At 37.8% G+C, this 60,948-nt stretch overlaps 2 protein-coding genes across 10 annotated transcripts; both read right to left on the bottom strand.

Moving 5' to 3' along the window:
* Nucleotides 1-10,883: 10,883 nt before the first annotated feature.
* Nucleotides 10,884-31,424, bottom strand: ppfibp2a (PPFIA binding protein 2a). Of its 8 annotated transcripts, XM_025906746.1 has the most exons (24): nt 31,328-31,424; nt 30,124-30,371; nt 27,099-27,185; nt 25,972-26,085; nt 24,198-24,329; nt 22,295-22,588; nt 21,941-22,033; nt 20,625-20,736; nt 20,391-20,423; nt 18,968-19,029; nt 18,256-18,334; nt 17,980-18,104; nt 17,787-17,854; nt 17,644-17,704; nt 17,257-17,395; nt 16,210-16,333; nt 14,653-14,781; nt 14,228-14,378; nt 13,921-14,032; nt 13,593-13,681; nt 13,286-13,408; nt 12,725-12,850; nt 12,407-12,595; nt 10,884-12,309 (listed from the first exon to the last, which is right to left on the bottom strand). In XM_025906746.1, the coding sequence occupies exons 1-24, from the start codon at nt 31,389-31,391 to the stop codon at nt 12,088-12,090; spliced, it is 2,976 nt and encodes a 991-aa protein (XP_025762531.1). In that variant the 5' UTR covers nt 31,392-31,424; the 3' UTR covers nt 10,884-12,087. The 8 variants fall into 8 exon arrangements, with proteins under 8 accessions (XP_025762531.1, XP_025762534.1, XP_025762532.1 ...); XM_025906749.1 differs by lacking the exon at nt 22,295-22,588; XM_025906747.1 differs by lacking the exon at nt 20,391-20,423.
* An 8,715-nt stretch (nt 31,425-40,139) lies between these two features.
* On the bottom strand, nt 40,140-60,491 carry syt9a (synaptotagmin IXa). 2 transcript variants are annotated; one of them, XM_005467145.3, is made up of 7 exons: nt 59,567-60,490; nt 51,388-51,883; nt 50,174-50,729; nt 44,809-44,929; nt 44,541-44,712; nt 44,155-44,284; nt 40,140-40,790 (listed from the first exon to the last, which is right to left on the bottom strand). In XM_005467145.3, exons 1-7 carry the CDS (start codon nt 59,712-59,714, stop codon nt 40,722-40,724), a joined length of 1,692 nt encoding a protein of 563 aa, XP_005467202.1. In that variant the 5' UTR covers nt 59,715-60,490; the 3' UTR covers nt 40,140-40,721. The 2 variants fall into 2 exon arrangements, with proteins under 2 accessions (XP_005467202.1, XP_025762541.1); XM_025906756.1 differs by lacking the exon at nt 40,140-40,790 and having other exon boundaries at nt 44,146-44,284; nt 59,567-60,491.
* Between the last annotated feature and the right edge of the window lie 457 nt (nt 60,492-60,948).

The following is a 60,948-nucleotide window of genomic DNA, read 5'->3' on the forward strand; positions in this document are numbered from 1 at the left end:
CATATAGAATCAACAAAAATGTTTTAATATATTTAAGTGCATTATATGTGTTTGTAATTCCAGTGTTATGCAGATTACATATGAGTGTGTTTTCAAATTGCCATATCTTAAAATAAATGTTGTGCATAGCAGGGCTCCATAAATACATTGTACAGACGACTCTAACTCTTTCCCAGAAATTGTTTAGGAATGAAGGAGATAGTGGTATGCCATGTGTAGACTGGCCAGCTGTAAATTAATGCAGCCAAAGATTTAAGATACTCTCCTTATCATGCTTTTATCACATTCTTATCAAAATATGAGCTCCTAAAGCCTCATGGGTGATCAATGAACATCCTTACTGCTACTGAAATAAACACAAGGGCATTCTGTGTTCTTTCTGCTGTTATCTTAACAAGTTATCACATGGTCATTAACCATTTATTTGGTCAGCAATCAAAAAGAAATGCTGTCTTTGAATTGGAAAACTCTGACATTTTTCTGAAATAATAATGACCAGTATTATTAACGCAAGTAACATCACAATTAAATCAAGCTGTTGCTAACAGTGATAAAAAATTATGCTCAAAAACTGTGCTACATATTTGTACTCCATACACTGTACTATTACTGCACTACACTATATTGTACTCTATGACACTGTTCTACGAAGAACCTGTTTGTGTCTTATCTGAAGCTATTTAAAGCTGATGTCAATCATGGGATGCTGGTAAATGATCAACCAGAGGGAGTGGACAGTGTAGTCAAACTGGTAAACAACCACAGAGAAACTTTTATTTTATGATATGCTTCTTACTACAGCCTATGTATATAAATCAGTTCACCCAAGTCTCTGAATGAATGCATATATATTTTAATTAAAGAGCTATTAGTTGTACTCAGGAGCAACTAGTACCTGCACTAATACCAAGAAATTAATTCAGTGATTAGACCTCATTTGTCAGAATATATATAGTATATACTTTTGACAAAACAGTGTAAGCATATTCTCTTTATCTTTTTTAGTACATAATACTATATTAATAACTATAATGTCACAGATATAACTGCAAGAACTCCAGGGTCATGTTTACTTGCAAAGGGCAAGTTTTCTTTGCGCTCTCTCTCTCTCTCTGTGTGTGTATGTGTGTGTGTGTGCCTGCATGCGTGTGTTTGTAGCAAAAAGGGTGGTAGACAGCTTACACAGAGCCAACAGCATATCACCTCATCTGTCAATCAAGCCACAGGGGAGGTGAAGGGTAAGGAGGAGACAGGCACGCTGGCTAATCATTTTGTAATCAAGCGTCAAAACAAAACAAAACAAAAAAAAAAATGTTTATCTGAACAATGCAGGCTGCTACCAGAGTTGACATGAATGTTTTTTTCTCCTGTGTCATTATGTCAGGGCTAATGGACAGCGGTAAGGAGGAGAGTTAATTACTTTTGACGACACTCCCTGCTAATTTACAATTTATATGAAGTCCCTTTTCTCCTCTGCTATCAGTTGACCAGTCAAGCTACAATGCTGCTGCTTGTATCAGAGTAATCAGAATATCTACAACATCTCTGTGCATATTGGAGCATTGTGGACACTTTTGCATTCTTTTTTATGAGTGTTTTTTTAAGCTCTAACAGCGAGGTAGGAAGTGTGGCATTGTTCCTTAGCAGAGGACAAAAATATTTATATATTTATGCAACTTCACTTCTTGTTTTCCTTGCAATAAAACAGTCAGTTGTACCTAGCTGGACTCAAATAAATCTCCCAAGCAGTCACTGTTTATTTTATTTTATTTTATTTTATTTTATTTTATTTTATTTTATTTTATTTTATTTTATTTTATTTTATTTTATTTTAGTCTATTTTTTTTTTTACCAAAATGTTTTTGCCTCCTACCTTAAGCAGTGGCTCTTTCTCCCAGCACATCTTGGGAACACATCTGGTAATAACAGTGAAAGGACTGCTTATCAAAAACCAAAGTGACCAACACACTAAGACTGGTCTTCAGCTGCAGCACTGGGTTTCTTGCACCTAAGAAAAGCCTTTGATTGACAGACAGGCATTGAAAAAGTTCCTTCTGTGAAGAGAGCAATACTTTATTTCACTGTATGTGAGTGACACTTTGTCATCTAAGGATCAGTCACAGCCTCTGCCACTTCTCTTTACTTCTACTGTACTCGTGTTGACACCAGATGTTGAGAAGCCAGGCCACTAATTTCCATTTCACATCCACAACTTTTTCCTCACTCGGGACTTTGAACCCTGGACTCTCAGCGTGACACTCACCCCAACCTTTGTTAAATGTTAATTTATCCTGCTTAAAACTTGTAAGAAATATTAACAAGCTAACTACTAGGTTAGGTCCTCTTGTATGCTCAGTACGTAGTGGGTCACTCATTAATCCAAAGGTTGGTGGTTTAATCACCAGCTCCTACCCTCACTGTGTCCTGCTGCTGCTGGACATTAGAAGCAAATTGCTCGTTGAGTCTGACTAAATGAATGACTGAAAGGCAAATTGCAAAGCTTTTTAGACTAAAGTGCTGCACACTGTGCTGTCTATACTGTGTGTGAATGATCTGTGGGGGAAAAAGGAGAAACGTGCAGGCATGTGTATAGCCAACAAAAAAACTTTCCTCAGCTGACTCTTTAGCCTTCTTACTGCACACCCTCCTCCCCATTACACCCTTTTAAATCCTTCTTACATTATTATATGTTATCATAATGGTAGCAGTCAACATACCTAATAGTAGTACTGGGCCTGATAAACGATGGCTCTCCTGACTGATAGATGTGGAAGGGCCAAAAGTGAAGAGGGACATTTTATTCTTGACCATCAATCTTACCAGGATCTGTGAGCACTAAGGAGATGGTGGTAATTCATTTTAAAAGTGGCTCAACAGGGGTAAGAAAGGCCCTGAGGGGTGGTGATGGGTCCTCGCTCTATGATTGAGATCCTGAAAATGGAGCTGTTTTATGGGACTCTTAATGTAAAGAGGCAGGCAGTGCCACAGACACCTTGTTAGAGAAAAAAGAGGCAGGGAGGTATTTAGTAGCTAACCTCTAAGGGGGCTTTAATTAACCACAGAGTAAATAATTACAGTTTTCTATGTATGTACATCTGCATGTATCTTTGAAAAAAGGTGTGAAAAATAAATTCAACATATGAATGACAAATAAGTCATATATTTAGGTCTTTGATTGAATGGTGACATCCAAAAATTTTATAGGTCATAAATGATGACACAAGAAAGTTCCTAATATCTTCTCATAGACCACATGACAACTAATATTTGATCTTTGGGTCACAGACAGACTAGAAAACCATTTGTTTTTTAAGTTGACATCACCTTATGAGCAGTCAGTCAATCAGGTGTTGGTTCTTTCAGAAAAGGCTCTTAGAAATCAAGAGATTGATGAGCATTTGAGCATGACACCAATCAATCAGAAACACAAGTCCTCTGTGTCACACTGTGCCATGTGCTTTTCTATGGGAGACAGGCAATCTCCCTGCATGCAAACAATGTCCCCAATTTGTCAGGAACACAATAACAGTCCTGGCAGACCCATTTGCATCACTGTGTGAACAACAAATGTCATTGATCACAATATTGATTATTTTGTTTTGAGAAAAGAGATGTCCCCGGAGAGCTTCTTAGGCAGTTGAATAATTGCATCCTTAAATTTATCTTATTTGACCTTTCTGAAGATATATACATTTTTAAAGCAGAATTGAGTAGCAGGAGGAGTGAAAATTGACATGGCTCTGAAGTAATAGCAAGTCATTTTTTATAAGAAGAAGGATTATGTTGAAATTGCAAGTGAATTATTTCATTAGGACAATAGCTAACACCCGTTGCCATCGTGGATGACACATCTTTTATCTTATCGCACAAGTCCTGAACCAACAAGGAAACCGGTTACCAATAAACATTTACTGTATGTAATACATTTGACTTCTTTAACAGTATACTGGCATAATAAAGAACACGATTATACTGTGATCGTATAAAGATTGAAGTTAGATAGAAGAATTCAAAGATAAGTAGGTGCAGACTATGTCCTCTGGGCACTGGCTGGCTGGCTAGATGGATGTAGGACTGTGTTTTGAGGAGGACATTGTTATATCTCTTTCTAGTTGAAGTTGAAGACGTTATATCTTGTGGCCTCATCAGTTCTATAACCAGTCAGCAGAACAAATGATGCAGTCACACCACTTGTTTGAGTCAGCCAGCACTTAGGGTAACTCTCTAATTGAAGATGTACATCACACTGCAACAGTTGCATATCATTAACACACAGAACAAGGGCCAATTGATCATTAGTGCATCAATATGTAGTTTGCATAAAATTATTTCCTTTAAATAGTCTGTGTTTGAGGTGACGCAGGGTTGCCTCATCAATAATGTAAATGAGCCATTAGGGCATTAAGAGGCTGTCTGTGGGATAGACAGACCACCAGGCGTCAGTGAGTTAATATCCGATATAGCACTTCCTGCCACACAGGCCAGTGGCCAGCGGCTGGCCTGATTATACACAACGATTATACCTACCTAAAGCCTGGCTCTTTCTGGGCTAGAAACATGCTTTTTTGGATTGTTACAGTTATATTTGGCAGTCCAGTTGGATTATGAAAGACAAAATATATTTTAACTTTGTAACTTTGTACTTCAGTTTCTTGATGCCACTTTATGAAGCTTTAGCATAAGGGACTCTGTTACTTGTAACACAATCTGACACTGTTGCAAATAGAAAGCAATTAAAGATTACTATAGATGTGATAAACACCTGAAGAGAATTCCAACTGAAATAGACAGAGCTCATCGCAGACCATACTCTTTGTGCTACTGGTACCTTGAGACTCCTGGTTTTTTCCCTATCCCTCTCCTTACATTTCGATGTTTGCCAATAATAGGAAGTCAGATGATGTGACAGTGGGAGGAAATTTTAGAGTGGAAATGGTTGTGTCGACTTTAGAATCTGTAGACACTGATATCAAAGTAATTCATGATATTATTGAGTGTTGCAGAGACATACTGTCAAAGTCATTGTGGATTCAAAGCTGTGGCAACAGACAAACAAAATTAAACACTTAGAAGTTTAAACTGTAAAGGACATGGTTAATGTATGGCATACTCCAAGGACAATAGCAGCAGGAGGAAAGAAAAGCAATTTGTTTTCACTGGCAACTGCCACTGGAAGCCTTAACTTCTTGTGTGATTATTAACCAGTGACTGGTTATGTGCTACCAACGTTTATTAACAATGTGTGTGTTCAACATTAAACCTTGTATAGTTTTGCATACATTATTTTTAATAATTCATATCATTTGGATGATAAACTCATGCACAACCATGCATCCATCTATATCAGTCTGCATCAGACTAATGTAAATGTGGATGGTAATAACTAAAACAGTTTGATCTTATGTCTCAGCTTGACTGAGCCACATCTTTACCTGCCATGCCACTCAGTGCCAATGCTCTGCCATCATCTCTGAATGCTAGCCCACGAGGGGGCTCGTTAGCCTACTATTACAGATGTGACAAGCACACCATAATAGCCCAATTATCCCAAAATGCCAAATTTCGCTCCAAAGGAGAAAGAGTGTGTAGTGATTAATGGTGAACACTTAAGGGGAAGAGTTAGACAACGCTGATGGGTAGGAGAAAATATGTATCAGGCTGCCACCACTACAGATGCTTCCTCCCTCTTGACAACTGCAATTCATTTGAGATGCTATTAACATGCATAATTATGCTAATCAAGCAGTAATTAAGTGCCAATTCATCAGAGACCATTTTTTGTCTGTAATTTCATCAAGCTCGGCTGTTGGGGTTTGTTTTTTCCTGCATATATCTTTATACAATATTGCCCAAATGAGGCTCTCTCATTTTATCTAACAGCCCCTTTGCTGTTTTTGAAGTTTGTAAACAGGATGGATGTAATGTAGCTTATGTCTAATGACAAAACTAGATTACACAGAGATTTTTTTTAATAAATGCAAAGAATTCTAATTTACTCTATTGTTATATTGATGCTTTTTGTTATGTTATTAATGTATGAGATTTAATGTAGTGACTGACATGCACACAGATTTTTTTTTTTTTTACCAGGTTTTCCCGATGATAACTTCCACCCCACCTGAAAACTGATACTGGTAGGCAGCATGTGTGGGACTTTCCTCAAACTGCAGTGCTCCAATTTCAACAGCTTGCACCATAACATAAATCATATCAACCCTACAGCTACAGTTCCTAGATCTAAACGTAAAAACTCAAAGCATAATGAAAACTCATACACAAATAGAAAACAAATGCAGTTGTGGCTATAACCACCACATTCATAGTAAAAGATGATGATGTTGTATGTGAAACCCTCCTACACAAAGGAGATTATCTTGTCATTGACAAGATAAGCAGTTTACATGAAGTGCTAACTGGTATAGAGAGTGCAAGCATCCCAGTGGGATGTCAAAACTTCCACTCGATGTTTTTTTAAGAAGTGGTTCGCTGAAGAAATCTTAAAGCATTGAGTAGTTTGGTTTATTCCACTTACAGCTGAATAATTAATGCATATTAGCATGGTTGTTGTTAATGTGAGCATTAAACCCATACAAAAAAAAAATGTTTCTATAGTGACTACATCCTCATGAATTCATCCAACATGAATTAGGCAGTCAGGCTTGCATATGTCTATGTGGCATGTTTTGTTTTGTTTGGGTTTTTTTTGAAAAAAACATGCCATATACATAAAGTTGTATTAAAATTGTATTTTTACATTTACAAAAAACCCCTAAATATGTCCCCTGTTGAATCTGGGTGACTCACTGTAATTAAAATGTCTTCATGTCAGTTAAATTTGAATTATATGTTGCTTCAACTCACTAAAATGTAAAATTTGACTTCTGCTGAGTTTCATAAATCTGAATTTCACAGTTGAGCATATGCAGCATTGTACAATACGTACCGTACATACTTTGTTACTGACATGACACTTTCAGTTCGCAACACTTCCAAGAGTGTTTACTGTCATTCCTTTCAGCACATTGTCAGCATTAACCTCCGGTGACTGATTTTTTCTTTGTGTCCTTGTTATTGGCCACTATGTACTAGAATAAACCAGTTAACATAACTTCTAAGACAGCTCCCTGAAATGGGGAATCCCAGCTTGTGTACAGCTCATTTGCTCTGAACCAGTTTGCTTTTTTCAAAAGCTTTGAACAACAGATGAAAAGATATAAGTAACCTTAAGAGTTTCAAAATATGATCCAGAGATTGTCTTGTACATCTATACTGACAATTTAGTGTCAAGTAACTGTTTAATTGTTCATTACACTAAACAAGCATCTTCTCCTGAATTATTTTCTGTGTCTCTGTCCCTGCTTTGGAACACATTATCATTATGTCGTCTGAAATACATGTGAAAGGTTATTTGCCATGGCATTCCTCTGTCTAGTTTCACCCTGAGAGTCAGACAGGTGTTCTCATTGGACATGAAAGCCTCTGGTGATGCATGTCAGTCTTGATCACCCATGATGATGGCTGGAGGTTAGGAAACTGTGTCTGTTCCCCTGTCATGGGAACTCTTCTGAGTTTCAGCACTTTTATAACAGTTTTGAACAAAGATTTAGAAACTGAATGGTTTCTAAACGCTCCCTTTTCGGTCTCTTTTAAATCATTTGTTTAACCTCCGATTTACCTGATTCATTTTTGCTCACACTCTCTCTGTCTTTGTATGTGTGTGTGTGCGTGCGTGTGTGTGTGAGAGAGAGTGACAGAAAGAGAGAAAGATAGCGAGAGACAGAAAGAAGGGGGCGACTATTTCTAAAATGTTCTATTCTTTTTCTCTGCAGTCATTTATTTGAACCCACATGTTGACCCCTGTGTCATTCATATCATCGTCCCACAGGTTCTGGAGTTTATTTGTACCAGTGTGCAATGTTTATAGAACATGGAATAAATGAGAGTAGTCAGTATGATATGATTCTAGAGTGTATTGCAAAACAAATGTTATATTGCTGATGTTATGTTTTAAAAAACGATTTTGTCTTTTACTCCCATGTCTTCAGGCCAATAGAAATTGATATAATTGAAACTCAGCATGTCACAATTATCTGCAGTATTTAGGTTAAAAACAATCAATTATTGTAATAAAAAAGGCTTCAACTTTATCTAACAGTGCGACATAATCCATGCTTAATTGGTCTTAGAGATATTAACTGTATATTTGGAAAATCCCCCCCACCCCACCACCCCCACCCACCCCCCTTTTAGGTATCCCCATACCTAAATAAAAGAAGTGTGGATTAAATGGCCCAAGTACTGACAATAAGCTCAAATTTTAGTGGGTTGCATGACTCTTTGAATATCTTTATAATTGCCTTATATCACTGTGACTAATCTTTCTTCTTTCTCTCAATGGGCTAGCCATATTTTTCAGGCAATGAAAATATAGCCCACCAACTAGGCATGACGTTCGGTGGGGCTGGGTATGGGGTGGGGGGGAGGAATGGGCGGTGGGTGTCTTGGCTTCCAATAAAAAGGCTCCTTTGGCGCCAAGGGGGCTGATCATAACCAAGCTCTTCTACTTCAGCTCCCCAAATCACATCCCATCATGCTTGTTTTGGACCGCCACTGTCACAATTTCTTTGTGGTAAGTTCAGATCGTCTGCAGATAATTCAAGAAGATTTATAGCCACTGAAATCTGGGAGTAAATATTATAAAGCAAAATATAAGCCACATAGGACTCTTCCATGGGATGTACTCAGCATGGAAAGCAAACAGAGAGAAACAGCCTGGTTGATGGTGACTGGCTGTACAGGATGAGATGGGCTCTGAGGTTTGATGGGGCAGAAGAAGCCTCATGTAGACGGCTGGCTGCTCCTTTTGACGGCGTGTCATGGTTGGCTCGCAAGCTGCTCTGCCTCGTCTGGATGATGTAGTCATCATTGTGGCAGGCCTGTCAGAACAAACTGGTATGCTGGAGACAGATACAGCTTTAGTGGCTGGATGGAGAGTATACAACATGCACCACCCTACTATTGAATATGTTCCCCAAACTGGCAAGCTGGTGGCAAGTTAATGACAGGAACGACCAGTGACATCACATAAAAACATGATTATGTTCCACTAAAGAGATCTTAGTGAGTCCATAGATCAAACAGACAGGGTGATGACTTAAAGCACTAATACGCTGGCTACTGGCACTACTTTAAGCAGGGGACTTGGCAACAGAATAAAAGTTTGCCTCTTTAATTTCAATGTTAAATTTCACCACAAAAGGGGCACAGAATAAATAAACCTTACTCGGAGCCACTCACACACAGAAATAAGCTGAGATGGATGACTGAAGGCTCAGGCATTGCCAAGGAGGAGTTCCATCACCAGTGCAGTGTTATATTTGTGATGTATTCAGATAACTTAACAGTCACAGTGGGAGAATAATGTGTAATCATTAGCAAAGGGTTTGCAAATTATTTATGTAATGTAAACCATGATAATTTACTAACACTTTTTTCCGCCGCACTGCCATTAACAAGTAACTTGGAAACCAATAAATGTCGCAGACGCTTTCACTTAATTAAAACAATAGATATCATATTGCAAGGTAAGATGTCAGTCATACCACAGTCTCCTGCACATGGCAATTTACTGCTAACACATTATGAGGGAGGGTGACACAAATAATAGCTATTAAACTGTCAGCTAGTGCGGGCTGGATCACATTACTGAAATTAGCCTAAGATGCTCTATTATAAACAATGCCACCCTCTCTTAACACATGAATGCATACTATAGATAAGCTCACACGCATGCACGCACACTATACTGTGGAGAAAGTAGCATAAAATGACTGACGTAAGCATTGGATAAAAACTCAGAAATTCTAACCTTCCACAGGACACCAGGTCCGGTATTTGATTGATGATGTGATATCCTCTCATGTTATTTGGATTGGTATAACAACAGTGTTCCAATTCATACAACTTTACGTGCCATTCCCAGTGTAGGGAAGTACAGACATACTATAACTGTTATAGTAAATCACTCAGTTAATAAGAACAATATCAATCTTGAGAAATCCCCATACCTCAAAATGTGAAAACTGAATAAAATTCTTTTTTTTTTTCTATTTGAATCTCCTGTGCTGCACCTCACTGAGTCAACCATGAAGTTTCAGCGCTGCCAAGTTTGCCACAACGCAGCATGCACAGGCAACACTGACATCTGCTGGTTTAAAAAAAAAGCTCAAATAAAAACAAAAAACTTTATTTCAACATTTTCTAAGCATGAATGCTAAAAAGCTTTATGTCATACACATTAGATACCTAATATGAATCATTATGAACAAAAAGTTTCTTTATCATGTTAACTTTAAATCTGTAATACCCGCTCTCTGAGTCCTCACTCCTGCATCCCTCTAATTTCCATTTAACACGGATCAATTGAGTGGTGTTACACTCTTGTCAGCAGGATTAATTTATTTATGAACCTGTCATTTATAATCATTGATCAGGGTGTTCTCTGTTAGAGAACTAATGATATGCAAAGGTAAAAGATTCACTAATTATTGTGTTTGGTCTAATTGAGGCTGTGTGCTTCTGCAGGAAGGTTAAGAGGGAAACTGACTGCTGCCCTGACTGCCAGCTCCAGAAATGCTGGCAGAATCCTAGTAAATTCCCTAGCTCTGCAACCGTGTGCAAACACACCCACACTGAGCCAGTTATTAAGACTTTATTTGGAATACTCTGACCAGCACTGTCACTTTCTATGTCTCATTTAGAAAAAAGCTAGGCAGAATTAGATGAACAGGCAGTTACTCATCATGTGTGAGCTGCTATATCACCACAGCCTGGTTGAACCTACAGATGAAAACATAAATGTTTTTTAGTCATATAGCCATAGATGCATTCAATTCAATTTTATTGCATCAAAGTAAAACATTGTTAACATCTTGATTTATGCCTAACATGAAAAATCAGAAGTTTGAAGATGAATAGACAATGGATTTCCCTTTTCCTAAGGTATTATTGCATTTGTTTTGGGATGGGTGGTTGGTGAATGGGGTCAGGTCAGAAATAGTTGCCATGGAAACTTTACAGTGTTTCCATTTTATTTTATTCTGACTTTACAATAAAGCCAAAGAACATTATTCTGGGGATAACAGTTACTTCACAATGACTGCATATATTTACCCCTATATATGCTTTAGAGGATGCTTTAGAAAAAATATTTTAACTGTGTGAAAACTATAAAACTACTCCAATATAGAGAACATTAGTTTTTTGATTAATTTATTAAATCATCAACAAAATCAAAACATGCACTATTGCACCATTGTCAGTTCCATTAAAACAGATATTCAGGCTTTCTCCTGATCAAGAGTCTGAATGGAAGAGTCATAACACTCCTTTTCTAAAACTGTGATATCAATTCTTTGTGTCTTATTAAAGTTTGACCGTTACTGGGCAGTCTTTAGTCACTTTAAGTCTTTAAGTATCAGATGGCATCACAAATTATTGGAAACTAGTGTTATGGATTTTTTTTTTAAAAATCTAAATATAATACAAGTTTTTAATACTGCAAATGAGGACAAAATTGGGGTTCTAGGTTCCCATAAACCAACAAGCCTTATTTGAAGCTGCAAAAAAATTGTTTAATCAGATTTATACAGAAGCCTTAAAGGTAACTTTAAACGTTTTGAAGGTAGCTGATCTGTTATTACACTGTACAAAAATCCACATGTGCAACAAGAAAAGGTCATCATTATTCTTACTAAGTCTAAAGAAGTCTACATACAAAATAGTTGATAAAATGCTTAAAAGCAAAATTGTAAGCCTTGGAATTCCACTGTATAAGGAATGCAGAGTAGCTTTATTAAAACAATTCAAACACTGTCATTAATCGTCACCTTCTTAAGATGAATATTATCTGATTAAATAAACATTAACAACAATTAATAATTGCTAAATACTGCATCACAGCCCTTTTAGCAAATTACAACGCAGATGCATCATGGGTAAATATCTGCATTAGAATTTCCTCTGGATTTATGAAGTCACTTAGATATACGTGGGGTGGAGAGCATGGAGTTCCGTGCTTTATTTTAATTATTGTTTGGGGCCATTAGTTTGAGCTTTGATCCCCACTTGTTCCTCCCCCTCAGCCTGTCTGTCCAACCTGGGGCTGAGGCCCCTTTGTGCTGAAGATGCCAGGCGAGAAACTCCATTAACTGTTAGTGCTCCACTGTCTATCGGGCAGATATAGTCCGCAGATTCATCAGGCTTCCTCTTTCTGAGGTGACTGAATTGCGTGAAGCCCAGCTTCTTCGGCTAAAAACACACAAAAAGGCCAGTGTATTAACAAATAATGTTGATGACAGGCTGCAACAGCAACAAAGCATTTCACTGATTTAAATAGTGATCTTACCTTTACTTTTGCGGTCGTAGTGAGGGGCACATGGCCCGTAGCATTGCCATATTCTCGTTTCTCCTGCATGGCCTGAAGCCCAACCAGAGCAGAAAATGCAGTTGCGAGATGACGACGGAGCAAAGTCTTTTGCGGAGGAATATTTAAAAGCAGGGCCAAAGTCTCTGAGCTGAAGCGAGGCTCCAGAATCTATGTTTGCCAAAGATAAAGGCAACATAATTAACTCTCTGCTCACATCTAATATAAACACATACAATTGGTATGATCGCAAAGAAAAGAATCACGCTTCTAGACAAGCTCAAATTTTACATGACTTACAATCAGTCCACCGTGAACACCGCTGCCCCGTAGATTAGGAGCGTACTCAGCTAGGTCAACTGCTCTCAGCCACTCCATCACACAATGGTTAGACCATTGCACTACTTCTGAAGGAGGAGGATGTTTCTAAAAGCAAAATTAAACAAGAAAATTAAAAAACAAACAAACCACCTTTTATTATACATGTACGTGTGTATAACCTATTCTAAGCACATTAAAGAAATACATAAACAAATAGTCTTGAAGGCCTTTGAAAGCAGCTATAAAATTAGACGCTCTATCTTGACAAATATTTGACAACTATTTGTCGCCATCTTGTGGGCAAGGAATGTGATTACATCAGCCAGAGCATCACCTCCTAAATGTCTATAAAAGCTTGTTATATCTAAGCTTCAGCTGTTAAGATTTCTAATTTATTTTGCAAAGAATATTGGATAACATGAAAAAGTAGAGTAATTGTTACATAAATTCGGGTGACAAAGGAAAGTCAAAAAAATCCCCAACATAATAGGTTGATTCTACAGTGCTCTGTTTGAGGGACACAGCTTTCAAAAGTCCTACCTCCTCCACTGGCCTACGTCGAAGACAGTTTGGGTTGAATTTATTGGCATGAAGCACATGAATTGCGCACTTAATACTAAGATGGTGGAGTTGGCTGGTAACCTTTAGAGTCAAGAGATCATTCTGTGCGAACAGGGAAAAAAAAATACAAAAAAGAAATATCAGCATGAGCACAGTAGAAAATCTGTCAATTCATTATAATGCACTTTTTAGCGTTTTAAGTTATATTTTAAAGCCAGATGAATGCATTTGCAGGCCACATCTTTAACAAAAAATCTAATGCAGTATGTGTAAGATTAATCCTTACCACTGTGAGATATTGTATCATCCGACCATCTATTCGAGCTTCATGGAACTGGTCTTTATACTGTGGCAATCCAATATCATCCAGCCAGCCTGAATTGGTGTGTAAAATTAAAAAATGAATCCATCAACTTCATTCATTCACTTTAATGTTTCTTCACATGTTTAAAGCATGTCCACTGGAACTGCTTAGCTAGAAGACATTTCATAGTTTAGAGGGAAGGTTAAAATTGCATTTTTGTTTTCTTTGGTTTAATGTTCTTGTTGGTAGTTGTAGATCTGATTTACATGTGAACACATAAGCCTGAGAATTTGAAATATAATAGGCTTACGGGTGACCCAGATGTGGTCCAGCTCTGAGGACTTCTCTATAACTTTAGTAGTGAATGCCCGCAGAGCGAGCTGCAACTTCTTCCTGTGCAGTGGATTCTTCATAGCCATCTCCTGAGGTTACAAAGAACAGTTTGTCTTATCACACAAATACAGAGGTATTTTCATTTTCTCTACACATGCAATTCTGATGAAGTCTAATATTTAGACATAAAAATGAATTTTAATTTATGATATGGAGTGTAATTGATTTCAAAATTTGAGATATTTTTTTTATGTAAAAAGCTTGTAAGGGGTTTATATTCTGACCTTCTCAAAATCCTGAGGTGTGGCAGACAGAAGTGTTTGTCCATTTTCAACCCACTGTCTGGAGAGACTAACGTACTGGCCCAATCCATAGTCCTCTAGCCAGCCACACACCTGCTCCTTGGTCCACTGACTGAATGGAATATTCATATCACTGATAGGAAAGAAGTTAAAAAAAATTAACGTTAAAAATTGTTATTTTATTAGGAATTTTTTTTTATTGCCATATTTTCAAATATTTATGGTAATTTTATTAAACAACCAATTAGCCAATAGTCATGTTTCATTGTAGCCATTTGGGAAATGGTGATGAAGAGGATGTGGCATGAAAACCACAGCAGAATAGTTTAAAAGAGCAAATTACAAGGGTCAATTCAGAGATACATAACCCTGAAAATACTGTATTACAAGATCAGATAGCGTTTTACCGTGCTGAGTCAAATGATTCAGGGGTTCGGGTCAGTCTGGGACCAGCAGTCGCACGCAGTCCCCCTCTTCTAAATTGCCCAGAATCTGGATCTGTAGCGGGAAGGCCTCCAGACTGTGTTCTTCGAAGTCTGTGTGGAGAAGAGAAAATGATCTGACTAGAAACACTGCCAGTTATTAATTCTCAAAGTAATTTTTAAAAAATATACAGTTATGTTGAAAAGAAAGCTTTCAAGGTACTATGCACCTACACCTCAACTGCTTCCATAGAAACTAAGAGGGCCAGTGACAGCCAGATGCTGTTTATCAAATGGACTTGACTAGCTGATCATCAACAAGTGTGAAAAGGGAAAAGTTTAGGTAGTTTGCTGGTCTGCAGCAGTGAAGTGCATTGAACACAAAATCTTCCCAGGACTAGATGACCCAGCAATGGCAGTCAGACAATGCAATGTTACAGTCCTCCGTTCATAATATTCATATCAAAATTGTTAGAAGCAAGTGTCTTCTTTATAAAAAGAACATGGAAACCAGCTTAGGTTTGCAAAGTTTCATCTCAACAAACCACAAGAGCCATGTTCTTTGGACAGACCCAAAGAAAGTGGAGATGTTTGGTCAATGTGAAAGCCAAATACAGCATTTCAGCACAAACAGCTCATAGCAACTGTCAAGCACGGTAGTGGAGGGATAATTATTTTACCTTTGTAACCACAAGACCTGAGGAACTTGCATTTATTGAACTCCTCTGTACCGTAGGTATTCTACCGACAAATGTAATGTCATCTCTCTGAGAGCTAAAGCTAAACCAAAAGTGAGTCATGCAACAGGACAATGACCCAACCACAGCAGCAAATTTCCAACAAAATGGCTGGAAAAAGAACAATAAATCAAGTTGCTGCAGTGGCCCAGCCAAAGTGCAGACCTTAACCTGACTAAAATACTGTGGTAAGACCTTTAGAGAGCTGTACCCACAAGACTCAATGAACTAAAGCAACATTGTAAAGTAGAGTGTGCCAAAATTCCTCAACAACAATGTGAAGTTATTGTTTCTTGTTTCAAATAATATACTAAATCACAGGGTGTACTTAGTTTCACAGGACTGCGAGAGTTTGATCGATCTTTTTTATGTGACTGGAAACAGTTATCATGTATATCCAAAAAAGAAAAACAGAATAGCAAACAGAATATATTGTAAATTTAATTTACTTAATTTATCAATTCAGTGACATCTTTTTCCAGTAACAGCTAAAAAATTCTAAGTCTAAAAGTAAAGAAATAAGGCAGGGTGCATACAAGTATTTTTTATAAATATATATACATTTAAACCATCAAGTCATACATCATATAAACCATTGGGTACATGCCATGTTCACATAATTTAATGTGTTAATATATCAATCAATCAATCAATCAATCAATCAATCAATCAATCAATCATAAATGTCCAAATCAATCAAACTTTTTTTGCATTTCTTAGTTGTTGTTTTTTTTCCGGCTATCTGGCAGTCATTTAGGTTAATGCACTGTGTATTTGATGTATTTAAGTATGCTCCCAAACTCACTTTCCCCAGAGTCTCTTGAAGCTCCTGTTATTCTTCATGTATTCTGGTGAGCCGACAGCTCGCTGGCCAGAATGAACAGGGGAAGTGTCACTTGAGGTGCTGTCATCACCTTTCTCTGGCTTTCCTTTGGGAGGATACAAAAACCACAGTAAATGTTATGTAAATTACAAAGTAAAAATATGATCCAAAGTGTCTTCTACATGGCCAGTTAAACCATAAAAAAATGAAAGATGCATTTGAAAATTTGAGTTTATTATGATAATATAAGCAGACAAAGCTCCACTGTAGTCCTGCCAAATAAATCACATTTGATTGATTGCCTCTATGGATGATTAAGCTGTTTCCTGTAATTTTGGCACGGTCGACGTTGAACTCCTGATGATGATGATGGTGGTGACTGAGTAAAAACCCATAAAAAGCTTTTTGTTTTTTTCCTACATTTTCATACCAAAGAGGACATTAAGAGCAAAGTGGTGCATGCAGGGTGGCCTGCTGCTACACAGTGCTCTATTCAGTAGAGAGACTCAGGATACAGACCATTGAGTTCAGCAAATAATTCATCAGTTAATGCCCCATGAAAAAGAAAGGGATTAGAGGCTAAATTTTACAAGGTCTGATCTTCATGGTAGAGGTAGAGGCTACAGACAGTCATCTCACTCCAGCAGACTGCAGCAAAGAGAAATCAGGGTGGGGCTCAAGTTAAAATTGGTCAGTCGTGCTGTGGACGGGTGGAGCTGGGATGAATGTGGTCAATCAGAGCAAGAGAGAGGGTGTGCTCAGTATGAAAGTCTATACCATGATCCATCTGCTCTGTCAGGAGGCTCTGCAATTAGCTATGATCAAAAGTAGCCTGGTCGACATAAAGTGGTTTCCTCCAAATATGAATACCGCCTTTACTCATGGGAATTACAAGGCTATTGCCTTTTCCATAGAAATGGAGAACAGATTCTGCAGTACACCAAGGTTCATTACAGAACACCAGCCATTATATAATAAATAACCATAAACAGCAGTCAGGAAAACTTGATTTAATATGCTGGGATTTACTTTGGCTTGAGTCTCCGTCTTCACTCCCAGCTGGAGACCTTTGACTCTGTATTTCACTGCTGCTGTCTCCGATCCCATTTTGTTCTGACAGAGAGGAATTCACAGGCAGCGTGTGACTTCTCATTTCACTCGGGCCAGTCTGGATGAACAGAGTAGATACAAACAGAAAGGAAAGTGACTTTTCTAAATCATAAAAGAGTTACAAATCTGTAAATATAGAGTAAATATAAATATAAATACATCTGTAAATGTATAATTAACTGTGATTCTCTTATGAGTTTATCAGAAACAGTATAGCAGATCTTAAACTACAAAAGAACTAAGCAGAGAAGCATTGTGAGCTAAAACATTGCTCATATGAATTGTATCACATTTTAAGAAATATACCTTTTGCGCAGTTCCATTTGTTATGTCATTCATGCTGCTTGATAAAGTCTGTACTTCTGATCTGTGAAGACAATCACAATCGATAAATTCGATCCTCCTAAGAAATATTGGAATGATCCTTTAATGAAAAGCGGCTGCACTACCTGGAATCGCTGTCTTTCTGGACTGATGAAATCGATGTCTGCTGGGATACAGAACTGTTTGTCGAAGCCTGCGGTTAATAAACATTTTAATATACAATTAAAATAATTAGGCTGTGCTTATATTGAAATATTTAAGGAACTAATCGATCAGCTCTTTTGAGACCAGCAGATTAATTTATTTTTTTGCACCCACTTCAGACTTCACATCCTCCGATTTGGCACTCGAGGTGTCACCATTCTTCATCAGAACCTGCTCTTCTTCCTCACTGCTGCTTGACAGGCTCCTGCCATTCGACAATGTGTGGACAGCAGATGGTGCTACAGTAACAAAGAGAAGGATTTTGTATTCCACTCAATCAGTAGAATCCATTTCTCTTCAAAAAAATAACACATGATGGGCTTCATCACACTGAAACGTCATAATATAAGCACTACAAGGGAATGATAAAGCACTGAGTAAGCTGATTACCTTGTCTTGTGTTACTAGAGACCTCTCTGAACTGTCTGCACTGGTTCAGGAGCAGAGTGAGCTCTTCAATACGTCGGTCCTGCAGAAAACAAGGTAACAAGTGTCCAAGGTCCATAAAACACAATTAAGATGTTTATTTAAGGTTAGGAAACACCCATATGGGCTACCTGCTTCATTCAGTTACTGACCTATATACTGCACAAATGTTTCTCCTCCACCATATGGCCTTTAGATCAAAGTAATGGATAGGGATTGTGGTAACCAGCTGCACAGAGTGTGTGTTTTTTGAAGTGGTGCCCATGCCCGGTTTTGCTATGGTTCTCTTAATGTAGCTCACTCCAAAATTAGGCTTGGCAGAATGAGGCCTGCTTAAGTGTGGCTTTTCCTGAAATGGCCTGCCTTAGGGTGTGTGTACGTGTGTGTCTTCGCTGGTGTGCCACATTTAAGTCAATGTCTGTGGGTCTTTAAAGTCGAAAATACACTCGGAGGGAGAATACAAAAGCCCCTCTGTGCTATAAATGGTTGAAGGGGTGTTGCCTCTTCAAATGGCACAGCCCAAAAACTGTTACAGTAGAAGCTTCGAAGAAGCTGTGATGTTAGCATATCCATATACAGGCCAGTAGGACAGTAAACTGATGACAATGCAGATGGTAGCTTTTACTCTATAATCACAGCTGGGAAACGACAGGTTTACAGGTCACCGGTAACGTACCTTTTCATCATTGGCAGCTGCCAGTGATTTCATTCCACTCCTAAGCCTCTGCAGTTCTTGATCTATAAGGAGAAACCCCAACACTGATTATAAATCTGTATAGGCTTCTGCTCGTGTCATATAAATTTTGATATGAATAGATCTTTTTAGTAGCATATAGTTATTTAGAAAACGAGGAAAGGCGCAAACACATAAATCAATGATTTATTCATCACGAGAGTTCTCCCAACCATTTATTTTTAAATTCATCGAAGCCTTTTTTAGCCATCAATCATAGTTTGAGTCTGTGACCACCTATTGTGAGAATATGATCAATACGGAGTTTTAGTGACATTCAGACTATCATTCATGTTTTTATTTCCCCTTGGATCATTTTACTGTATTGGTCTTTTAGCAGGTTTCAGTCAGAAAGCATTACATAGACTTCAGATTGTGCAAAATGCAGCAGCCACACCTCTTGCAAGCACCCAGAAAACTGAACATATTGCATAAGTCTTAATGACTCCACACTACTGCCCAGTATCGATTTTAAGATTTTACTTATTAGCTTTAAAGCCCTTCATGGCCCGACCCCAGAATCTATACTCAAATTGCTCTTCCCATGCCGACTGATGCGCAGCCTCAGACCCTCAGGCAGAACCTGTTTCCACCACACGCTCAAAGACAAAAAGCTATCAAGCCTGTCTTCTTCTAAATCACTGCTAAAGACTCATTTACAGCGTAAGGCTTTTTCATAAATTTTATCCCTGTCGGGTCCCGTTCAAGAAAGGAATCAAGTGTAAAAACTCTGCCAAATTAAAAACTGCAGAGCCACCCATTGTAGCACCCACTTGTGAATAATGGAGAAATAAAGTAGCTTCTTCTTAGTATAGAGTTTATTTTTTTGATAGTCATTGGTTAGCTGCATCTTATTCTTTCAACTTCTGTTTTTTTATGTTGCATTTGAAGTTATTTTTTACACTGGAATCACACTATTTCCTATTCTTATTTTGTTGCACATTAATAAGTAAATTGTTATTGATATACTTATTGTTGCTGTTGTTGTTATTATTAGTCACAGACACATCTGAGCACGCAAACACAGGCACCTTTGCTGCAGCATTTGCAATCATACGGACAAGACTGCTAGTAAGTGACCATGACTGTACCAAGCAAGTAGCCCAGAGAAGCATTTATCTATGACAGACAAAAATATTATTCCTTCAGGAATCGATAAAGACAACAAAGAAGTGAAAGGGAGGAGAGATGCATCAAGTTATTGAGGAAACAAGCTGATGATTGTCAAAATGCCCTTCAGAGCAGAAGGAAATGAAAGATAATGAAACAGAGAAGCATGTCTGGAGAAGGGAAATAAATGAGAGATCAAAAGTAGACATGGCCAGTGGGTTTAGAACAATTTTCATTATGTACTGCTCAGGCTTACATTTGGTGTTTAGTCTCTTCCTGTACAACTCCTCTGAGAGAGAGAGAGACAGAAACTCATAAGACAGTTTACTTAGGGCTGAGACTGGCTTTTTCCATAGTTGTTACTTTAACTGAAAGTTAATGAATGCAAACAAGAGTCATTAACTGTGTCACCTATCAAGTTGGGTAACTTTGAGCGAGAGGCTGTTGTTGGCAGGTTGGCTGAGGGCTTGAGGCTGGCAGCTTTGCTTACCTCTCTCTGCGCTCTCTGTGGTTAAAGAGGGTCTGGCCAGCAGCTGAGAGTGCAAGCTCTCAATCTCAGCATTCTTACTGTGCAGGAGCTGCTGAAGGCTGCTGATCTCTGCCTGTGGGTAACACACAGTGAGAAATAAATGCCAGTAAGCGGGGGATGATGTGTACTGTATGTGCTATTTAAAGATTAACACCTAAAAACATTTCCACATTCATAAAAATAAGATGTATGTATGCATTTCAAGTTTAAGTGTCAGCACATGTCCTCGAGTGAAGCCCAAAACTTTTTTCCACCATTGCTTATATATGAAAACCCACAAGAAGGCACATAAATATCACTTCTCTGATGTTTAGAGTACCAAATGTTAGGTCATTGCTATCTGGAGTTTATAGGTTGTTTTGAAGCAAGTTACAGAAGGAACACACAGATGGCAATGAAATTAACTCAAGCTGATCTGTTTGCCTGTGTTTTCTATCAGCATGCGTGTGGAAGCAAATGAGCAGTGGAAAATAAACTTCATATCTCAAATACTAATCAGGACATTTGGCCCTGATGCTAGTAACCAAAGATTCCACCTGAGAACTGCAAGGAAAAATGTTTCTAGAAAATGTTGCATTTATTCATTATGGAATTCGGCAGGTTGCAATATGTTTTTGAATAACAGAGTATTCCAACTTATAATAATTATTGTCAGCCTCCCTTGAGAAATAAATACCCTAAAGCCAGTCGAGGTGTAACTATACAGTTTGCCAATTACCATTTACAGCAGCTTGTCTGTTGTGAACAAATAGATCTATGAGGGAATTAGCAGACGTGCCCTTTGAAACCAGATTTGCAAGGAGAGCAAACAAGTTGACACCATAACAAGGCATATTTAGCATTTAGTTGTGTATAGTTATTGTACCACAAACATAGCAAAAAAAAAAAAACACTGGGAGAGATGTAAAAATAATGGGAGTGTTAGAGATTTTATCATAATAGAGGACAAATGGTGAGAGCAAGTAAAAATGGGAAAAGTCTAAAAGTTAATATCATTAAATAACTCCAAATTACAACAGTAATGATTAAATAGCTATTATTAGGTCTATTTCTATCATGCTTTAACTTAGAAAGTAAAATAGCTTGCAGAGTTCCCAAATAAACATAGGTGTCTGAGAATGGGAGAACATGTGCAAAAGCAAATGACTCACTTAACTGGCAGGAACATCAGATTGGACAACTTTTAGGAAAGCTGAGTGGACAGTTAGTGGTGGAATTTGGGCAGTGATGGTGTAGTGCAACGTCCACACAGCACATAAACCTGAACTTTCTTTTACCTTTGTTGCTTTGAGTTTCTTCTCGTACTGTAACTTCTGATCCTCCAGGTGTTCAACTTTGTCCTTGAGAATCCTGAGTTCCTTAAGTAAGCCCTGTAACAGAAAGAAAAAATGTTTTCTTTTACTTTTTAAAAATGATTTATTTGTTTGTTTGTTTTTTCACACAAGACCAAGCACACTAAATGCAGCTCTTAACCATTACAGGCACTTATTAGTTTTGCGACATAAATGCTGTTGAGGCTGTTTGGTGAGCGGTTGTTTCATTTGCATCTAAACCTAAGGATCCCACACACCAGAGTAAGACAACGCATGCTGTACGCAACAACAGAAGTCATGCAAGCAAGCTATGCCTACACTTTGTCCTCCACAGTAGTACTTTTGCTCTGCATCTGAACCCTCTTCCAGGGTAGTTGTGTTTCCGTCGGCCCCATTTGGAGCGCCCTCCAGTTTGTTCATTATCCCTGAGGTTTTGTCACAAGGCACCCCCAGGTTTGAATCCTGGCTTTCAGAAGACTCAGCGGGGCACTCCACAGGAAGTCTGCTGTCAGTTGGGATCTCCAGGGCCTTTTTCTCCTGGATCTTGCTATTGATTTCCTTCTGAAACTGATATATTTGCTCCTGCAGCTCACTAATGAAATTCACTACAGTCTGCCAGATGCAGTGGGAGAGAAAAAGATTGAGAGAAATGTTTAGAAAGAAAAGACGAAACATTGTGGGGCAGGTATCTGTCTGTCTGTTTGTGTGTAAATATATTAGTAGAAATTAACCTTTTCAACATTTTTTGATGTATTTCAGGTAGATATGGAGTTTTCAATAAATAACTGATTAAACCTTTGAAAAACGTACTTCATTGGTTGGTTTCCCAGTGTCAGTCTCTTTTCAAACAGGCATTGCTAAGCAGTTGTGTATGAACATGGGCAGCTATTTATGTTGATCATAACTATATCGCCATTTTCCAATTTATTTATTTTTTGTCATTTGCAATGATACATTTCAGTAGGGGTGAATAGGTTTGTGATTATTTCAGAGGTGATGCCTGTCAGTGTTCCTTCAGAAAGCAGCCAAGCAGCCAAGTTATGCTGGGACTGTGGACAGAGGAAGTCTCATTTGAGGTCCAGTACAGCGGATATGACAGATGATCCAGAGCGCCTTGATGGCTAAATTTAACTGTGAGCTTGCTGGCTCTACAGCAAGGAGGCATGTGTAGAAGCATGAATATGTGTGGGCATGTTTGTGTAGTAGAGGCAGCAAGTGGGAGACCATTAAAGTACATTTTTTTCTACTCTGTTTATTCTAAGCAGCTGGGAAAGTTGGACTTAGAAAAGCAAGTGAGAATTAAAAATGTAACTGTAAATTAGTTAAAAACTGCAATCTGCTAAAACACATAGTGCTTTACTGTGGGGGGGTTTTCCTGCTTAACCTTTACAAAATTCAAAAGTCTTCAAATGATCTTTTTTTCAATATGGGGAGAATGATCTACTCAACCAGCAGACACCACTAAGAATAAAATTCTCTGGGTCGAAGCCTACACACACTCATATTTGGCCTGTCATCCACCATGCCTGAAGTCTTTTAACCTGAGGACACAAAGAGGCTTTGACCAGCAGTGTTTTGACAGTAACTACATACTATACAGTATCCTGTCTAGTAACAGTCCTGCTTTCCCTGCTTTCTCTTTCTAAAGTCCACACTAAATGCTCAGAGGTCTATTGGTAACCCAACACAGTAGCCTTAAGCAAATACAGGATTCAGTTGAGACTGACAAAAAAAATTAAACTCCTTGAAGACTTTTTTTTTTCCTGTAGACTTTTCCCAGGAACAACAGAGCTGGGGTTTGGTTAAATGTTTCCCTTCATCTGTCCAGAATGTGTTTACGGTCTTCCATAAAATCAGCAGCAGGCTTCAAGGCTAGATCCATCAGAACACAAAGCAGATTTTTGTGTTTACCTCATCATACCAGGAAGAGTTCAAATTTCCATGGACTGAAGTGAAGCAGAAGCTGATGAAGATTTTAGATAATCTAATTTCTCCTGTCCCCACCATTTTCAAGGTGAAATGATTGATAGCCTACCAATTAAACTGAACAAGTGAATCAACTTTTGGTAGTGCTTAATATGGCTGCTTTTTGCTTTTGGATATATATTATCCAAGAGAAAATGACAAAGTGTTACATTGCTGACTTAAAAAAGTACATTTAATTGGAGTGTAAATATCTGGTGATAGGAATTGTGCTGTTTAATTTAGTAAGAAGCCATACCTCTGCTTTGTGTTGCCTTTCACCCCCATGGCCCTGTTTTCCTTCCATGTCTGCCAGCTTTAGTTTCAGGTAGGACACCTCCCCCATAAGACTCAGCTTCTGGTTCTCCAGTGACGCCCTATGCAGGAGTTCCTGCCATCAACAACATTCAGCAAGAGCATGAAGCAACACAAACAGACATACACAAATACATTATCCCCTTAATACTTACTGAACAAAGCCAACATTAAGCATGAGACACAGCGAACTACCAGCTCTGTAATGACAGTCCCTTCTGGTTTTAGAAGCTGTTTGAGAGGCTAAATATACACAACCCATGACCACTATTTATAATGCCCATTTCACAGCTCACTCAAAACACACAGCACTGGTGGAGAGAGTGAGAGAGAGAGAGAGGTAGCAAAAGCATGCCAAACATCCTTGAACAACATCAAAATAACTTAATATCTTCAACAGGTGCTTTTGTCCTGTAAACAGCTGCCTATCAAACCCAGTGCTAAGAGAGACTGCCACTAAATGGTTCTGCGACTGTCTGTGCTGAGTGGCTGACAGGCTTGAGAGTCAAGCCAGAATATGCGGGCAGATGTATTACTAATTTGGTTGATGTCAAGCAGGTGCTAAATCACTTAAAGCCTAGAAATGATCATCGGAGGCAGGCAAACTGTATGTATGGATACATCCATTTAAAAGGCTGACTTTGGAAAGTGTCTGAAATTCTTCCAGAGTGCACATGGAAAATATTAGAGCTTTGTCACCAGAAAGAGATTTACGGCTCAGGTCCAAAGCCTCATAATGACCATGTCTCCAAGAAACCATTCCCGGCTGCCCTTTGATACTCTCCACACTTGGGCAGCATGGCACAGACAAGTAGACATTGCAAATCAAATTCACAGCTAATCAGGTAGCTAAGAAACATTTCTGGCACTCTAGAAATTTGTCAGAACTGACTGAAACAGTAGAATGGAGCTTGCACTGCATTAAAAGAATAAGACATACTACCTGGTTCATTTTCCAGTGTCTGCATGAAGTAAAGGAAACCAAAGTGTATTTCTTTCATGGATGCTGTGGTATCAGTAAATTTCCATAAGTCTATTCCATTCAGCGTTCTTTGCACTGTTTAACAAAGTCCTTGAAAGTATACACACTTGTACACTTGTAACTCTTAAAGGAGCACCACCTCATTTTCTTTTTTCTCCAGCCCATCTCTCCACCTTTTTTCAGCTGTTCCTCCTTCCTCATTTGTTCCTTTCTTCGTCCCTTTCACCCTCCCTCTGTTGTTTTCTTTCTCTCTCCCTCTCTCTCTCTCTCTCCCTCTCCTCTCCCTTTGTTTCTTTCTCTTTTAATGCCTGTTTGCAAGCAGTTCTGGTGGTTATAGATTAGGGGTGTGGCTACTCATGCTATGATCACCTGCCCAGCCAGACTAGTCTGGCCCTGCATGAACCAGACAGACATTCTGAGACGCTGTCCTGGAATGAGTCTGAGCGTCCTAAATATTTTGGTTGCTGGGGTAATCTGCAGCCAGATGCACTGGAATCTGAGCAAGGAATTTCTTTCCATGATGCTGAACTCATCCCAAATAACATTCTGAAGTTTATAAGAAAAAATAAATTAAACGATAGAGGGACAGTCTGAGGCCCTGTCCCAGTTAATTATATATGGGTAACAGTATTGAAATAATAGCTCATACCTTATTTTATTCCAGCAATAAAAGTCAAGTATTTAGTACAAAGAAGGTTTTGACAAAAATGAGCATGATTTATAGTAAGTTGAATACCTGCTGTAACATTTCCTCTGTGGAGTTGAGTTTGTGCTGATGCTCCATCAAAGAACTCTGTAAATCGCTGATCTTCACCCCCTGCGCTTCCACCTGGTCTGTCAGCACACTCACCTGTGTGTTTTTGTGAAGGTGGATGAAAAGATATTAGACATGAGGATGTCTTTTCTAAGCAAAGGTTGGAGAATAAAATGGTTTTAACATCGCTTAGATGCAAACTTTATCACATAAATACAGCCTGGGCCTAGCATTCTTCAGGATTCAGATTTTCTCTTTTACTACAAAGTTTCTCACAGTGCACTATTTATTAATATCAGCTTTTCTCAGTTAATGACTGCTGCTCATTTTTGTTGACATTTCCACATCTGTGCCAGATCAAACTGTGTAAACATTTCCTTTCCAAAGAAATGAAGTTTTTTTTGTGTCGGGGTAGGTGCTTGCCACACTTCAGTGACTCCAGCAATTTCAGCAGAAACCAGGTTAAATTTAAATCTGCAGAGAAACTATTAAGGCCACATAATAGCTAATCATATGCCAAAAAGCTGGCCCAACCAGCCAACTAGAACGGATTTTCCAAAGAAATGTTTCATGTCCGGGCTGAAGAAACAAACAGGGCATCTGACTTCTCTCACACACACAGCTACAGCACATGAAGGTGCTAGCCTCAACCTGTCTAAGACACACTTGCCGAGCAGTTTTGAGTGCGAAACACACCTACACATACTCTGACAAACAGATCACACAGAACAAGACATTCAAGTGTTGTAACGGCACCAAACCCACTTTGAAACTGTTACTTCACCCACAAGTTGAACAAAAACACAGTTACGCAACATTTGCAACACAATACTGAGACCTACCTTTGTCCTTTCACCTTCCTTCTCTCACCTCTCTTCTCTAACACTGCTATCTGATATGAGCGCTGATTAGATTTACTTCCTACTGAATGTGCAGTGTCATGTGCCCATTTTCTTTTCTTTTTCATACAGTGATTCAACTTTATTGTTACATATGTTGCCAGTGCAACAACCTTTTCATAGGTCATATACATTTTATAAACAGAACCCAATGGAGATGTGTTCAAGATGCATGAAACAAGTGAAAAGCATCCAGAGAAATGCCTGTACCTGTAGAATTAGTGATTCTTTGTCTCCTTCCAGACGGGACAAGCGCTCCTGGTAAGACTCACTGTTAGCGTTTGAATGGAGGTTTACCTTCAGAATAGAGGGCAGCAGTTAGGCTCACTAGTTACACTGCTAATTGAGAGTAGCAGCACAATGGGTCAAATCTGTCTTGCAGACGCACACACACACATTTGTATTGTGTCTAATGTGTGTAATGTGTGCAAAGACTGTAAGAGGTTTAAAAGTTCTTATCGAGCATTAAAATTTGTGTAGAACATTTTTTTACCAGCTGATTACTGGGGGGAAGTGTTGGCTGACGTCTGAGTTCTGTTTAGTCAGGGATAATTCAGAACCTTTAGTGTACAAGGGCAGTAAAGAGCAAACAAATGACCTCGAATTTCTCAAAGATCAAGCCTTTCAGCAATACTCATAGGGACATTATATACTCCAGTTTAAAAGGTCTGGACAAATGAACTCAAGCAGTTTGTGATAATTTACATTTAAAAAAATGTATAGTCTTTCAAATAGTCCATGGATCATATTTTTTTTAAACTATTTTAGCAGTATAATATTTGAATATGCACAGCATTCTTAAAATGTATTTACAGACTTCTTTTTTCTTTACCCAAAAGGATAATATATCAAAATAATATGTTGCTTACAGTCTTCTTGCTTCCTTGCCTGATTAATTGTGTTAAGTTAAAACAATACAACTCTGACATTCAGGTCTTCCTCATATCATATGTGTTGGGACAGGAACAAATAATGGCATGATAATGATGTGAATGGTCTCCCTGTTGTTTAGATCTATACACAGCATTGAAACGTATCACCAGGTGTTAAAAGTCCATATATGTTCTTTAAAAAACAGCATTACTGAAGCTATCTGAAGCTTCAAATCAGCATTATAGTTGATACATTCAGAAAAAAGACTTTTTGAGGCTATCTTGGGAGTAACTGGAAGAAGGATAATTTCTTTTAACAATGTTCAAAAGTGAGCAGTCATTTCTAGTTTTTGAATCTTTGTGTTTTCATAGTTTTGATACAAATGTTATGTTATGTTGTTTTTTATGCAAAAACAAGCTGAAAGTAACATTGCATTGTCACACAGTATTACGAACGTTAGTATTATCTATATAAACATTTTTAGATCATCAATTTTCCCCTTGCAGATTCTTAAAAAATACCAAACATATGATTAGCTTGTAGGATTGGCATGAAAAGGATTCGTTTAAGAATTCAGTAAGAATTACACCAAATGGGGGCAGTGACAAGTAACAAGTTTAATGGAAGCAAGATGGTATGTGCTATTCAAAGACTCTATAGGTTAAAGAGTCAGGAAATGATCTCACCCTGTTTGTCCATCTATTATTCTCAAACAGTTTAACATATGACGCAGAAGTAGGCTCACTAGTCAACCTTGGTTTGCTTCACTGTTAATGATTCTATAAAAGTGTTTTTTAGCTTCTTAAAAACACTTTTTGCAACCAACTTTTTTTTTAACGGAACATTGAAAAATTGGAAGCTTTTCTAACAGCCACACTTAAACTAAATGGAAAACATTTTTCTAATCACATACCAGATAAAGACATTTGGTATTTTTAATGCTTCATAGTCATTGCCCCCTTTTCTGCTCCACAAGGGACCTGTGTGTTTAAGATGGCATGTGTTCTGCAGCACACCTCCTTAGTTCAAAAACTAAACACATCTTCCCTCAAATTATCTACCATGGCAACGGCAATTATACTGTAAAAGCAACAACACTGCAAGAAAATAAACAAACAAGACCCTGCAATTTTGGTTCAGTATGAAAGTAAGAAGAGTGGACATGCAAGTGGAAAACATCTTACCTTTCTGAGCCAGGCAAAATGTTTGTAGAAATCAATATCATACTCCATTCTGCAGGCCCATTACACTGCAGGTCTGACTTTTAATGTTAAAAACTGAAAGAATTCAGCCCCTGGTAGAAACCAGAACACAAAATCCATAGCGTTTTAAAAGAATGGCTCTTTACTGTGCTGCACTCTCTATCTCCTACTTTTATAGAGCCTCCACATTGCAGTTGCAGAGTGTGCAGAGAGGATCTAGGTCCGTGTGGTTTGGAGTCTGGGCTGCCTGAGACTTTTAGAGCTGAGCTGAATAAGTCAAACTATGCCAGTTGGCTGTACTCCCTTTCTTTCTTCTTTTCCCTTTTTGTACTTCTTTTTAACTGCCCCTCTTTCCTTCTCCTGTTTCTCTAACACATGTACTCAAACTGCTACAGTGTTTACCACAACTCAGCATTTCTTCTGCATCTCATGTATGATCATTCATCTTTTTCTGCCCTGACTTCCTTTCTCTGGACTTCTCTCTGCTTGTCTCCAGTATTCTCTTGCACTGTCTTAAGTACCTTCCAGCCAAGCTAATTTTGTGGGGCTTCCTAAAGGGGAACAGGGGAGAGGAAACTTTTTGCCACACATGCTTGTCAGATGTGGTGCAGAGAAAGAAGTCAGTACAGGCAAAGCAGAAGGGGAGGGGGGCACTATAGGACACTGAAGGGGAACACGAGCATAAAGTTTACAATATCAAACTTGAGCAGAAGCATAGTAAAAGAGGGCAAAAACTGTTGAAGGACAACTCAGACAACTACTGCAGAAAAGGAAATGAAGGAGATAAGGGAGAATTAAAAAAAACAACAACCAAAAAACGGTGAGCAGCTGCTTGTGCTTTAACCAGTAGCTCTGGATCTCATTAACACTGCCATTTGCAAAAGATCCTGCTTCCAGCTCACTGCTTCTTCACAGACAGGAAAAAGCCCTCCAGGTACTGATGGCCAGGATCAAAGACCTCCAAATCATGCAGCTAATAAAATCCATGTTCTTTGTAGCGCTAGTCCATGCCAAAATATTAGTATATTTATCAATTCAGTTCTCTTGTTGAACTAGAATTAGACATTAGCTTGTAAATATTTCATACTGAGGTATGGATTTGCATGCTAGGTGAGGTGTTATATAACTCTGTTATGACAAACCTGGGAATCAGTACTCACCCCACCTCTTCCCAACCATTTTAATATAATATCTGCAGTATCATCAGATACTTGTTTTCTGAGAGCATCCTGTCCTTCCTCATCCCCCTGCCCCTCCAGCACTGCCCTGAGGGCCTCAGTCAGCTGAAGAGCCTTGAGGGCAGGATCCAAGGGTGGGGGAAGGGTCAACTGTTGACTGCATTCTGGAGATTGATAATCTTTGACATCTAACCGCACACGAGCACTGAACAGGCCTTCCCCCATTTTCCCTAGGGACACATGAAATGAATACTGTAACATTCACACAGCTTAATTATTTAACCATCCTACTAGCTTCTTACAACTTCTTGGGTATTTGTCTTAGTACACAACTGATTAAGTCAAAGTTTGGAGGAAGCGCAAGTAAGAATAGTTCCAGAAATGACCTCTTGAGGGCACTAATATGCTCTCATGCAGCTTGCTGAATGTAAATAGCATCATACTTTGACTGTGGCTTCTTAAGTCCACAAATTAGAGGTTCAGCATGTAGTAGCAGTTAGTGTAATCATCATCTCTAAACTGCAGAAAGTTACTTTCCACATATAATATCTGAAGTTAAATTATAGGACAATAATACACTCAGGACATATGGCAGACGTGGCCAGATGTATACTTTGTAAATATTGGTTTCTGCTGACAGAGTGTGATTATTAGTTATTGCACGTGAAATGGTTTTTCGCTGAAGCATGATAATGATCGAGCTGTCACCTCTATTAATAGAGCCTTGTTTTTTGACCCTTTGCAACAGCACCACTGTGGCTGTGACAAAGAGCAGCGACTCAAATGTGTCACCTCTGCTAGAAAACACAGTTGGGAAGAAGCCAAAATGTAAGTCGTGGTATTTGAATTTAGTATGCTGTGAGATTTTCAAACCAATGAGAAATATTAAAATTGCAAAAGTACTCTAAGAATGAGAAAGAATTAGGAAGACAGTTGCAAAAAGAGGCAAATCTGTTATCTCATAAAAACAATAAACTGTTTTCACTTCCTCAAGACTTGTCTCTCATGCTCTACAAATGCTTTAAAACTCTGTTATCTTTATCTTTAACTTGTTTTTCTACTTACTGTGCAGAAATGTGAAGAACTCACACTCAAATCATGTGAATATATCTGGTTTTATGCAAGCCTGCAATTACAAACTGGGCAGTCTTTTGAATTTCAGATAACATGAGTAGGGACCTCTTACCAGCAATAATGTCATCCATTTGCTCCAGGGCAGCCTCCAACATATGGCTGGCATTCGATGCCATGGCAACACGCCGTCTTATAAAGAAGCAGGAGATCCTCACTCACTGGTATGACTGGAATGACTGAGGGTGAGAGATGATCAGCAGTATGGCAGAATGCTGCAGACTACTCCTCTTCCTTGTGGCACTTAGATCTTTTTACAGCAAACAGCTGAGTGACTTCCAAGTAAATAACCTCCTGAATGTGGCTTTTGGGTTTAAACTTTCCTCTCATTTTGTGACCAGAGCCTTACCCATTGTCAGTTCTGTTATCCACAAAAAGGCAGAACTCATATTTAGAATAGTTTGTTGCTTTGTTTTCAGTGTTTGTTTGTGTATATTTTTGCTCTACAAAAGATATCTGTGAATTATTTTGATCGTGCTATAAAAAGTATAAAATCACCCATATTTTTTAAAAGTTCAAATTCAAACAGTTTTTTTGTTTTTTTGTTTTTCTTAGCTGCAGCTGAGCACATCAGCAATTTGGATGATAGTGACTAGTTTTGCTTGACATTAATAACAGACAATATGATTCACAATTATGCGCATGGCCCAATGAAGCCAATGAATCTGGAAAAAGCAGCAGCTGAGTGAGCAATTGCACCATTTGGAGTTTCAGTTTTGGTTATATTTCATTTAACTATTTGATGTCAGAGAGTTTTGACAGTCCCATAGGATATCTGACATGTAATATTATGATTTATTGCCGCTCTCATCTAGCAAAACAGCATCAACAGCACAAGCCTGTTAAAAATATGTGCTCATAACCACACATAAAAATATGATGAAGTGACAGGTTTTACTGGGGTAATGACGGTCTCACACCCAAAGAAAACATGGCTTTGTGCAGGAATGCTATTGCATGCATGTGACCGGATTTTATGTTTTAAAATAATCTACTAAACTCTATAAATAACAACGTTAAAGTTAAGTGGGCTAAGTTATTTATGAACCTCTTACAGTTGAATTCAGAGAAAACAGGGGAAATTACACTGATTATATATATTGCAGCGTTTATTTTATTATATTTTATTTGATATTGCCACAAATCATGTTGTTCTTGCTTAGCTATTTTTCGTCTGTTGTCGGTAACTACATCATTTCCGCCATGATTATATCTGATATAACCTAGCTTCTTATTCAGATACTACGATTTATTTACTACCTGCCTTTCATATTTTATTTCTGTTTTTAAACTGTGCAATGTTATATACAAAATGGCCAACAGGGTGCATCACTAGGCAAGGAAAATATCTTTACATGGAGACATTTAGCACTTAAAAATGGAAAAAAAATGCTGAAATAACAAATCAAATGGTTGAATTGAAGAGTTGTTGCACTGAATGTAACACAAATCCAGATCTAAGTCTCCTGTGGAACCAGCTCCCAGTCTGGGGTCAGGAGACAGACACTCTCTATACTTTTGAGAACATTTTCAAAGCTCACCCCGTGATGAATCTTATTGTGATGGCTGGATTAGTTGACCCTGCTATGCTGCTATAGGCTTCTTGTTGAGTTCCTTTAATGCACTGAGCATTCGTTCGCCACTCTTGTCTTTTCACTCTTGGGGCTTTTATATACCATAATTGCATGTCTTTGACTTTTGTGTCACTCCTGCAGTCTGTAGTCTGTTGTCCATGGTCTGTGTATGCTCACTTCTTTTTCCACTCTCTCTCCAACAAGGCAGACGGCTACCCCTCCCTGAGCCTGGTTCTGCTGGAATTCTTCTTTCCCACCATTGCAAAGTCTTTGGCTCACTGGAGTTCTTTCTTTAATATTGTTGGAGGTTTACTTAAAATATAAAACAGATAGCTATTGTTGTGAACTGGTGCTGTATAAATAAAATTTAACTGATTGCAAGTATTCTGAAATTTGTGTATTTTATCATTTGCAATACAAAAATGCCCTATTTAGCTCACAGACGAACCTCTATTCGTCTTACCACCTAATTAATCTATTCATCTATCTTGAGAAAACACATGCCCACTAAACAGTTGTTTTATCTCTTTTATTCACAGTGTAAGTCTACATAGTTTCTAAGTTCCCAGACCTCAGGTAGATATTAGATGCTTGGAGATTTGAAAAACTTGCCTTAGGTTGCAAAACCTAACATACCATGTTAACGCCCCCGGTCAGTCCACAAAGAGATACAAAAATATGAAAAACTGGAAATTTAAGTTTTTATTTTATTTTTTCACTCAGCTCTTAATGATCTCTACAGTCACACTGATATTTCTTATGAATTTGTTATGAAGGCAAAAACCTAAAAGTAAATTGTTTCATGATTTAAAATGGACATCACGACTTTACCAAATAATAGAAAGCTTTCTTTTGGAGGACAAAGCCATCACTTGCTGAGCTTTGAAGCATTATCATGTAATTTTACAGCAAATTAAGTGAAAACTCTTCATTTCTAAACCTTCCAGTATTCTGCATCTTAAATTTTTTTGTAGGGTATGCAAACAGAATGTAAAGCTATAGCTAAGGTATTACATTTTGTCCATTTTCTACTGCATTTCTACAAATGATAGATGATTTTGTATTTTCTGTGTAGATTTAAAAACAATTAATTTCACATTTCATTGATGATAAACGATTATTGGTTTCTATGTGCCTTAACAGGTAAGTTGTATAAGAAACCCTGGAATATACAGATTGTTTATTCCAGGCTTTGGCAACAAGAACACTGGAATGGGTTTTAAATAACTGTTTCACAGAAATTTGACTTGAGTCCAAAGTTTATGCTTAATTTGCCAGTTATTAGACAGTAACAGAGAGCTCCAGAGTAGCTGCAGCATTGAATTTGTGCTGTGGACTCACTTAACCAAGTGAAAAACACCAGTCAGGTTTCAGTTTCTCTTTCACAGCGCAGAAAATTGATTGCCTTAAAGATCAACTACAAAGCCGTAGTCAGCTTGTGGGGTTTCATTGAGCAGGTCTTAACCCAGGAGATAAGCACAATTATTGCACTGAGGAAGATGGGAAATTCACAGAATAAAAGCTTGCACTAGAGCTTTGTTTATACGTATCTATCCCAATCTTAAAACACAAACAGAACCCAAAGCTGAAAATATTTCCTGAGGGCGAGATCATGACATTTTCTCTCAGCAACCCAAACTTTCTCTCTTCTATCTTTCAGGTTTATCGTTTTTGTTTTTTATCATCTCTCTGTTCAGTTGTTCCATATTTCTCCCTTTATGTTAATTACTTAACAGCAATGCAGTTGTGATTAAAGAGGATTAAGGAAAGGAGCAGAAACTATGATAACTTACTAGATGTAGGTTGCATATATGGATAACCTGGACTGAACCTGCAATGAAAAAATATTTGCAATTTTTTTCCATAAATCTTCTTTTTCTTTGCTATTACTGTGACTGTGCTATTTTATAATGTTTTATCCCACTTTTGTTATCAATCCCAACATTTCTGCAGTATTTTGTCTGTCCTGTCTCTTTCTTATTTTTTCTCAGTGATTTAAAAATACAAATTATGTACATGTGATTTAAAATTAAAATGAAGTTTTAAATCCTACAATCAATCCTGGACTCCAAGCATCCAGAATCAGGACAGACTGAGAAACCTACTGCTCCAAATCAGCTGTGGTGTGACTCTGAGGAAGAGGTTTCCACCCATGGTGACAAATCTGGACAAATCCAGCAGTGTGTAAGAAAGCGGGGAGGAAAGATGAGCCAGGAAGCACCAGATAAGAAATGGAAAGGAGAACAGCCGGAGAACAGATGGACTGTTCTGTCTTCTTAAGGGACTGGTAGGTTTAAAAGTTTCAAAAAACTAGTTATCTATCCATAATCCAAATTTTAGTTATTTTTAAAGTAATGTCATGAAACTGATATTGTATCAGTTTCAGTGGTAGAATAAGCACTCGGGTCCTATTGAAAAGCTTCAAGTACAACTGAAAAGTTGTACATTCAAAACCAGTGGAAAAGTGTGTAAATGTTATAAACAACATGCACATGAAAAAAAAAAAAGTTTTCATTCTGATCTTGTTAGTTAAGTTTTTCCTGTCTTCTTATGTTCCCCATGCTTAGTCTGTGTTTCTGTGATGTCTCCTGCATTTAGTTAGTTTTGTCTTTGTGTTTACTTTGACCTGCCAAGCTCATGTATCGTAGCCTCCGTCTCAGTGCTAGTTTCCTGTCTTATTTTGATAGTCTCTTGTTCTGTGTGTGTTGTGTTCAGTTTTGCTTCCCTCTTGCTTGTTAATCAATTCTGTTCACCTGCGCCTTGTTTTCCCAGCTGTGTCTCTTTCCCTGATTACCTTGTGTGTATTTAAGCCCTCAGTTATCCTTTGCTCTTTGTTGTGTTGTACGGTTTGTCTGCCTAAGTATTTATCTTGTGTATTACCTGCTTAGATTACTTTTGAAACCTGTTTCTTTCAGCCTTCTGAATTTGCTGCCTCATATAATATAGGTTTGTTCAAGTCTATTAAATCCTGTCCTGGAGTCTGAATTTTGGGTCCAACACACTTAAAATTTCCTAAAATGTGACAAAAGGCTGGTAATTTAAAGTTTTGTAAGTTATATAATTTGACTTCGATCCTCTTTTTTTTCCTGTCGTATGTTATTTCCTATGTATAAAAAAATCATAACTTTTCATATATTTTAAAATAAAATTTCTAAAAAAAAACTGCAACAATTAGAAGCTAAAAAAATGTGTAATAACTTTGTTGCCTTTTATAAAACATGGGTTTTTATTCATGCCTTATCCTTGCCTCAAAGCTTTAGACCCCTTACCCATACTGTGAGTGATGTGAAACATCCGCTTGACTCCTCTAAACTATTACCATATGCACAGCATTGTTATTCAACTTTGTTAAAAAAAAACAAGTTCAAATGATCTTTTATTCCACAAGCCATCAAATTTCTGAATGTGAGTGACACGTACGTTGCCAGATAGGTGAAAATCCTCCCTAAGATCCAAGGAGAGTGAAAGTGTCTGCACATTGTGTGCCTATCTTTTATGTTGATGTGCTTGTTTTTATGTGTTGTATGAATGTCAGGTGACTTCCGTTGCAAGCCAAATTCCCTACTGGGGACAAATAAATGTATCTGTCTGTCTGTACTCAAAAATACAGTGTATCCATATTCTGAATGCATTTCTTTCTTCACCTGGAGATCTTATGGTAACACAGGTTTTTATTCAAGGGTTAATGTGTTTGCTTTGACCTCAAACAAAATACACAGTTTAAATCTTCTGATCTGCAGCCTCGTTTCAGTGATTGACAGATGGAATAGGTCAGTGATATTTTAACTGGCAAAGACAGGTTATTGTTTTTTTGCTTATATTCTGCAATGTTTGAATTTACTTTTGTTCTTGGAAATTCGCATAAAATCAGGAGTTTCTCAAGATTTTGATGTCACACAAGAAAAGTGCACATTCAAGGCTTCCATTTAGCTTTTAATAAATTCTGTTCAGAGAGTGTCTGTATGTGTTGACATTTGTGTGTTTATAGTGTTTTAATCACTTGTGAGATCAGCTGTTACTTTTCTGTGGCTGTATTTTTTTAGTGTTAAACAATTTTAGTTGTGATTGCTTCATTCTATATCATCAATTCTCTACCATAACATGAACTGCGGATGAATGAGCTGTACAGTAATACATTCCTTCCCTTTCATGCTCAGAGACTGCATAAAATGTTATCAAAGGCTGCTACTGGACACAAGTGGTACTGAGCTAAGCTGCCTAGCTATAGAATAAAGAGGGGAAAAAAGGCTATGATTGTATGTAACAATGTTTTGAATATTTGTGGATTAGAATATGAAGGCTTTGAAGAGTCAAACAGCAGTAATTTAAATGTAGTTTTTTAAGTGACTTAAGCAAACTGTACAAATGTTTGAATTATATTTTTAAAAAAAATGATGAAGCGAGATAGAAAATGAGTTTAGTGCCCCTAAACATCAAGACAACATCAGATATGGGATTTTTCAACTTAATCGCTTTTTATTCTGCTACAACATACTTTTAAATGCATGAACCAACTGGGAGGATGACACTGTGTAGTTACTCGGTTCCCTCTCACAGTCCAAATGAATGCATTATAGGTTCATTGTTAATGTGTGTAGGTCTCCTGTCCATGGTGTATACTCGGTTATCATCTATTTGTACAAAATGAAGCATCTTACCATATGAAGATAAGTAAAGATCAGGTTTTCTATGAGGCTGAACTCGTTTTCCAGTCAGTAGTTTGTAGTATGTAACATGCACTTGTAAGCCTCTTATTAAGTTTCTTTTTTAAACCTCTTCTATACATTTGGAAGGAGAAGGAGGACTGACCTCAAGTGAAGGTTTCCAGATGAAGCTGAAGTTCATTTTTGAATTATTATTTTTTTTAATTTGCTGTCCTCGCATCTTGAAAAAGAAACAATAACAATACATGTCTAATATGACAGGTTGAGCTGACCAGGTGCAGCCAGAACCTTTGGATTAACATCTATAAAAAATATCTTGTTGAAATATTTTGAATGTGCCCTGTTGATATGGTTATTGACAGTTTACCATGCCACACGCAAGTCTTTAATGGTCTGTCTTGGTCTGTGATGTACGACTGTCTTTTTTTTGTTTTTGAGATACTGTTCTCACGGGCGCTACAAGCCATCCATTTAATCCGGATGGGAAACATTATTATTATTAATACTCGATGCACAATTTTCCATGAATACAGTTTTGCATGTAGTCAAGTGTTTTTGTAGCGTTTTATTCCTGCTTCTCCTAAGGGAATGGTTTGAAAAATCCTTTTCAATAAACCACTCATCATTGTCAGCTAATAGTAAATACACAAAAACACTGTCATCTTCACCTCCTTCAGGTGACACACAATTTCAAAGATGGCCTTAAAGAGGAATTTCATCAAAGGAGAAAAAAGAAAAACATGCTCACTCCCTCACTCTCACATCTACCTACCTACTTGCCAAAATCCCCCCCCCTTTTTTTTTTTTCTTATGTGGCTGTAATATTTTGATAAAATATTAATGTCCTTTCCTTCTGGCTGTTTTGAAATTAAAAATGCTTTGAGGATTATGCCTACCACTTTGATTTCTCTATTAAAACTGTGTTTTGCTCTATGCAGCCTGAAGAATATATTCAGTGCATGTAATAGTAAGGATACATAATAATAAAAAACAATAAAAGATTGTTTATTTGCTCTTAGAAATATTTCTTCTAATTTCTGTTGACTGGCAGAGCTAACCTTTTACCAGTGCGTGAAGTAAAGAAAATAACTGAAGCACTTTGGTTACAGTGCCAGTCATGAGCCATTTAAGCAAATGAAATGAGAAAGGAGCTTAAGGGGACTGTCTGGAAACTGGTAATTAAGTTTCCTTTGATTTTCAAGTTCCAGCTCACCGAGTGAGTCAGGCAACTTCCTGGATGCAGTTTACTGTTGTTTACTTCTCACCGATAAGTTATGGCACTAAATTGTGACAACACATCTGGTGAATATTGTAAAATTAAATCAGCTTTTCACTACAAAGGGAACAACATCAGATGTGCTTTGTGAAAATATATTTTCAGTAGATTTCAGTAGGTTCATAGTAGTTAGTAATCTGGCAAAAATGAACTATGGAACATGTCATTATTTATTTAATAAGAAATAAGACAAAATGCAGAAGCAGTGTGTGAAAAACTAAATACACTCTTTGTGCTTCCATGGGAATTAAGAAAAAAAAGTAGATGCACCTCTATATAGTTTTGACAGCTTTCTAGTCATCATCATGGGTGAAATCAGCAGTGATCTTAAGAGCTACATCACTCCATTAGCATGGTAAAGTTTAAATTGAGGAAAGCTCTCTACAAAGAACATAGCATGGCTTAGGTTTGCAAAGCTGCATCTGAACAAACTACAAGCCTTTTGGAACAATGTTCACAGATAATTGGAGACAGCATATCAGCGCAAACACTGCATACCAGCTGTCAAGAGGTATGTGCTGTGACGGGTGATTTTAGTTTGTTTTGCAGCTACAGGTCTTTGGAGCCTTCTGTCATTAACTTGACCATGAACTCCTATGTATATGATAGTATTATACAGCAAATGTCAGGTCATTACTCTGAAAGCCAAAACATGGCCAAAATTATAACATTAAGTAAGCCAAACATAAAAAATCAGAAAATATAGAAAATGATTACTTACTACAAGTTATTGCTGTTAAAGGTGGTTCCATATGATTCTAATTCATGGGGTAAGCTATGTTTTTTACCTGCTGCACTTTCATTTTGGCTTCATTTTTGTTATAAATGATGAATGATAATAAACAGTCTAATTGATTTTTGGTTGCATTTATCTACTATTAAAACCCGATAAGGACTAGATAATTGTTTATTATGTCCTGATATGTAAAACCTTGGAAATAAAATATTATATAAAACCTTCATGTGCTTGCATGAGCTGTTTGTCTTATATTTAGTGCTCTAAAACACTAGTCTTAAACAGTAATAAATTGCTCTTAATTTCATTATTTTTTGTTTAACATATTAACCAGATGGGTTTTTTTGTTGTTTTTTGTTTTTATTTTAAATTTGTATTCAAATTTTTGTAGTGTTTATATTGTCTGTTTTGGTACTTAACGTTCTGTTTATTTTAACCTTCGTATACAGCACTTTGTGACTGCCTGTCTACGAAAAGCGCTTAATAAATAAATAAACTTTACTTACTTACTTTATCTTGAAGAGCTAGTATTGTGTGCTATGGTTGCTAAAATGATAGAAATCTAGCAAAATATGAAATTCTTATTCACATTCAAATTAACTGAATTGAAACTGATGAACATTTTTCTATGGAATAATTTTTATTCATAACATTTAACATACTTTTACTTACAGGTATTTTGCCTAAAAATGAACTGTCACTGCACATCAACTGACAGAACAATACATCTTATTCAAAAATTAGAAACAAAACCAACAAACAAGTAGAAGATATCCCATCAAAACATGACCTCATGCACCAATTCACAACCCAAAAAAAAAGAACAGTATGGCAGTTCAACTGGTTGTAAGTACATTGTGCAATTACAGACTCATCTCATTAAAACAAGTAACAAGACTATAAAAAAAGGGTAATGAGTTTATAAACTCAGGAACAGCTCAGACCTAAAATATCTGCCTGTGCTGGTTCTTTTTCTTATGGAACATCATAGAAAAAAAACATCCATCTTTGCAGTCATTCAACATGCAACTGATCCAAAAGAGCAGAGCTCGAGACAGTTTGTGTCTTTCTTTTCCATAAGTATTAATGCATGTGTTTATTTTTTTATGCTAGGACCATATATGAGCAAAATTCTCTATCACATCTGCCCAAAGGTACATATAGCACAGCCTTCGGCTTATTTGAATTGTTGCTCATGGCTACGGAGAAGGAGGTGTCTTCAGAGAATTACAGGATCCTCCCTGGCTACTACCTGTGGTCCCCTGGTACTGCAAGAGAATAAAGCAGAAAGATTGCAATGATAGTTAGTGTAAAAGAAACAAACAAACAAAAAAAACCCTCTCTATTAGTCATATAAACAGATGTATGATGAGATCAAAAAAATCTAGAGCCAATCCTACCTTTTTATCTTGGAACAAATGTACTCACCACCTACAGAGCGATGAATTGGGCAGTGAAACAAACACTGTATGTCTGCCATTTCATTTTTTGATTTTTGGGAGGTCAGTTTATTTATGCATTCACTAAATTTTATTAGCATAGACTTTTTTTCTATGGCACCTTTTTCTTGCCAAGTCCAAGTGAAAGGATAAAAGCTTTTTTAGATAAAGTGGTTCATTTGGCATAGAAACACATAAACAGACCTGCATTTGAAACCTCACAGCATAAAAGTACAGTACTTTCCTGTTTTGTGAGTAGCATGAGAATAAGCTGACTCAAAATTGGGCAGGATAACTATGGTTTCTTTAGCATTCAGTGAATTTGGCATAGATACTTATTAGGTTGACCATCATTGTAAGTGAACAAACTGAAGGCCGATCATTGACTAAGAGCAATAAATGTTGCATCGAAACCAAAAAATAGAATTTTTGCCAGATACTATATTTCAGAAATCTGCTCATTGGCACTTAGGGAGTTTCATTCCTTGGGAAAGCCAATCTTACTCCCCTTGCTGTTTCCAACTAAGGGAATGCTGCAAATCAGACATTTAAATGCTGTTTATTAACTGTTTTTAACCCTTTGAGCTCAGCTACAATGTCTATCTCCTGTGGATAGGAGGGCACAGAATGTCATTTGCATGGAGGTTGGCCAAAGATTCTCACTTCAGGTTTGTATTTGTAACCTGTAAAACACAGTTTTGTCAAAGCAGTATTAATATCTGAGAAAATATTCTCAGGTAACCTCAACAACTACATCATATTCAGTTTATGAAAGGTAAACAGGTCTTACCACTGGGCTATTCAAGAAATAATGTGTATCTATAGAAAGAAGGTTCAGTGTGCAGGAAGTGATGGGTACATGAATACTTACCTTTGCTGCAGAAGAGGCAAAAATGAAACGAAGAAGGAAAAATATAAAGCCTGGAGATATTTTTGTCAAAATGGAACCTACTGCCCCACAATGGCTCCTGCACATTTTCAAGAGGCTTGGAGACTTTCCAAGCAAAGGACTTGTATGTTGAGTGCATCCGCAGATGATGACTAATGTCACTGAAAAGCCTGTGACTAAACTTAGGCTGCTATTGGAACTTGAAAATTCACAGGTCATCCCAATCATTTTGTAGATGTATATGTGTACCTGAAATGTATAGTAAAATCTAGTCACTATTAGACTGTGTAAATATTCTTAATTTCCATAGGTTAAAATGGTCACGTCTGTCAATTATTATAACTTGAACAAGGGTTCAGTAGGTGTTGATATTGCTGGATAGAGGAGCACTGAACTTGTAGTGTGAATGTATGTATGAATGTAGTGAACTATCTTGGTTTATGAAGCTCTATGGATAAGTTCACATATAAGAAACTGAACACCCTTACCATTCACTCAATAGAAGTAGCTTAGACATTTCAAACTCACAATAGTTTCACTCCACACTAGAATAAAGTACGGCAATTAGTGCATGAGTTTTATTGGTGGCTTTAACCTGAAGGATATCTATTTTCCCATTTACAAAACATGCTGTATTGTGTCAGTGCTTTGTCTGCTATGTCTACCTTCCCTAAAAAGCTCAAAAGCTCAAAAGCTAAAAAAAAAATAAAACAAAAGAAAGAAAGAAAAAAAGAAAGGATTTGGGATGAATATTGGGAATATCATAATCTCAGAGACAAGGGTATAAGGCCAAGTCATACTGGTAAATTACAAAGATGACTACAAGTTCTAAACTAGCTTGTATTTGTAGAAAAATAAACATTTTTACAGAAGGCGCTACATTGCTATGGAAACTTTGGCAGCCAATTTGATCTGTGGTGGAGCAGGTTATATTTTAGCCATCACACACAGATATGTAATTTCACATAAAATAGCATCACCATCTGTGGACTTTTTGGAGAGAGCCACTTTCTTTTTCACTGAAAGTGATTAAATCAGATATATAATGTTTTTGAGCTTTCTAGGCTTCTTGTCAATTCTGGCAATAAAGTGATTTCCATGAAATGGCAGACATCCTCTCTTTTTTTGATATAGCTTACAATAATATTCCCTTTACCGCTGACCAAAAATCTTTTCACAGCCGCATTGTAACAACACACTTCAGTATCAATGAATAGTAATGAGCTCAGTGTGCCTTAATAACTGGACAGTGATAAGCTTCCTACCCACTTACACTTTCTTTTTCTTTTTCTTTCATCTGTCAACTCTAACCTCAATTAATGATAAATGTTTTTTATCATTATGTTTATGTTATAAATATTTGATGCTGCTTAAACTTCAGGAAGATGGCCCAACCGACCTGAATACCTCAGGCAGCAGAAACCCAAGAAAGAGGAGGAAGAGGAGGAACCATCAATGAAGGACAGGCCCCTGCATGGTATGTACCTCTGGCACATAGATGAAGTGGCTGACATCCAGAATCCTACCAATGGCTAGACAAAGCTGGACTGAAAGACAGCACAGAGGCACTAATCATGGCAGCACAAGAACAATCTCTAAGCACAAGATCCATAGAGGCTGGGGTCTATCACACCAGGCAAGACCCCAGGTGCAGCTGTGTAAAGGTGCCCCTGAGACAATCCAGCACATAACAGCAGGGTGCAAGATGCTAGCAGGCAGGGGATAAATGGAACGCCATAACCAAGTGGCCGGCATAGTGCATGAGTTTTATCGGTGGCTTTAACCTGAAGGACATCTATTTTGCCATTTACAAAACATGCTATATTGAAGCATCTATTTCGAGTGTGGCCTGGAAATCCAAGGGTCAAAATGGGAGACGGTCCCTAGGGTGGTCGAAGATGACTGAGCTGAGATACTGTGGGACTTCAGATGGACAAAATGGTGATGGCTGACCAAATAGATATAGTAATGGTAGACAAGCCGAGGAAGATGACCGTAGTGATAGCCGTAGCAATACCGAATGACAGGAACATCAGGAAGAAGGAACGCAAGAAGATGGAGAAGTATCAAGGGCTCAGAGAAGAGGGTGAAGGTAACAGTGGTCCCAGAGGTAATCGGAGCAATCCTAGGAACAGCTAAGATACTGTGCAGGACCCTCAAGCTCCCAGGCCTCTGGTACAGGACCCGAGTGTGAAGCATAGACCGCCCTCAGGGGTGAGGGGAATTTTATACACATATATATATATATACATAAATATATATATATGTGTGTGTGTGTGTGTGTGTCAACACATGTCATCTCACCTCAACGAGAGGATGCCAGTGGGCGACAGGTTTTCGGGGATATGTAAGCATTTCACTCCAGTGATCTCGACCGAGGCTGTCAGCATCATTGCCGACTCGACACACACCAATGACCTCATTATGGCCTACTCTGTAGACCCAGGAGGATAAGGGAGAAAGAAAAAAATATTATCAGTCCTCCCATGCTTTCCAAAAATAATAATGTCTTACATATTGTGTGTGAAAAGCAAACCACCCAAGACAATATGTTACAGAGACAAAGAGCTTGAGGAAATATTTACAAATGTTCTTTGAATATATTTTATCCGTTTTGCCATGCAGCAAGTATAAATTAAACATTGACTCATGCAAAAGATATAGAAACTACTCTATAGAAACTTTCGAACCGGTCATAATCCATCACAGCAATCAAAAGGCTGATCTGCTCTATGTTTTCTGGAGGGACATCAAACACAATGGCCTCATTATAGACTGGATTCAGAGTGTTCCTTTTTGTTGATGTCTTCCTCTTCTTCAATCTGCGACCGTCACACATCAGTGAAACTTTCACATATGGATCTATAAAAAATGACACAAACAAGAAAAATTAACTTGATTTACATTCGGGATACCAGTGGGGTGTTGCAGTCACAGTCAGTATCAGATTTTAATTACCAGATGCACCAGTGATATCCATGGCCTTGAGGTTGCGAGCTTTTATCATGGTAATGGTCAATCTGCCCGCAGTAGGCAAATAACAAAGTGAAAACATCAGATCCCCAAGGTCCACATTATCCTAAAAGACACACAAAAATATTTACTCTAAAATGAGTTTGATTGTTATTAAACCCCGATCCTTTTGTCCCCATGATAGAACAGAGAAAACCGACTCATAGTGTGTTAAAACATTTATATTTCTTTTTATTCAATCATCTTCCGGAAGAGAGAGACCCCTGCACAGCTCAAACGCCAGTTGCAAGAGCTCTAACATTAGAATCATAAACTATTTTGGTACTTTACACGTCACACAGTCTCAAACATTGCTTATATGGAAAGTTCCTCTTTTCTGTGTCTTATCTATTAATATGCCTGTGCACTACAACTGCCTGTTTTTCAGTCTGGCTGAGCACTTAGTTTGTGAGTCAAAAGTGGCCTTGCTCTACAAGCCTTCATTATTAAAGTACATAAAACAATATAATGAGCAGATACACATTAAAAAATATTTCTTTTGTCCCTGACATTGTGTATTATTCTGGTCATTTATTTACAGTGTACAACTTTTCTACAAATACTATTTTCTGGCATATCGCTCTAATTAAAGCCTCCCATATTTCACCCAGCACAGAAGCTTCAGTTCAGCTGCTGCTCACTTATCACTAGTGCTTAAAATAACTCCACAAAAGAAGTGCGAACCAGGAAAGCACACAAATGTGTGTGGTAAAGACACCTACAGTAGAATCTCTTGCTGATCTGCTGCTGTGTTGGTGAGATTGTGCTGGTATTTCAAAGCACGTGTCATCAACTCATCATCATCATGTGATCATTTACAAAGGTAAGCTCAGTAAATTCAACTGAAGTGCAAAAACAACAACACTGAAAACTAAGGATCTAGTGAGTTTGCTGCGCCATTAATTGTGATAATGACATCAAATTACTCAACTGCACTGAGAAATCTAAGACTGAGATTTGCCCCATATTGTTATGAAGCTCTCATACTAAAAGTAACAAAGACCAAGTGGGAATGTTTTTTGCAGCAGCAGGGCAATGAAAAAAAGACTCTTATGTATGCTAAGATGCCCTTTTAATTAAGATATGCAAAATAACTAATTTGTTATCCAAAGTATAATGTATGTTAAGTGCTAGTTTTAGAAATATCTGTGAAAAGGGAGATGGCTGCAGAAATGTAATCTTATCTCCTATCAAGAGGGACATATCCATACAATTTGGCATACAATTTCTACAGCATGTCTTAGGTATGTCACACACACTTGGACACTATTGAGATTTTTTTTTTTTTTGTGGTTAAGCTAGAGAAACTCTGTCATATGCCATTTTGTGTGTATTTCTGTGTTGTTTTTTGTTTTTTTCTGAGAGAGAGAGAGAGAGAGAGAGAGAGAGAGAGACATCACCCATGAATTGCACTTGTATATTTTGCTACAATCATGATCAAGTACTCATCAAGGCTTTTAAATGTGAAGGATGAATTAACTCAAAAACCCCTCCAGAAAATGCATCCCACATCCCAGAACTATCTGTTTTACATGCTTCATGGTCTAAGAGTTGTGATACAGGTGGGAAAGAGATTATCACTGTGTTTTACGTGCTCCACAAAACCTCTTAGGCATCAAATAGCATGTAACATCTGCAGGTTGAATGTCATGCTCAGCGTTTCTGATAATCAGGCTGGTATGCCACAAGTATACTCTGTATTTAAAAGCTCAAACCATCAAATGTATTACACAGCTTTTGTTCATACTGAGACTGTCATTCTCAAATCCAGTAAAAATAACACGTTCTTCATTAATCTACAATCTGCTTCTATTGCAGAGCTAAACAAGCTAAAATCTGGCAATGACACATCAATATGGCCAGTCCCACTGGAAATCAAGACTTAATGATAATTCTTTATTTTCTATCAAATAAGCTCTGTGCACTGGTTACAGAATGTCCTGTCTATGTAGTGGTGTCCAAAGATAATTAGCTCATTTATGAGGATATATGTGTGGGGCATCTGTGCCAATCTCTGAGAACAAGCATTTGTGCAAGTGTAAGAGTCTGTGTGTACTCTATGTGTTTTTTTTTCTGTTTGTCTGCATTAGCTGAGTGCTGTGAAACTGACAAAAACTGAACAGTGTGAAAATGTGAGAATTCCAGATTCTCTTAATCGCTGGTTCCCATCAACCAGCCGTCACCAGGCAACATTGATTAGCAATCAGTTAAACAGGGCAAAAGTGCACTGACCCAGTAAACATCCATATGTTGATGGATCAAAACAATCCCAATACTTTTTGTGAGCATTTTCCCCAGAAGGCTCTATCTGGCATGCTCATGTATCGTCATGCTGTTTTCTCAGCATCTCCTCCCCCCTCTTCATTTCTCACTTTTATGTTTTCCAGTATCTTCTGCCTCAAAAGATGTTATTTTACTGTCTGTGAATATCTCAGCCATTCTGAGCACTCTATAGAACCCATTAGCACTACATTCAGAATGCGTATAATATGCATTCACATCTAGTTACTTTTTCTGAGTAAGCTATTTCTTTTTTGTTTTACTTTAAACAATTTGTTTGCACACTAAAAGTAGGACACAGCTGATGACTTTGTCACAGCTGGGTTAAAACAGGTGTGTCCGTGTCTGTTTATGCATTTGTGCGTGTGATAAAGAAAGACAGAGACATGTTGAGAAGAAAAAAGGCAGGCAGAGATAGATAAAGAGAGAGAGACAGAGTAAAGACAGAAAGAAGAGAGAGATTCTGTCAGTATTTTTAGAGGCCATGAGTAGGAAGCCGTTAATGGTCTTTGGCACACTGTATGTGAGACTTTATGCACTAAAACCTTTGCTGCTATCAGTAGCCTGCAAATTAGACAGGCGTGGACTATGCCACAGATTTGAGCTCTGCGTTGTCATGATTTAAACTGACACAGCAATAAAAAGCACAAAATAACACCACATATCTAAATTTCGATGAGGTGAAACAGACGAGATCAAAAAGGCAAAAGAAAACTGATTACTGTGCCTTTACCATAGATAATAAAATGCATGGATAAATGTGGCAGCCTTGATGAGAAGAATACAAAAGCATGCTAGCCATACAAAAAAGTGAACATTATAAAATACATTTAATCACTCTTTTGAAATAATACCAGGGATTATAGGTATATATGCAGTAATACTCACTTAATTACATATTGCTGTTGTGAATAAACAATAAATATGTGTGATAATGCAATCTTAAGTTGCATGTAATGAAGTTCTAACAAAGAATGAGCGTTAAAAAACAAACAAATAAAAACAACCGCAACAAGTGCGTGGTGATAGATTTAATATTTAGTTGATTGTCTCCCATGTGTATTACTGTTCTTAATCTGAATGAAAGTATAATTGTGAAATGAAAATCTAAATTCAATGATGAAGCTCCTTATACTAGAGATGAAAGCATAACAATTTGTTTTACATTACTAATGGCCAGTGCATCAGGCACACAGACTCTACTAACTAATGTGCTCTCCTTATTAAAAATTATATGGCTGCAGTGCAGACATTTGCAAAAGATGTAGCAATGTAGCAGACAAGCCTGGACACCAACAGAGGCAGATGATGATTTGCTTATTAGATAAACAAGAAACAGACATATGCACAACACAGACACACAGCTGCTCAGTCAAATACTCCCATGCTTTTTTTGTCTGCTGTCGAACTGGCTTCATGTTTTGCTGAAAAAAATAACAGTTAATTCTTATAGTTCAGCAGTGGTCAAAACATTGTTTTAAAGAAAAGTGCAGTACATTCAGTTATAGCAACACTGTGCTTTCTGAAAGATTTCAGAAAGCTGCAGCACTGCTAAAGTAAGTCCAGTTGCAAAGACACTCCACATCTTATTAAAATCTTTTTGATGAGAAGGTTAACTATGTTCCACAGTAAACATTTATTACAGTTTCCAGACTGACTCACCACGGCTGTTCCTGTTGGACTGTCTTATTGCTTTTTAAGCAGTGTTGCAATGTTTTAACTAAGATTTATGCCCTTACACAAGTAACATCATAACCAACATAGTGACTGGGAATTGATCTCATCTAAATTCAACCAATAGTTTTCCTTTACACAGCTGTGCTTTACTGATGTTGTTTTATTGAGTTCTGTCGCCTAAACTGTTTCCTGCAATCAACTGCAAACAGAATATAGGGATCAGTTGCACGTTACAGCTGTTTAAGCTCAATAAATGAAATACCTGTTAATAAAACAGGCCAACCTTTAAATACCAATGCTGTATTGTATTGTCAGGGATCTTTCACCTCTAAAGGAGATGAGCAGGAACAGTGAAAAACATTATAAAGATCTTAAATAGCTAATAATGTAAGAAAGAAAGAAAGAAAGAGAAATGGCGCATACATCTTGTACCCAAGCCAGTTTTCACAGTTTTTTTTTTAAATAATTTTTTCTCCTGTTCTCCGTTTCTTTCTCTCTCACACACATTTGTTCTTATAAGGACGCACATACACTGACAGTTTTTCTCTCTGTGCAACTGTATGCTCACTTTATAAGTCTAACAGAAACTGGTCCTAACAAAATGAGATTTACTAGCATGCAGTCAGTAAGGTAACATAGCAAGAGGCATGTAATCCTGTTGACCTTAAAAAGTCTCAAAGGATTTAATTTACTCATGGTAAACAGGTCGTTCCAGCAGAGCAAACTGAATTTAGATAGGTGGGAGCAGATGCAGTAAAAGTAATTGCTAATAAAAGGCCTCAGTCCTTCACTTGTGTCATCTATTTGTAATGTATGCAGCATCAAGGATTGTTAAAGAAAAAGGAAGGTATAGTATTAAAGACTGTTCTAAATACATGTTTTTTAAATTAGTATTCCTTCCAAAAAAACATATTTAATGAAAAATCTATTGCTAATCATTCTCCAGGCATGTAAAGGCAATTTTAAAAAGCATATAATATCAATACAGATGCCATAGATGTCTTGTGTAGTAAAATTTTACGCTCGGGGTCACTACATCTGTTATTAAACAGATGCTTTTTTAAAGTCTTTTCATCTCGACAGCAGAGAAAGACAGCAAAGAAAAAGAAAACATCAGTTTTCAAACACAGGCCTGATCACCTTACTTATTAACTAATTTTTGTCCTGTTTTTTCAGACCTGACAAGTGATAAAAGAAAAAAAATTCAGTACTTTCTACTGCCAGTGGGAGACAGAGGGACAAATTTCAAACTCTCCACACAGCTGTCACACACAGCCTTTGCGGGAAAAAGTTAAATATAACCTGGCAGATCTAAGTAAAGATGACATAATTTTGAGTGAACGTTCTAACTCACCGAGGAGACATACTGGATGTCTCGACAGAGTTTTGTCTCCCTGGGGAAATCTGCCAGATCCAGGAAGTTGTCCACCACCACTTGACCAATAATGTCATGCCGTGAAAAGCGGTCGAAGTCATAGACACTGAAGTGTAGCTTTCGTGTAGGAAGCTCAGAATATGCCACAGGAAACAGGAAGACCTCATCAAACACAGGGTTGAGTGTCTTGCGGTGCACCTTTGTCTGGTGCTTGGTCTTTCGATCGGGCAACAGGTAGATCTTAACATAAGGGTCAGAGGTACCGGAGAAGTCCTTGGCTGGGAGGTCCTCTGCTTTGTGGATCTTAACTATTAACTGTTCTAGATCACAGTCATATTTGAGGATAAAATGGAGGCGCCCACAACCTCCGTCTCTTCGACTTCCTTCGTCCCCCTCAAGGGAGCGCTGTTTGTAGAGCTCGGGTTTGAGGCGGCCCAGGCCCAGGCCCATTCCAGTGAGGGAGTCCTGCCTTTGGAACTGGGCCACGTTGAAGTCTGGGTTAGAGAGGTTCATGTGTCTACGAATGGACCCTTGACTGTGCACAGAGGAAATCAACAGAAAACAAAATCATACAACATTAACACAGTGAGAAGAAGGAACGTTAAAACATCAGCTGCATATTTTTTGAAGCAACTTCCATAATGGATTGTTCTGCATATCATCATTTATATCTAACCCCAATGCTGCTCTTCACTTCAAGAACATAGTGTACACATAGTGTGCTGTATTATACATTTTATAGTCTAGCAGAAAGAAACTGTTGTTTTGGTTTCATTATGGCCTTATAATGTGTCTTTTTTTTTTTAATACTCACATCTGCAAATGACATTTAGTCATGTTTCAGACACCTACACTTAACAAAATCCTCAATTCAACCAAGCCTCTGAACTACCTAACCCTAATCATAAATAAGATGTACATTGTTTTCCTTTACCAAAATCATTAAATGTATTATAGTTGATGCACAAATAGAAAGTAAAAATGTGAAACATGTTGGCAGGAGTCATTATTAAAGTCAAGTCCAAGTCATTTTGTCTTTCAGCTCTCTTGTCCTATTGGGAAAAGTAGCAGAAACAATTAATAGTTTGAACGTTAGCATTTTTAACAGAGATCATAATTGTTAGAAGATTTTTAGCAAATAAGGCTAGCATATCTGATGGGATCACATAAATCAACAAATACCTCATACTGACCCTATTTCAGACATTGAGCATCCAGAAGGTGGGGGTTCAGTGGTCTGTCTCTGCATTCGGGGGTTAGTGTGAACTCCATTTTCCCTGCTTTTACTCTGGGCATCTAGTGGTATATCTGGAGATGTGTGGCTGATCTTCATAGCTGCCTCTGGTGTGGCCATGACCACAGGTGGTGGTGATACAGGAGTCACAGGAGCCTCCACTGAAACAACAGATGCCACGGGAGTAGGCTCTCTGGCCATGGAACAATGTGATGATTCACGGCGGTTGTGCATCGGGGGGTCCACAGCTGTGTAAACTGGCTGCCTGGGTGCAGGCTGTGATGGCAGAGGGCTCATAGTCGGGTTGAGGTGCCCGTGGACTTCCTTGGTAGTGGGGGAAAGCCCACGCTCCCTCCATGGTATCCAGCAGAGCTTCCATGAGACAAAGAGGGAGACCCCAAAGAGGGCCAAGCCACAGGCAGTCACTACCAATGACAGCAGACTCACAGATATGTCTGGAAAGAGAGAACAAGATCTGTCTGTGAATGAAGTCTTCTTTTTGCTTTGTTGCACTTTGATTTTTGATCACCATCATATATAACCATTTCATGATTAAGTTACTCAATAAATGTTTTAAAAATACTGCACAAGGAACATGTCAGGGACACAGCTGCAGGTTCTGTTGGATTTAGTTTTTTCTTTTCTTACAGATTCTCATAAAGAATGCTCAATAAAATCAAAATTATGTACAGTAGTAGTAGCAGTATTTAACTATCCAATGGGGGCTCATATCTGCACTCTAAGGGAAGTGTGCCCCCCATGTTTCCATTTCATTTCCTTTGCTGATAATTATGGTGAGGAATGAAACTTTAAAAATGATTTTTCCACAAAAGAGGGGCAAATACAACAAAACCAAATATAGACATGCAGCATTAGAACCACAGATGACCACAGTTCTTGGTTTGTTGTTGTTGTTTTCAGAAAATAAGTTTAAAATATTTTTGTTGCATTTTAACATCACAATTCAGAAATTATTTTAAAGCATGCACATGGCATTTGACTTTTGCTATGTGGTTTTTCTTGTGTGTATTTGCAAAGCAGCTATTGTCATACTGATGAAGATCTTTTTTTTTTAACTTGCTTGGATTTGTCTGTTTGTAGATGTTTATTTGAGTCTGGTGAGCTCTCCTGGCTTCTGTAGGAATAACCGATGAAGAACGTTGAAAAGAAAGCAGAATTAACTCTCTTCTATGAGTATAATTTATAGTGTGAAACTGTCAGTGAGGTACATTAATTGCAAGAATTTAAAATGTTCCCAGTAGTTTTATAAAGTGCTAAACCCGAGGCGCTTCATACTGCCTGTTTGGTTAATGTATATTATCATGTAAATAAATGAGAGGGTATAAAAAACAGCTTGCAAGAAAAACATTTACAGGCCGTTATATATGGTCTGTGGTAAAAAAAAAAAAAAAAAAACAATTTGATAAATGGGGAGAGAAGGTGTGAAAGTCACAATTTATGCAAAACAGAAAAAAAAAACATTCTAAAAACAGATGATTTTATAAGAGAAATACTATTAAATCCCCAAATTCAAGGACAAGATCACTCCTGAAGCTGCTCTACACTGGTACATGTAGGAGTTTAAAGGGCTCCTAACAGCTACTCTATCTCTCCTGTTAAATCTGTGGATCCATAAAGTACGTATAAACAAACTGAAGATGTCACTCTAAAGGTAACAGCTTTGCAAAATTAAAGTTACTACTCTGTTGCTGTTCACACATGTGCATCATAAGCCGTATGATTATATATAAGCAGTACTTGTGGGCAACAACAGGAGTAATGGCCGTGGGAGTATAAAAAGTTTTACCAGCATATCAATCCAGGTCTTCATCTATCAAGTTCATAGTTTCAAAGCATGACACTGAATAATTCTTCAGTGCATTGCATTTGTTTACACCAGTCCAGGGTGTGCAAGTCACCATGGAAAGGGAGATGAGGTGTGAAGCAACAGAGTCATCAAGGGCTTCTGAATCATCTCTGCTCTCAAGAAGCAAAAGCACAAAAAAATGCAATGACTCTGAAATAACTACATGAACTTTGCAACTTTATTGCAAGTAAAAGGAATTTTCATCCTAACATTGATAATATATTAAGTTACATTACTATTACCAGTCTTTTCTTAAATGATCTTTACTTTTCTGTTTTCACTGTTCTGCTCTCCCTCTTTCCAGAAGCTGCAGATGGTCACAGAGCCTCTTTCTGACTATTAAAGGGAGGTTCTTCCTCTCCACCTTCACCAAGTGCTTGCTTGTTTCTTTCTCTCTAATATTGTTAAGGTCTTCTACCTCAACCAACATAAAGCAATATAAGACAGCTGTTGTTATAAGCAAATAAAACTGACCTGAAGTCTTGTTTGGGATCATAAGGACCCCATGGAGTATTAACCATTTTCCTCAAATTGAGGTAAAGGTATGTATGTATTGACATATATTAGATGTATTAACCCCAGAAATTTGTTCATTCTACAGATATTTAAAAACATGTAATAATGTTGTGCCATATTAAAAAGGTGCTGTTAATGCCAATCAAGACCATGGAAGATATGAAAAAAGGTTGCATTTAACCATGTTTTACAGCTGGAGTCTCTGAGATACCAAACAGAAGAAATGTGGCTCTGTAGGGAACTTTAAATGTCACAAGTTCAAACACAGCCTGTGTAATTTTCATAAAAATTAATTAAGGCTTTAATTAAAGTTTAAAGTTGTTAAAACAGACTCGAGATGGTTTGCATCCTAATTGGTGTTACAGATATGCACACTGTTTTGCTTTGAAAATCCCATATGTCATGTTTTTGAGATACTGTTTGATATCTGAATTTGAACAGTGTATTTTCATGCATCGTTATTTGATGATGTAATGTCACTGAAGCAGACCAGAACAATCTTATAAACTCCTTATGTCTGCTAATGTCTTAGTAGTAGATATTAAGTTAGGATGGGTCTGTCATGAAGGAAGAGGTGACGAGGATCCAAATGCTGGACTGGCTGACAATTAGACACAATATTCAAAAAAAGAAAAAGAAAAAAAACTAATTAAAACAACCAATGAAAACTATCAAAGTAAAACAGGAAACAATCCAGAACACCTACTCAACATGGGCACAAGAAAAACAGTTAGGAAACAAAAATGATAATCAACTCCAGACAGAAACTAAAAAGGCAATAATATCTCACAACTGAAATAAATCACAAGTATATTAAACCCAAAGTAGGAACCAAAAACACAAAAATTTAAAAACAGCAGCAGTGAAAGCAGAATAGAAACCAGCATTATATAATATTTAACAAGAATCCAAACCTTTAAAACATAACCAATCCCAGGGGCAATGACAAGGTCAAAATAAAATAAGGATGGAGTACGCATCTGGGATTGTGTAGATTTTAAAGCTATTATGCGTGTGTAATTATGGAAAAATCAAAGGCTTACACTTTCTATATGCTGAATTCCCTCATTCCCTGAGCTCTTATCCATCCTTGAGCTTTTATGAGGCAAAAAATGATTAAGTGGTAATTACTTTAATTGTTCATCACCAAGATAACAGAAGAAATAAATGCTGTTCATAACATGGCCAAGTGTATTGACTGTTAAAAAAAATACTACACATACTGACATGGTGCTTTACCACTGCATCGTTAACAACCGTCTCCAGTGTGTCATTAATGGTCATCAGTCTTTTTTTTCCTTTTACTCTTATTATTCGTATTATTATTATTCAGTTGCCTGCCTGTCCTGCAACAGCACTGTATTTACAGTTATCAGCTATTACCAGGTTATTTCTTCATCTCTTGTATGTGACAAATCACATTAAAATAAGGAATAGAGAATCTTAATCACAACCATTTAGATTATGCATGTCTTAAAAGACATATAGTTTTAAAGTCCTTTTTTCCCTATTAGTTGCAGAAAACCTGCTATTAATGCTGTACCTCATACTATTATTGACTCATTTAAGTGGCTGCTTTCACAACCAGCTCATGCCCTGTAATTATAAGAATTACATATGAATTGGCAAAACATTATATCATATGATAAAAATGAAAGTGCCCACTTACATAAGTGTATCATGTCCTTATACTCATAACCTTATGAAATATGTGCTATATGTTTGATTTAACCAGTAGAGATAATGGGTAATTATATGCAGTTTTTGTATTTTTATTCCATATAGTTTTCTACACTGCCACGCTTCAGTGAGCTCCAGTCACTTCAGTCACCTGTCTTGCACCCTCATTGGCCAGCACTGAGGATTCTTCCCGTAACTAAAGATGACTCTGGTTTCCAGCAACCATCCTGTCTAGCACCTTAGCCGACAGCCAGAAACATCTGAACTCTTCTGCAACGTCAGTCTCCGTTGCTCAGTCCATCTGCCTGACCTCTTCTGTTCTGGCCCACCAGCAGAGGTCTCTTGTTTCTACCCTTTAAGTCCCCAGGGGGTCCACCTGAGCTTTCCTGCTCTGCCACTGTCCGCTGCTTCCTCTAAGCTTTGATACCAGCTAAACTGACTCCCAAATCCCCCTTCTAACCAGTTCCCCATTGTCTCTGTTTAACACATGACTTCTATTTATTTAATGTAACGGTCTTTCATCTTTGAGGTAATTTTGCTTATTGAAAAGCCCAAGCTGTTGCGCAGTGTTTTGAATAGAACCAGTCTGCTGTATCCACCTGACTATGTCTATTTTTGGCTATGCGAGGGCAGCGATACAGATTATTCCCAGTTTATGTGCTGACTATGCAACAGGCTATTATTTGCCCATAGTAATAAAGCAGAGATATCCTTTGTCCCTTCATGTATGCAAAGACAAATCAGGCTTGTGAAGACTGGAATAAAATTTTCAACAGAAAAAACCTTAAAAGTGTAATGTTGGTGTAATCTGTATTAAGTACATTAGTCATAACAATGAGTGAAAGCAATGATTGTTTTCCTGATTAACCTATCACTGTTAAGCAGAGCATGTTATTTTATTAGCCTATAAAACCTCCAGGAAATCAAGTGATTGGTGTGGTGATACATTTAACAAAAGGGTAATAATCATGATGTGCATCACATCAAGGAGACTTTCTCCTCATGAATACCTGAACAGAGAATCTGCTTAGACACTAGCAATAAATGTACAACTAATGCACAATTAAATGAAACAGAGAGTGGATTAATGAGATACAGGGTTATCATTATAATTTATTTATCATTAATGGCTCTACAATAAGTTTAAATTGCATTGCAACACAAGGCATTTGATTAGATGTAGCATCCGAAAGCGAGTTGTTGGATAAGTTCGCTCTTACACAGTTTAACTGAATGCGTGATTTTATTTTGGCAGCAGCCAAGTAAAAGTAGCTTATATTAGAAATGTTAAAGCTGTACACTAATCCAAATTGTAGCTGACAGATATCATGTTACGTTTAGTAGAAGCAAACTATTTCCTGAACTCATCACATTTAATCCTCTCATTTTGTTTCTTTTTAATTGCACGCTATAGCAACAGAACATCTTGCCTGTCAAGAACTTCTTTTTTCTTCTTTTGTTTTTAATGAGCGAGATTAATAATCGTGAACTTTAGAATTTTTGCATATAAACTTCTGCTTCCACTTACAGGGCTGGGCACAGATTTAGAGCTGTCTTGAGTGTTTGATCTGACTGATACTACACAGAAGAGCTGCTTTTAAAAAAGTAATTAAAATCATAACATATGAGAGGACTCATGATGAGCTGAATTATGCCTGACACATCTAATGTAAAGATCACACTTGAAATTAAGAGTCTGAGGCTGACTTTTTGTCATGGTAAGAGTATTAGATAAAAGTTAATGAGGCTACACATCAATTGCATGACTGTTTTAGTCCAAACAGCCAAAAGCGTACTTACTTAGCAATAAAGGTTTTTGCACTTTTCGCTATATGCTGTTGGTAAGGTAACCCATCCTCCAAATCCCACAGTCCTGCAATTAGGACTGGCTCTGTGTGTGGGAGCTGTCATAAGACCTTGCACAGGAACACAGACCAACTGTCCTTTCTGCACTGTGAAATTCTGTGAATACCAGAGTATGTGTGATTTGAGAGAATAATGTGGAGAAATTGAGGGACTTGCCATCTGAGGACGCTGAGCCCACAGTCGGTTTGGCAGGCCGCCCAAATGCTGCCTGGTGGAGAAGAAGCTATAGACATCTGGAGGGATTTAAAGACTACATTGGAACAAAGAGGGTGGACCAATTTTAGTGCACAGGACCTTCAAAGGTGCAAAAGTGTAGGAGGCAAGCAAGTGCTGAAAAGGCAATATATGTAATGTCTACTTCTGGGATGTTGTTATTTTCCCAAAGAATACCTCTCTGTAAGTAAAAACTGTTGGAAATCTTAAAATGTCCAAATTTTAGTTTAAAGTTAATATCCAGGGGACAATAGAAACAATGTAATATGTTACACATGTACAGTAGGTGGTTCCAACTGGCCGTTCCCAATGCTGTAAAGGATGAAGCATTCGATTGCATTTGCATTTCTGCAAATATGTTCTTGTTTTTTCGTTTTTTTGTTTTTTTACTTGCTTATTGACAGACGAAAAGACTAAATCCACTCATATACATATCTGCTAAATATAAAGCTGCACTCATAAACTCTGAAACCTGACTCTGTTCCAAGGTAACTTAATCCTCCTACCCGTATCTCTAAAGCTGATTAATTGCCACAGTCTGTTAAATAATCATGCTAGTTTTAAAGTGTAAAAATTAGAAGCTGTGATATGTGCTTTGAACAGTGGAAGGCACATTTTTCTGTTCCTGCTAAAGCTAAGCTAATTGGCATTTGGCTTCAGCAGGACAGGCATTGATTGATTGACTACAGTCATTGAGATTGATATTAAACTTCTCAACATACTCTCTGTAAGAGTGTCAAGAATGGTATCTTTCCAAGTGGGTGACAAATCCATTAAAAGACATGTTACACCTCTTTATTTTTCTTTCATGTTCCAGTTCGTATTTCATTGATCCTTGATATTTTATGATCTTTTGAGAAAATAGTTGTAAATATGTTTACATCATTGATTTAAGTCAAATCTGAAGTCAAAATGATGTTTTATGTTTAGCATATTTGTAAAAAATAAAAAATAAAAAAATAAAATATGAACGGTACACCCCCAGCTTCAACTCTGGCTGAAAGAGTATCTGTCCTCTGCCTTGTACTTATTTCCTTTGTTATTCTCTTATGGCTTTCTTCCATCACGCTGAGTGATATATGCCAGCTGGAACAGAAATTAAACCCGTAAGCCCTCTTGATAGCTAGCCCCACGGGCTACCCACATAATTTCACTTTTGAAAGTGTCAGTGTAAAAGACAAGAGAAGATCGGCCTATATGATGAATGAGGAAGCAAGAAGAGAGCTGGGACTTTGGGGGATAGTTGAAGTAAAGTGGTAAGGAACAGAAGGGAGAGCTGGGGGGTTGGAGGAGACTGACAATTCACAAAGTCCTGTCACGTGATGAATAATCATTGATGCAAACTATGGAAGCAGAATGAATGCAGTGGGTATGTGCAGGAATTACGCTTTCTCGCGCCTCCAAATAACGCTTTCTCGCTCGCTCCTTCTCTCCTCCGCATACATGCACACAGCCACTAATTTATGCATGCCATTTAGGCAAATGTGTTTGCCCTAAGTGTTGGTAATTATGAAGCGAGACTGGCCAATTCTAAATCTAATTATAAAAAGCAAATGCTTCACGTCGCGCTGAGGTTTTAGGTAAGAATTTAAAAAAAGAGGCAAAGTTTCAAAGTAGTATAACTCAATGTGTGTGACACGCCAGTTATGCACGATGCAGGGCATAACTGATGAGTGTACAGAGACTAGCCTACACGATGTCACGCCAACCTCGTGTGATAGAAATGGGGGAAAAAAATTGGAAGAAAAAATTGACTTCCTCGAAAAATGCATAGTTTAACCGGATTGGTGAGCTAACTAATGTGAAAAAAATAATGTACAAGTCTAATTTTTCTTTTATATTATAGACTAATCTTCGTCGTGAAGTAGTCGAGCCAAGCTTGGACCACCTATAGTGTGTTTTATGCGTGCGATGTTCAGTGAAAGAAGTCATATGCGAGTTCACTTCCATTGAATTAAGTGCAACCGTTGAATCAAGCTTGCAAATGATGCCTCACCTGAATCCGTGTAGCGTGGTCTGGCGAGATCTCGGAAATAGTAGATAAAATCCCGACAGTTTTCATTCTGCACTTCCCCCTTCGAACAAAGATCTGACAAGAGTTCGAGCGCCTTTTGACAAATCTCGTCATCTCTGTCTCCAGGCATTTCCCACCAGCATCCTTATAAAGGGAAGGTTTCTTAGGCACCACCACACCACTCCTCCCGCCTGACAGTCACCTATTCCACGCTACTCAGCACACAGCTTCAAGAGTCAGCCACTCTCGGCACGCCTTCCCACACGATGGAATCGACAAAGACACCGTGTATTAGGAAGAACGAGAAAAACACTAGTCCAAGTGCAGAAAGCAAAAAAATCCTATCAGATATGTGAGGTAAAAAGAGTTTTTGTACAGCATTCAGTCAAACGGTCCTCTCACTCTGCTCGTTGAAAGCCACCGGTTGAATCCGCGCACCGCCTCTGCGGCGCCGTGCGCTGTCCAACGTGCTGAAAATGTGTGCACGGAGTGTCTTTGCACAAGGCGGTCCGGTTGGCCGTATTCCGTTATCTTTAAGGTTTCGAACAGTATCGATCGCCGGGAAAGTTGAGCAGCACTTCACTACAGTGAGAAATCGCTGGATTCGCCAGCACTAATACCGATAGCATGCCTCTATTCTTTGCTCCGATGAGGCTGGTGTGGTTTTACGTGCCCGCACATGGCCAATCAGAGGATGACATGTTTTTTTTTCTTTTTTTCCCTCCACTTTGTGAAATCACTTTACCCTTTTACATTTTAAATGTTTTATAAAGCCTACAAGTTTGGTAAATTAACTCAAGAAACGCACCATTCACTTGGAGTTCCTACTGCAGGTAATTTAAAATACCTTCCCCCCGGTGCCATCTTATCTTTGTCAAGATAACTGCTACAATGACATCTACGATTTGTTTTGTCAAAGACTGAACTTAGAATTAGGAAATACTGGGGACCAAGCAGTTTAGTTGCCATGCCAACTTGAATCACCACTTTAAAGCTGGGTTATTGGCCCTCATTTTTATGACTAGTTATTGCAACCTCTGAATGACGTGAAACAGCTGTTAATGTATGTTCGAATTACCCGATTTATGGATTTCATGGCGATTTCAGTTGGCTGTGACAGATTCTGTAAAATAAATAAATAAAGGTTTTTTCAACATTTCATCTATTGCCCATTTCTGCACTCGTTGAACTCCCTGATCCGGTCTCGGCATTTTCTGAAGTTTCTCACACGTCGCTCAGTAGATTCTCCAGGTCAGGTGTAAGTACTGGAAACACATACTGCGGTTTTGTTCAGTGGTCGAGCAGCATGCAGGAGGCAGGATGCATTATGCTCACTCATTCCTGCGAATTCTCTGGACAGTTGC

Source organism: Oreochromis niloticus, linkage group LG1, assembly GCF_001858045.2.
Source record: "Oreochromis niloticus isolate F11D_XX linkage group LG1, O_niloticus_UMD_NMBU, whole genome shotgun sequence".
NCBI classification, from domain to species: Eukaryota; Metazoa; Chordata; class Actinopteri; order Cichliformes; family Cichlidae; genus Oreochromis; species Oreochromis niloticus.

Coding starts and splice junctions, on each gene's coding strand:
- ppfibp2a (XM_025906746.1), bottom strand. CDS start 31,391: ATGGCATCGAATGCCAGCCATATGTTGGAGGCTGCCCTGGAGCAAATG. Junction 12,596..12,724: donor GTGTTCACGGTGGACTGATT/GTAAGTCATGTA, acceptor TGGCAAACATAG/ATTCTGGAGCCTCGCTTCAG. Junction 12,310..12,406: donor CTACGACCGCAAAAGTAAAG/GTAAGATCACTA, acceptor GTGTGTTTTTAG/CCGAAGAAGCTGGGCTTCAC.
- syt9a (XM_005467145.3), bottom strand. CDS start 59,714: ATGCCTGGAGACAGAGATGACGAGATTTGTCAAAAGGCGCTCGAACTC. Junction 50,730..51,387: donor TGCTCAATGTCTGAAATAGG/GTCAGTATGAGG, acceptor CTCTGTGCACAG/TCAAGGGTCCATTCGTAGAC. Junction 44,713..44,808: donor GGATATCACTGGTGCATCTG/GTAATTAAAATC, acceptor CATTTTTTATAG/ATCCATATGTGAAAGTTTCA.